We start from the raw sequence: 58,837 nt of genomic DNA, 5'->3' as shown, positions 1-58,837 counted from the left end.
GCCAGGAACCCAGTACCCCCCCTGCTGTGGTTTTTAATTGTTGCCACTATGAGTATATCCAAACATTACCATGCACCCTGGACATATGTTCTGTACAGCTCCCTGTCAGCCATATATCACCTGTCATTGGTATCCCATACCAGTATCCCTCCACTGCCATTGTTGAAACATTCTGTGATCCAGAACTCCCCGAAATTTGAAGCCCAATATAATGTCATGGTCCCTTACTAGGGAATGGCATATAGCGATGGATTTAAAGGTTAGATAAAGAATTTGGATAAAGTTAGATAAAGAACTTAGATAAAGAATGTTGACTTGAAAAAATTCTACATCCTATCTTTTTTTCCCCCCCCCCCCTAATTATTCAGCTTCTCTTCACAGGAGTCCTAGACCACAGCAATGCATATATATAATATACAGCACTCCAATACATCCACCACAAAACCTTTTTCCTTCCACAGCAATACTCTTACACCCTATTCACATCATATTTACTTAACGTGATGTACAGAGTCTGAGACATTAGGTTTCTAACAAGGTGACATCTGTGCTTACATTATGGTGCATACTTTAGGATACACAGTTCTTTACATTCTTAGTTATCCTATGTTTTACATTATGGTTTACATTATCAGTCTGTCATCTCCTATATGTTATGGTGTAATATTACATGTTTTATATCCATCCTTGTGTACTCTCAAGAAACTCCTCTCTTACCCCCCATTTACCTTGGTTCCACACATTTAACGTCCATTTTCCCTTCCACCTTGGTGCCCACAGTGACAGCCAACCTCCGTTTCCTGAGGAGCCACTTCCAGAGATAGATGGAATAGTGTTCAGGGCCTAACTTGCTCAACTGCCCCAATGCCCTGGGAGCCACCCTTTCTCTCCAGGGATACAGTTCCCTCTATTTGGTGGCATTAGTCCTCCCCAGAATGTGGGTCCACCCCCACTCTCACTACTTGGGTTTCTACCCCATGGTGACACCCACTCTGGCAGAATGAGCATTTAGACATTCCCCAGGAGCCCGTCCTGCATCAGACCCTCCCCTCCAAGCATTCTAAACAGGTAACCCTCTTTATTATATTTTGATATGATTTTCTCGGCATTTTACTCTCCACCAACACCTGACCCTCTCCTGTGTTAGTATGCTACCCCTCCCTCCCCCCACTTTTGGGCAATGTTACCCATCCGTCCCTCCCCAGCCACCCTCAAGCCCGCAAAGCCCCAACCAAAGGCAACCCCTTGCCCCCCTTTTATCTCTTCTTTGTGTTCATACTTACCACCATCTCATCTTAAATTCCACCCCTGCAGACATCGGCTCATATCCTTCCTCCACCCTCCGATTTCCTGTAAGCCTATCGTTCAGTCTCTTGCTATCTAAGGCAGCTTGTTTATTTCATATCATTGAGGTCATGTAGTATTTGTCCTTCAATGCCTGGGTTGCTTCACTCAACATAAGATTCTCAAGATTCATCCATGTTATCACATGTGTTTGTAGTGTGTTTGTTCTTACAGCCGAGTAGTATTCCATTGTGTGTATATACCACATTTTATTGATCCACTCATCTGTTGAAGGGCATTTGGGTTGATTCCAACTTTTGGCAATAGTGAACAATGCTGCTATGAACATTGGTGTACATATATCTGTTTGTGTCCTTGTTTTCAGTTCTGCTGGGTATATACCCAGCAGTGGTATTGCTGGGTCATATGGCAAATCCATGGCTAGTTTTTTGAGAAACCGCCATACTGTCCTCCAGAACGGTTGGATCCTTCTGCATTCCCACCAGCAGTGGATGAGTGTTCCCCTTCCTTCACATCCTCTCCAGCACTTGTATTCTTCTGTTTTTTTCATAGCTGCCAATCTTATGGGTGTAAGATGGTATCTCATTGTAGTTTTGATTTGCATTTCCCTGATAGCTAGAGATTTGGAACATTATTTCATGTGCTTTTTTGCCATTTGTATTTCTTCTTCAGAGAAGTGTCTGTTTAAGTCTTTTTCCCATTTTTTAAATGGGTTGTTTATCTTTTTATTTTCAAGATATAGAAGTTCTTTATATATGCACGTTATAAGTTTCTTATCAGATATATGATTGCCAAATATTTTCTCCCACTGTGTGGGCTCCCTTTTTACTTTCTTGACAAACTCCTTTGAGGTGCAGAAGGCTTTAATTTTGAGGTAGTCCCATTTATCTATTAGTTCTTTTGCTGCTCGTGCTTTTGGTGAGATATTCATAAATCCATTTCCTATTACAAGGTCCTGTAGATGTTTCCCTACACTGCTTTCTAAGGTTTTTATGGTCTTGGCTCTTATATTTAGGTCTTTGATCCATCTTGAGTTGATCTTTGTATAAGGTGTGAGATGGTAATCCTCTTTCATTCTTCTACATATGGCTATCCAATTCTCCAGACACCTTTTGTTGAATAGACCACTCTCTCCCAGTTGAGAGGGTTTGGTGGCTTTATCGAATATTATGTGGCTGTATATGTGAGGTTCTATATCAGAGCTTTCAATTCGATTCCATTGGTCTATGTGTCTCTCCTTATGCCAATACCATGCTGTTTTATCCACCGTAGCTTTGTAGTATGTTTTGAAGTGAGGTAGTGTGATTCCTCCAATTTCGTTTTTCTTTTTCAGTATGTCTTTGGCTATTCGGGGTCTCTTTCCTTTCCAAATAAATTTCATAGTTAGTTTTTCTAGTTCCTTAAAGAAGGCTGCATTGATTTTTATTGGCATTGCATTGAATGTGTAGATCAGTTTTGGTAGGATAGACATCTTAATAATATTCAGTCTTCCTATCCATGAACAAGGAATAGTCTTCCATTTATTTAGGTCTTCTTTGATTTCCTTGAACAATCTTGTATAGTTCTCAGTGTATAAGTTCTTTACCTCTTTAGTTAAATTTATTCCTAAGTATTTGATTTTTTTATTTACTATTGTGAATGGTATTTGTTTCTTGATTTCCTCCTGATCTTGCTCATTATTAGTGTACAGAAATGCTACTGATTTTTGCGCATTGATCTTATAACCTGCGACTTTACTAAACTCATTTATGAGTTCTAGAATCTTCGTTGTAGATCTCTCAGGGTTTTCTATGTATAGGATCATGTCATCTGCAAATAATGAAATTTTGACTTCTTCCTTTCCAATTTGAATGCCTTTTATTTCTGGTTCTTGCCTCAGTGCTCGAGCAAGTACTTCTAAGACAATGTTAAATAGGAGCGGAGACAGTGGGCATCCTTGTCTTGTTCCTGAGTTTAGAGGGAAGGAGTCTAGGATTTCTCCATTGTAAACAATATTGGCTTTAGGTTTTTCATATATACTCTTTATCATGTTCAGAAAATTTCCTTGTATTCCAATCTTTTGGATTGTTTTTATCAAAAAAGGGTGCTGTATTTTGTCAAATGCTTTTTCTGCATCAATAGATATAATCATGTGATTTTTTTCCTTCAATCTGTTTATATGGTGTATTACGTTGATTGATTTTCTTATGTTAAACCATCCTTGCATACCTGGGATGAATCCCACTTGGTCGTGGTGTATAATACGTTTAATGTGTTGTTGAATACGATTAGCAAGTATTTTGTTAAGTATTTTTGCGTCTAGATTCATTAGAGAAATTGGTCTGTAATTTTCCTTTCTTGTGATGTCTTTGTTTGGCTTTGGTACTAGGGTAATGTTGGCATCATAGAAGGAGTTGGGTAATGTTCTTTCTGTTTCGATTTTTTGGAATAGTTTCAGCAGGATTGGTGTCAGTTCTTTCCGGAATGTTTTGTAGAATTCACCTGTGAAGCCATCTGGCCCTGGACTCTTCTTAGTTGGGAGATTTTTAATAACTGATTCTATCTCTATGCTTGTGATTGGTTTGTTAAGATCATCAATTTCTTCTTTTGTCAATATGGGCTGCTTATGTGTTTCTAGGAATTTGTCCATTTCCTCTAGATTGTCATTTTTGTTGGAATATAGTTTTTCAAAATATCCTCTTATGATAGTCTTTATTTCTGTGGGGTCAGTGGTGATATCGCCTTTCTCATTTCTTATTTTGTGTATTTGAATCTTCTCTCTTTTTTTCTTTGTTAGTGTTGCTAAAGGTTTGTCAATTTTGTTAATCTTCTCAAAAAACCAGCTCTTGGTCTTGTTTATCTGTTCAAGTGCTTTCTTATTTTCTATTTCATTTAGTTCTGCTCTTATCTTTGTTATTTCCTTCCTTCTTCTTCCTGTTGGGTCATTTTGTTGTTGTTTTTCTAATTCCTTCAAATGTGCAGTTAGTTCTTCAATTTTTGCTCTTTCTTCTTTTTTGATATATGAATTTATGGCTATAAACTTCCCTCTCAGTACTGCTTTTGCTGCATCCCATAAATTTTGGTATGTTGTGTTGTCATTATCATTTGTTTCAAGGTAGTCATTGATTTCTTTTGAGATTTCCTCTTTGACCCACTGTTTTTCTAAGAGTGTGCTGTTTAATTTCCAAATCGTGGTGTGAAATCTGGGCTTCTGTCCCTTGCAAATCTCCAGCTTGACTCCACTGTGGTCAGAGATAATGTTTTGTATGATTTCAATCTTTCTGAATTCGTTCAGCCTTTCTTTGTGGCCTAGCATATGATCTATCTTGGAGAATGATCCATGTGCGCTTGAGAAAAATGTATATCCTGCTGTGTTTGGGTGTAGCGATCTATATATATCTATTAGATCCAGCTCCTCTAATATACTATTCAGATGTTTTGTTTCTTTGGTGATTCTCTTTTGAGATGTTCTGTCCAGAGTTGATAGTGGTGTATTAAAATCCCCCACTATAATTGTAGATGTATCTATTCTTTCACTTAGTTTTTCCAGCGTTTGCCTGATGTATTTAGAGGCACCCTTGTTAGGGGCATAGATATTTATGATTGTTCAATCTTCTTGACAGATTTTCCCTTTCACTAAAATGTAGTATCCTTCTTTGTCTCTCACAATTGTTTCACATTTAAAGTCTATTTTGTCTGATATTAATATAGCTACTCCTGCCTTTTTTTGGTTATTGTTAGCTTGTATGATTGTTTTCCAGCCATTCACTTTCAATCTCCATGCGTCTCTGGGTCTAAGATGTGTCTCTTGTAGACAGCATATGGATGGGTCATATTTCCTTATCCAATGTCCCAGTCTGAATCTTTTGATAGGTGAGTTTAATCCATTGACATTCAGTGTTATTACTGTCAAGGAATTATTTGTGCTAGCCATATTTTGATTGGATTTGTGTTTGTCATATTTTGTTTGTATATTTTTTTTGTCTTTTTTGTTATTGTTGTTGGTCTTATACTCTCCTCCAACTCTGCCTTTCCTGTTTTTTCCTTTCTTCCTGTAGAACTCCCTTTAGAATTTCTTGAAGGGGAGGTTTCTTGTTGGTATACTCTTTCAGTTTCTGTTTGTCTGCGAATATTTTGAACTCTCCATCATGTTTGAATGCTAATTTAGCTGGATAGAGTATTCTTGGTTGGAAATTTCTTTCCTTTATTACCTTGACTATATCATACCACTGCCTTCTTTTCTCCATGGTTTCAGAAGAGAAATCAGCACTTAATCTAATTGAGCTTCCCTTGTATGTGATGGTTTTCTTTTCTCTTGCTGCTTTTAGGATTTTCTCTTTGTCTTGAGCATTGGATAATTTGACAAGTATATGTCTTGGGGTGGGCCTGTTGGGGTTTATGACTTGTGGAGTGCGCTGTGCTTCTTGGATATGTACATCTGTCTCTTTCAGTAGATTTGGGAAGTTTTCAGCCATTATTTCCTGCAGCATTCCTTCTGACCCCTTTCCCTTCTCTTCACCTTCTGGAATGCCTATAATACGTATGTTTGAGCGTTTTGCATTGTCATTCAGGTCCCTAAATCCTAATTGGATTTTTTCTATCTTCTTATTGACCCCTTCTACTATCTGTTTGATTTCTGAAGTACTGTCTTCCACATCACTAATTCTCTGCTCTGTCTCTTCTAGTCTGCTGATATTTGCTGCAAGTGTATTTTTGATTTCTTGAACTGTGGTGTTCATTCCCATCATATCTGTTATGTTTTTGCGTATGTCTGCAATTTCCCCTCCAAGTGATGTCTTCATGTTGTTAACCTCTTTCATTACTTCGTCAAATTTGTTGGTGATAAATGTTCTGAGATCTTTCATTGCTTATGCCAAGTTTTGCTCCCCTTCGTGATTATTGGTTTGTTGATTGGATTCAGCCATGTTTTCCTGATTACTGGTTTGGTTTGTAGATTTTTGTTGCTTTCTGGTCATCTCTTTATCTTGACGGATTTAATCAGTTCCTTAGCTTCTTTGTCTGCTCTTGGAGGTTAATTAGCTGTTATTTTTGCATAGGTGTTATATCTTCTCTTTATCACTTTTTTCTTCTTATTCTAGTTTCTTGTTGTTGGTTAAGTTCACTTTAAAGGAAAGTATTAGTGTTGGGGGAAGGCAATTGTGTAAGCAAGGGAAAAGTGGAAAGTAATATTGGTGATATATGTTAACAAAGCAAGAATATGAGATCTGGGAGGATGGAGGTTAGATTTATGTAAATTGTGTAGAGTTATAGCAGTAGGTAGAGTACCTATTATGAGGTAGGTGATTGAATATGGGAGGATTATGGTATGAGCTAAAAAGCTATTGATTTCGTGAGAGAGGGAAAGAGAAAAAAAATGGTAATAGTTTCAAGAGTGGATAACAGACAGAAAACAAAACATAGGTATTAGAAATTAAGACTTAGACCCTTCGTGGATCGAAGAAAGGGAGGTGGGAAGTGGAATATGGGAGAGCCAGTAGATGGTGGCGGATATCAAGATGTAGGTGAAAGAGGATAGTGCAGGTAGGCTAAATCAGTTCACACAGAAATGAGGCAGTGGAGGATGAGAAAACCCCAGTGAATGTGAGGTGTTTCCTGCCGCACCTATTTTATAATTGAGTTAAAATAAACTAAGTAGAATATGAGGGACAAGAGGGAGAGAGACAACAGAAAAAAAGAAAGAAAGAGAAAAAAAAAGAAAGTGGGGGGGAAGGGACGAGAGGAAGAAAGTAGAAGGGGATGGGCAAGGGGTGGGGAACAGATAGGGGAAAGAAAAAAAAAACAGATATGCACGACCCAGAATTAAAACACCCACTTCACAGCACCTACCACTAAAAAAAGCCTTAAATAACTGAGTAAAAGAAAGACTTTGGGGGATACGCTGTAAGAGAAGACTAGGGGATAATGCGGTGTTAGCAATCAGGAAATTGAAAAAAGTAAAGAATAAGTCAAAATGAAAATAAAAACAAAACAAAATGAAACAATAAGGAAAGAACACCAACGTTGAAGGCTAGGGCATTCAAGGACCTCAGATGGACCTCAGTGCGTGATGGATTCAGGGATGGAAAGTCTGAGATATTGAGGTCTCAAGAGATGTGAGTCTCTGTGGTGTGGGCCACCAGATTTTAGGGAATTCAGACTTGGCACCCTCCAATCTGGTCTACAGGAAGCCTGGGAGCCCCGCAGTGTAACACAGCCCTCAGGGATCCCCTCAGCTGGGTGCCAGCCTTAAGGGGGAAGTCAGATCCGCAAACTTTATATTATGACTGAACCCTGCATTTCTTTTACTTAGCTGGGCTCATTAGTATATTTCACTTCAGCTTTTAGACAGCTCCCGTCCTGTGATTCCAAACCTCTGCCACTAGAGGGCGCCTCTACACCGCAGCCACTTTGCTAGTACAGATCTGAAGCCCGGCCTGTGACACCGAAAATAGATTCGAAAATCGTGTTTCCCAAGCTTCGCAAAATATTCCCTAATCTGCTTCCAGACGTATTCCCCTCCCTTGCCGCAGCCTAATACAACTTTCCGATTACGTCTCTTTATTGCCTACAGCCTATTTGGGTCGGAGACTGGCTGCCGGGCTTTTGGGGGCAGGGCTTCAGGCGGAAGCACTATTGTTTATGTTTTTCCCGCTTCACAACAAAGCACCGTCTATCTTCCCAAATCGCACTGCAAAGGCGACCCGTCGCATGAACCCGTGCACAGCTCGCCCAGAGCTCGTGAACTCCTCGACAGCTCAGAGCCATGTAAAAGCGGTGCCGCTGGGCTGAACCGCGACTCCCCCCACCCCCAGCAGGGAGGAGCCCGCGCGCGGGTCTCACCCACAGGCAATAGAACCCAAACTATATCTACTAGACCAATCCTCTCCGTTACCTTTCCACCCAATCGATGTCCAGGAACTTCTGCCCTGCAAAAATCCCGAAAAAGCCCGACCTTGGAGAGCCTGCAGCCGCGCCCAACCGTCTCCTCCCGGGACCTACCACAAAGGCAAGTTCACTCAGCGACCATCTTGCCTTCCCTCCTGACTTTCTTATGTTGAACAATCCTTGCATACCTGGAATGAATCCAACTTGGTCGTGGTGTATAATTCGTTTAATGTGTTGTTGAATACGATTAGCAAGTATTTTGTTAAGTATTTTTGTTTCCAGGTTCATTAGAGAAATTGGTCTGTAATTTTCCTTTCTTGTGATGTCTTTATGTGGCTTTGGTACTAGGATAATGTTGGCATCATAGAAGGAGTTAGGCAATGTTCCTTCTGTTTCGATTTTTTGGAATAGTTTCAGCAGGATTGGTGTTAGTTCTTTCTGGAATGTTTTGTAGATTTCACCTGTGAAGCCGTCTGGCCCTGGGCTCTTCTTAGTTGGGAGGTTTTTAATGACTGATTCTATCTCTTTACTTGCAATTGGTTTGTTGAGATCATCAATTTCTTCTTTTGTCAATGTGGGCTGCTTATGTGTTTCTAGGAATTTGTCCATTTCCTCTGAATTGTCATTTTTGTTGGAATATAGTTTTTCAAAGTATCCTCTTATGATAGTCTTTATTTCTGTGGGGTCAGTGGTGATATCTACTTTCTCATTTCTTATTTTGTGTATTTGCATCTTCTCTCTTTTTTTCTTTGTTAGTCTCGCTAAAGGTTTGTCAATTTTATTGATCTTCTCAAAAAACCAGCTCTTGGTCTTGTTTATCTTTTCAAGTGCTTTCTTATTTTCTATTTCATTTAGTTCTGCTCTTATCTTTGTTATTTTCTTCCTTCTTCTTCCTGTGGGATTACTTTGCTTTTTTTTTTCTAATTCCTCCAAATGTGCAGTTAGTTCTCCAATTTTTGCTCTTTCTTCTTTTTTGATATATGAATTTATGGCTATAAATTTCCCTCTCAGTACTGCTTTTGCTGCATCCCATAAATTTTGGTATGTTGTGTTATCATTATCATTTGTTTCAAGGTAGTCATTGATTTCTTTTGAGATTTCCTCTTTGACCCACTGTTTTTCTAAGAGTGTGCTGTTTAATTTCCAAATCATGGTGTGAAACCTGGGCCTCTGACCCTTGCAAATTTCCAGCTTCACTCCACTGTGGTCAGAGATATTGTTTTGTATGATTTCAATCTTTCTGAATTCATTAAGCCTTTCTTTGTGGCCTAGCATATGGTCTATCTTGGAGAATGATCCATGTGCGCTTGAGAAAAATGTATATCTTGCTGTGTTTGGGTGTAATGATCTATATATGTCTACTAGATCCAGCTCCTCTAATATACTGTTCAAATGTTTTGTTTCTTTAGTGATTCTCTTTTGAGATGTTCTGTCCAGAGTTGATAGTGGTGTATTAAAATCCCCCACTATAATTGTAGATGCATCTATTCTTTCACTTAGTTTTTCCAGCATTTGCCTCATGTATTTAGAGGCGCCCTTGTTAGGAGCATAAATATTTATGATTGTTCGATCTTCTTGACAGATTGTTCCTGTCACTAATATGTAGTATCCTTCTTTGTCTCTCACAATTGTTTTGCATTTAAAGTCTATTTTTTCTGATATTAATATAGCTACTCCTGCCTTTTTTTGGTTATTGTTGCTTGTATGATTGTTTTCCAACCATTCACTTTCAACCTCCATGAGTCTCTGGGTCTAAGATGTGTCCCTTGTAGACAGCATACAGATGGGTCATATTTCCTTAGCCAATGTCCCCAGTCTGAATCTTTTGATAGGTGAGTTTAATCCATTGACCTTCAGTGTTATTACTTTCAAGGAATTATTTGTGTTAGCCATATTTTGATTGGACTGTGTATGTCATATTTTGTTTGCTTTTTTTTCCCCCTTCTCTTTTTGTCTTTTTTGTTGCTCGTATACTCTTCTCCAACTCTCCCTGTCCTGTTTTTTCCTTTCTTCCTGCAGAACTCCCTTTAGAATTTCTTGAAGGGGAGGTTTCTTGTTGGCATACTCTTTCAATTTCTGTTTATCTGTGAATATTTGAACTCTCCATCATTTCTGAATGCTAGTTTAGCTAGATAGAATATTCTTGGTTGGAAATATGTTTCCTTTAGTACCTTGACTATATCATACCACTGCCTTCTTGCCTCCATGGTTTCAGATGAGAAATCAGCACTTAATCTTATGGAGCTTCCCTTGTATGTGATGGTTTTCTTTTCTCTTGCTGCTTTTAGAATTTTCTCTTTGTCTTGAGAGTTGGATAATTTGACAAGTATATGTCTTGGGGTGGGCCTGTTGGGGTTTATGATCATTGGGCTGCACTGTGCTTCTTGGATATGTACATCTGTCTCTTTCAGTAGATTTGGGAAGTTTTCATTCATTATTTCCTGCAACACTCCTTCTGACCCCTTTCCCTTCTCTTCTCCTTCTGGAATGCCTATAATACGTATGTTTGAGCATTTTGCATTATCATTCAGGTCCCTAAGTCCTAGCTGGATTTTTTCTATCTTTTTATCGACCAATTCTACTATCTGTTTGATTTCTGAAGTACTGTCTTCCACATCACTAATTCTCTGCTCTGCCTCTTTTAGTCTGCTATTTGCTGCTAGTTTATTATAGATTTCTTGAACTGTGGTGTTCATTCCCATCATATCTGTTATCTTTTTGCATATGTCTGCAATTTCCCCTCCAAGCATTGTATTCATGTTGTTAACCTCTTCCTTTACTTCATTAAATTTGTTGGTGATAAATGTTCTGAGATCTTTCATTACTTGTGCGAAGTTCTGCTCCCCTTCCTGATTTTTAGTTTGTTGATTGGATTCAGCCATATTTTCCTGATTACTGGTTTGGTTTGTAGATTTTTGTTGCTGTCTGGTGTTCATTTTATCTTGATGGATTTAATCAGTTCCTTAGCTTCTTTGTCTAGTCTTGGGGATTAATTAGCTGTTGTTTTTGCGTAAGTGTTATATCTTCTCTTTGTCGCTTTGTTCTTCTTATTCTAATTTCTTATTGCTGGTTGAGTTCACTTTAAAGGAAATTATTAGGGCCAGGGAAAGGCAAATTTGTGTAAGCAAGGAAAAAGTGTAAAGTAGTATTGGTGATAAATGTTAACAGAGCAATAATATGAGATCTGGGAGGATGGATATTAGATTCATGTTTAAGTTGTGTAGAGTTATAGCAGTAGATAGTGTACCTATAAGGAGGTAGTCGATTGAATATGGGAGGAATATGGTATGAATTAAAAAGCTAGTATTTTTGTGAGAGAGGTAAAGAGAAAAGAAAGCCAATAGTTTTAAGAGTGCATAACAGAAAACAAAACAAAGGTATTAGAAATTAAGAGTTAAACACTTTGTGGATCAAAGAAAGGGAGGTGGAATATAGGAGAGACAGTAGATGATGGAGGATATCAAGACGTAGGGGAAAGAGGATAATGTAGGTAGCCAAAATCAATTCACACAGAAATGAGGCAGTGGAGGATGAGGAAACCCAGCAAATGTGAGGTGTTTCCTGCATCACCTATTGTATAATTAAGATAAAATAAAATAAGAAAAAAAAAAGAGGGAAGAGAGAGAGAAAAAAAAAGAAGAAAGGAAGAAAGAAAAACGGGGTGGGTAAAGAGCAGGGATCAGGTAGGGAAAAGAAAAAAAAGATATACACCAACCACAACAGCAACAACAACAACAACAACAAAACCTAAATAACTGGAGAAAAAAGACTTTGGGGGATATGCTGGGAGAAAAGACTAGGGGATAATGCAATGTTAGCAATCAGGACAGTAAAAAATAAAATAAAATAAAATAAAATAAAATAAAAATAAAAACAAAACAAAACAAAAAAGAAAAAATGCAAACGTTGAGGGCTAGGACATTCAAGGACCTCAGATGGACCTCAGGGCGTGATGGATTCAGGGATGGAAAGTCTGAGATATTGAAGACTCAAGAGTTGTGAGTCTCTGGGGTGTGGGCCACCAGGGTTTAGGGGACTCAGACCTGGCAACCTCAAGTCCAGTTAACAGGGAGCCTGGGAGCACCACAGTGCATCACAGCCTTCAGCGATCCCTGCAGCTGGGTGCCAGCCCTATGGGTGAGGTTACATCCGCAAGCTCTATCCTGTGCGTCTGAACCCCATAATTCATTCACTCACTGGGGTCTATTCTGTTGGTGTATCACCAATTTGACTTCAGGACCCCTCCCACCCTGTAAGCCCCCGCAACAGCCACATGGGGGTGCCTCTCCACTGCAGCCAATTTAATGACACAGATCAACAGCCAGGCCCGGGGGTGGGGCTCCAGCCGAAAACGCTGATAATAGAGTCCAAAACCGAAATTCCCACGCTTCGCAAAATATTCCCCTAATCGGCTTCCAGACGTCTCCCACCCTGCCAGACCCTGGTGGCATCTCTTTATTGCTATCAATTTAAGTCCACTGCAGATCGGCAGCCGGGCTTGGAGGGGGGGGGGTGTCTAGGCAGAACCGCTATTATTTGTGTCTGAAATCAAAAATTCGCCCACTTCACAATAAAACTCCTGTTTGTCTCCCCAAATCTTTCTGCAAAGGCCTCCTGTCCTATAAACCCCCAATAGCCCGTTCAGGGCTTATGAATTCCCCAGTACTGCAGAGCATCCAGATATCACCACCGCAGTGCCAGTGCCGTGGCTCCGCCCACCCCAGGAGGGAGCGTCCGGCGCGCTGTCTCAACCTCCGTGTAATAGAGTCTCAATTATATTTTATAGATGAGTTTTCTCTGTTCCCTTCCCACCAAATCAATGTCCAGACACCTCCTGCCCTGCAAAAATCCCAAAACAGCCTGGTACCGAAGAACCTCCAACGCTGCCCAGCCGCTTCTTTGCAGGAGATATTATCAGGTATGCTCACTCAGCCACCATCTTGCCCCGCCCCCCCCCCCCCGTTTGGCCTTGAGTAGGGCACATCCATATCACAGAGGGAAACAGTTCAGTAAAACATACAATGTCTTTTCTTTTGTTGTCCTGAATATGATTCCCACCACATCCCCCATTCAACTCTCCTATTTGACCTGTACAGAAAACAGATGGATCTTGAAGGATGACAGTAGATTATCATAAACTTAACCAGGTGGTCACTACAATTGCGGCTGCTGTCCTAGATGTGGCATCATAGTTTGAGCAAGTCAACATGTCCCCTGGTGTCTCATATGCAGTTGTTGATTTGGCAAATGCTTTTTTCTCAATTGCTATTAGTAAGGATGTACTAGTCGGCCAAGGGGTGCTGATGCAAAATACCAGAAATTGGTTGATTTTTATAAAGCCTATTTATTTGAGGTAGGAGCTTACAGATAAAGCATAAGTTACTTCCCTCACCAAAGTCTATTTTTACGTGTTGGAGCAAGATGGCTGCTGATGTCTTTGAGGGTTCAGCCTTCCTGAGTTCCTCTGGGCTCAGCTCCTGTTATCTTCACAAGGACAGCTATAGACTCTGAGGCTCTCTAGGCTTTTCTTTCTCCATAAGGTCAGTTGTAGACTAACAGGTGAATAGCTCTGTCTCTTTCCCTGGGGCTTCAGCCTAAGACTTCAGCATCAAACTCCAACATCAAAATTCCAATATTAAGAACCCTCAACTCTGTTCTTTGCCATGCCTTTTATCTGTTAGTTCCCACCCACCAAGGGGTGGAGACTCAATGCCTTAATCACAAGTTAACCATGCTTAGATTACAGATCATATTACAAACATAATCCAATCTATTTTTGGAATTCATAACCATATCAAACTACTACAAATGGCCACCAGAAATAGTTTGTTTTCAGCTGGTAAGGCCAGCAGTGTACCTTCACACTCCTGCCTCAGGGGTATATCATCTCTCTAGACCTATGTCATAATATTGTCCTCAGGGATCTTGATCATCTCTCCATCCCACCAGACATCACCCTGGTTCATTATATTGATGATATCATGTTGATAGGACCTAGTGAGCAAGAAGTAGCAAAGACTCTAAACTTATTAGTAAGGCATTTGTGTGAGAGTGGATGGGAGACAAATCCAACTAAAAGACAAGGTCCTTCTAGCTCGATGAAATTTCTAGGTGTCCGGTGGTGTGGGGCATATTGAGATATCCCTTCAAAATTGAAGGATAAGCTGTTGCATCCAGCTCCTCCTACGACCAAAAAAGAGGCACAATGCTGACTTGGTCTCTTTGGATTTTGGAGACAACACATTCCTCATTTGGGTGTGCTACTCCAGCCCATTTGCTGGGTGACCAGAAAAGCTGCTAGTTTTGATTAGGGACCTGAACAAGAAGAGGCTCTGCATCAGGTCCATGCTGCTATGCAAGCTGCACCACCACTTGGGTCATATGATCCAGAAGATCCAATGGTGCTGGAAGTTTCAATGGTGAGTAGAGATGCTGTCTGGAGCCTTTGGCAGGTCCTTATAGGAGAATCACAATATAGACCCTTAGGATTTTGGAGCAAAGCCCTGCCATCCTCTGCAGATAACTACGCACCCTTTGAGAAAGAGTTTTTGCCCAGCTACTGGGCCTTAGTAGAGACTGAATGCTTAACCATGGGCCATCAAGTTACCATGAGAAAAATAAAAAGTTACCATGAGACCTGAGTTGCCTATCATGAGCTGAGTATTGTCTGACCCACCAAATCATGAAGTTGGGTGTGCACAGCAGAACGCCATAATAAAGTGGAAGTAGTATATACAGGATAGGGCTCAAGTGAGTTCTGAAGGCATGAGTAAGTTACATGAGGAAGTAGCCGAAATGCCCATGGTCACCACCCCTGCCATGTTACCTTCTCTTTTCCAGTCCACAGCTTTGGCCTCTTGGGGAGTCCCTTACAATCAGTTGATTGAGAAAGAGAAAACTCGGGCCTGGTTTACAGATGGTTCTGCATGATATGCAGGTACCACTTGAAAGTGAAGAGCTGCAGCACTGCAGCCCCTTTCTGGGACATCCCTGAAGGACAGTTGTGAGGGCAAATCCTCCCAGTGGGCAGAACTTCAAGTAGTGCACCTGGTTGTTCATTTTGCTTAGAAGAAGAAATGGCCAGAGGTGCATTTGTACACTGATTCATGGGCTGTTGCCAATGGTATGGCTGGATGGTCAGGGACTTGGAAGGAACATGATTGGAAAATTGGTAATAAAGAGGATTAACCTTTCCAAGTGGGCAAAAAACATGAAAATTTTTGTGTCTCACATGAATGCTTACCAGAGGGTAACTTCAGCAGAGGAAGATTTTAATAATCAAGTGGATAAGTTGACCTGCTCTGTGGCTAATGCTCAGCCTCTTTCCCCAGCCACTCCTGTCATGGCCCAGTGGGCTCATGAACAAAGTGGCCCTGGAGGTAGAGATGGAGCTTATGCATGGGCTCAGCAATATGGACTTCCCCTTACCAAGGCTGACTTTACTACAGTCACAGCTGAGTGCCCAATCTGCCAGCAGCAGAGACCCACACTCAGCCCCCAATATGGAACCATTCTTCAAGATGACCAGCCTGCTACCTGGTGACAGGTTGACTACATTGGACCACTTCCACCATGGGAGTGGCAGCAATTTGTTTTAACTGGAATAGACACATACTCTGGATATAGGTTTGCATTTCCTGTATGCAATGCTTCTTCCAAAACTACCACTTGTGGACTTAAAGAATGTCTTATCTACCACCATGGCATTCCACACAGCATTGCTTCTGATCAAGGAACCCATTTCACAGCAAATGATGTGTGGGAATGGGCACATGCCCATGGAATTCATTGGTCTTACCATGTTCCCCATCACCCTGAAGCAGCTGGATTTATAGAAGGGTGGAATGGCCTTTTGAAGACTCAATTACAGTGCCAGTTAGGTGGCAATACCTTGCAGGGCTGGGGCAGTGTTTTCCAGGAGACTGTGTATGCTTTAAATCAGCGTCCACTCTATGGTGTTGTTTCTCCCATAACCAGGATCCATAGGTCCAGGAATTAAGGGGTGGAAATGGGAGTGGTGCCACTCACTATTAACCCTAGTGAGCTACTAGGAAAATTTTTGCTTCCTGTCCCCACAACCTCAAACTCTGCTGTTCTACAGGTTTTAGCCCCAAAAGGAGGAGTGCTGTCACCAGGGAACACAACAATGATTCCATTGAACTGGAAGTTAAAACTGCCACCTGGCCACTTTGGGCTCCTCTTACCTCTGAATCAACAGTCAAAGAAAGGAATTACTGTACTGGCTGGGATGATTGATACTATCAAGAGGAAATAGGGCAACATCTACATAATAGGGGTAAAGAAGAGTTTGCCTGAAATACAGGAGATCCTCTAGGGCATCTCCTACTTCTGCCATATCCTATGATTAAAGTCAATGGAAAATTGCAACAACCCAATCCAAGCAGGAGTAACAATGGCCCACAATCATCAGGAATGAAAGTTTGGGTCACTCCACCAGGCGAAGAACCATGGCCAGCTGAAGTGCTTGCTGAGGCTAATGGAAACATGGAGTGGGTAGTGGAGGAAGGTAGTTATAAATATTAACTTCAACCATGTGACCAGTTACAGAAATGAGGACTATAATGGTCATCAATCTTTCTTCCTTGTTTCATTATACTGATGATTGTATATGCACTCAAAACAGATTTCTTTGTCTTCTTCCCCAAACTTTCTCCTTACCACATAACAAGTTGTATCTGATTCATGTCATAATATTTGAGGATATCAAGTTTGAGAGTGAATATTACCCAAGAACTTGTACCCTGTTCTATATGGAATTACTGCATTTCCATTTGTACACAGGAGAGTTGAATATCATTAGACAGAAATATATGTCTGTTATATAGCATGTCTGTTATTGTTTTTACTTAGAGACTAAGCATGGTTTAAGGTAATGTGTATGGTTGTGGAGTTGTCAAGAGGTGGACTGTGATGGTTAGGCTACTGTGTCAACTCAGCCAGGTAATTGTGGCCAGTTGTTTGGTCAAGGAAGCACTGAGCTAACTGTAATACAAGGGCATTTATGGACTTTAGTCCCCATTGACTTTACTGCAGTGGGAAATCATAGACAACTGGTTATAATTACATCAGTCAGTGAGATTGCCATCAGCAATGAGTGATGCTTAACCTAATCAGCTGAATCCCTTAAAAGGGGAAGTGATTCCAGCATTGAGAGAGAATTTTCCAGCTCATCTTTGGACAGCCAACATCGCCCAGAACTCGTCAAGAACCTTCATTGGACTCTATTGCAGCCCCTGGTTGCAGCCTCCCTGTGGAACCTGGACTCGTGCATCCCCACGGCTGCATGAGACTCATAGAATCACATACTATTGACAGATATCTCCTGTTGATTCTGTTTCTCTAGAGAACCCTGACTAATACAGCAGGACAAAACACAGCATCTTCTCAAAGAGCACAGAATAATTCTCCCAGAGTGACATTCTGGTATCATCAAATCACACCCATTTGGGGCATTTATGGTTATGTGATCATGATAAAAGACGTTAGCTGGCAGCCATCACATCAGTTCTGAATCTTTTAAGCCTTAATGCCTTAATATTCATGCAGCCAACCCCTGCCCACCCCCACTTCTGCCTTGGGTATTTTGGACTTCCCCTCATTCTGTGCTGCAGCTCCAGCATCAGGACAGGTTACACTGTACTCAATAAACTTGACAACAAGATTTAGGTGTTGGTTCCAGGACTGTGACACCTCATCTAGACTCATTTATCTTAGATCTGATATACTCAGCTCTAAGTACTTGTGTTGCATTAGATCATATAGTAAATCCTTGGGCAGTCCTGAGGTTGTAAAGAAAACAAAAAACAGCTGTTGTTCCTCTCTCTAATTTTATTTTTCCTCCTACTTCTGCTTTGCTTCTTTCTTGTCCTTCTCTTCTCCCTCTACCTCTCCCTCCCTCCCTTTCTCCCCTCCTCTTTCTCTCTCTCTTCCTCTCTCTTTCTCTCTTCCTCTCTCTCTCTTTTCTCTCTCTCTTTGAATTGTGATGGGAAAGTCTTCTAGCAAGAGTGGATGGAAGAGCATGTGTCACAGATGCTACTTATTTGCCCTGTGACCTCTTGTCCTGCATATCAAGTAACTATTTTCTATAAGATTCTTTTGTTTGTTTGCCTTTCACTTTTTTTAAAAGATTTATTTATTTATTTATTTCTCTCCCCTTCTCTCCCCACCCCAGTTGTCTGTTCTCTGTGTCTATTGGCTGTGTCTTCTTTTTGTCCGCTTCTGTTGTTTTCAGCGGCATGGGATGTGCGGCGCCATTCCTGGGCAGGCTGCACTTTCTTTCACTCTGGGTGGCTCTCTACTTACAGGGTGCACTCCTTGTGCGTGGGGCTCCCCAGCGCCTGCACACCCTTGCATGGCACGGTGCTCCTTGCGCGCATCAGCACTGCGCTTGGGCCAGCAGCACACGGATCAAGGAGGCCCGGGGTTTGAACTGTGAACATCCCATGTGATAGGTGGACACCCTAACCACTGGGCCAAGTCTGCTGCCCTGCCTTTCACTTTTAAACTGTGTCTAATAAGTTCAGTATGATAAAGTGAGTTCTTAGATCATAAACATTTTTTAGAGTATTTCCCTCTCCCCTGCTTTCTCATTTTCTATATACATCATTCCAAGACCACACCCAAGGAGAAAAAAGCTCAAAGAATCATTGACTTAAGAGCAAGGCAATCAGATTCTCTTGCAGAGCCAGGTTTTTCTCTCCCAATGTCTCAGTTAGAAAGGAGGCACTAGAGTGACCAGACATCTGGTTTGCCCAGTTCCAGTTTTGGCAGTGAAAGTCCTATGTCCCAGGATATCACTCACTAAGAAGCAGAACATCCGAGTTTTGGGAGATTGATGGCAAAGGTTGGGTGTAAAGGACAAAATATATGGTGACCCAAAATATAGAGGCAGAAAATAACGTTTTTTAGTGTAAACTGGGCCCAGAACAGACTATCAGCCTCTTATTATTGTAGCTGTTCCTTCCTCACCACCCGCCAGCACTGATCACTGATTTTGGCCACCATGATTGACATTTCCCCAAAATGGATCATCTATTTTTGTATCACTCCAAGTGATGTGACTTAAACATGCAACTTAACTGCATTAATAAGACCTCTCCAACCCTCCCTTTTAAAAGTTTAATTTTTAGCATTGTGAATATTGTGATTATGTTTTCTAAGCTTTCAGATATAATGAGAATGATTACAATCCCAACACCAGTATCACCTTGACATTCTGGAAAAAAATGTCTAAATGAACAGAAAAGGTTTACTGACTACACTGTTTTAATGAGAGATGAAAAGACACATGCATCTGGATTAAGGGAATAAATAACCAAAAGAGAGTATCCTGCACAATATTCAGGAGAGAATTTTGGATTGAGCATGGTAGAGAACAGCATGTAAAAAAACCCATTTGGAGACTGAATCTCACAAGTCTGGGTGAAGATAGACTGGGATAAAACTCCTAAATCAATCCAGTGTATTTTCACCTTACAAAATGATTGTGATGTTCAGTTTAAATAAATAAACAAACAAACAAATACACAAACAAAACAGCCATTGAATTATGAATGGTTGAATACCACACATATGACCGTGCATTGTATCGCTCCCTTAACTGCTCTATGAAACTAAGTAAAATTACATTTCCTGATTTAGAGGTAATAACTAAAATGTCTTTTGGACAAACAAAAAGAGAAATTTTGATAGCAGACTTGTGAGTTATCCCCAGACATTAGAAACTATTCAGTTCTTACCAACAATTATGCTTTGGAAAATGAAATTTCAGATCATCTTCCTGACTTCTATGAAGATTTTAATAAAACCACAGAAAAGGTACAACAAAAGATTGTTGCTTTCTTGTCCAAATATAGAATAGACTGCATATTTGACAGATAATGCAAATGTGGATTCTGACATATCACATTTAACATATAAAGTTCTTACCAACAAAAATAAAGAAAAGAAAAATATCCTGCATACGTTTTACAAAACACTGCTAAAATGTGTAATTTGATTACCTGTAATACTGAGACTGTTATTACGGAAGTTTTTAGTAACTTTTCATTTCATTTAAATGTGCAGAAGCCCTCAGTGATATATTCAACTTTATAGAACTGGAAGGGGATTGCCTGCTCAATATGTGCCTACATGATGGATAGCATTGTTGGTGGACATCGAAGAGATGTTAAAATTGTGGTCTCTGGTAAAATCATCATTTCAAATTATATGACAAGAAGAATGACCTTCTCTAATTGAAAACTTATTGAAAGTGAGAATGGAGGAAAGGATTCTAGTAAAGCAGAAATTCATATGTGGCTTCACCCAAAACTGGTGATTTTTGAAGAGCACATAAGGAGGCTAGAAGAGGATGAACTGACTTCACCTGAGTTGGTCATTTTTTTATGTGGATTACATCAAAAACCCATGCAGGTGAAACATGACTCCATTTGGAAATAGCACTGCTTTAGGACAGTAACGACTAAAAGTCACACATACTTATGTATGTAAATGTATTTCTTACTGTGATCATAGTCAAAAATGTTTGAAGAACACTGTTTTGGTTAACTCTGTGCTAAAGGTGACTTATGCCCTAGTTTCACTGCCTGTTTCCCTAGTACTCTGAACCCAATCTTGGGATAATGGAACAGAAGGAAACCCAATCCACCTCTTATGGAAGTATTTTGTATACATCATGATGTAATGCAACTTCGTTTGGTACTCTGATGCATTTCCTTTCCCTTCTCTTCAGACCCTGGCAGCCCTAGCCTTTACAAAGACTGCTATTCAATAGAATGATAATGTGGAAGGAAGACTAGAAGAATTGCTGCCTCCTTCAGAATGGACAACAAAGTCACTTAAGAGAGGAATGTGCAATTTCACGGTTTACCATGATGCTGGAGCAGAAGATAGGGCAAGAGTGAAATGACTTTTAGCTCCTTTCATGTAGGTGAGTTGCTATATTTGTTAGCAAATCTTTCACCACCAATCATGTATTCTGTGAAACAAGATATTGTTTTACTATTAGCCTTTATTCAGCTTTTTTTTTTCAGTTTTCCCTATTTCATCTTAGGTATTTTAGTAGGAAATGAGGAGAAACCACAATAATTTTTTCAGCCTGATGACTTTTGGAAGCATCTATTATATTTTAAACTATCATTTTCCTATCTTTCGTATCATTGTATCCATTTTATCTATCTCTTTTTATTCCCTTTTGTGTCCTTTTGGTTTATTTTCCTTCTTTCTATTTTCACTACTTTATCTTATTTTTCATATTTAATTTTTTTCTTAGCTTAAGTTTATTTTATTTCTTTTTTATTTATAATTTTTACTTTGACCATTATTTTTATTAACTTACTCTATTTTTTCACTCTTTACTTTTTTTTAAATGTTACATTCAAAAAATATGAGGTCCCCATAAACCTCCCACCCCCCTCACCCCACTCTTAAAACAACAACCTCATCCATTATCATGGGACATTCATTGCACTTGGTGAACATTAAAGCTTTTTGAATTGCCATAAAGTCTCCATATTTACCACTTTTGATAAAAGTATAATATTCTATCAAGAGAATATACAAAATGTTTCTTGACTGTTATTAGACATTTCATTTGTTTCAAAGATTTACTAATACTAACTTTTGCTATTGTGAAGAATTTGGTGTGTGCACTTGTACATTTTGTGGGGGAATTTCTTGATTGAGTGGTGCCCAAAACAATGATAAATCAACCCTTACGCATCAGTTTTAGATAGCAAATTCTTCCTTTCATGAAGAGGAATTTCTCAGACAAAAATCAGGAAAAATAACTGAAAAGTTGAGCTTACTAAGGTAACTGGCATATGTATCAGATGCTTTTTAAGTGCTTAATATGTGTTAATCAACGTGATTTAATCATATGGGAATTATTATTAACCCAATTTTAGACATGAGGAAGTTGAAGCACAGAGAGATTATGAAATTTGCCCAAGGTGGTACAAGCAGTGGTAGACCTGGAATTCCCTCCCTAACTGTGTGACAACTGTCTTAACCACTATGTTGCTCTGCTTTAAGGTTCATTTAAGTATCTTCATATTGTATTCCAGATTGTGATTGTTTCATTTTCAGGTGGTTTCCTGCTTTTATGATCATTACTTTAGTCAGTGAATGTCACCAAATTATTTAATTTATTCCTTCATTCTACAAATATTTATTGAGTTCTTATTAAACTAACCTGTCACTGCAATTTCATGACTATATTATCAACATCTGAGTTAAAGGGCTACCTACTAGTAAAAGTTGTCATGTCCTTTAACTTTGACTTTGATATATGACTAAAATCTGTAATTAAGATTCAGTTTCAATATCATTTCTAGAATCCCTGAAATCATGCATGATCGGTAATCCTATAATCATTGCAAATGAGGTTATATAATCACTTATAATGTTGATAATGTAATCAAGATCAAGACATTACATATGGGATATTTTAATATATGAATATTTTCTTTTAGTTTTAGCATTATTTTAGATGTACCTTGAAGTGAAAATCTTGCTTGTCTTTTTCAAAGAGACAATTCAAAATATTGATATTTGTACAAATTCCTTTAATCAAAGCATAATAAGCCCAATATAGGCCTCAAAATCTATTTTAAACATATTTCTATTATAAGAAAACACAACATTAGAATGTGTTCTTATGGTCCGTTTTGGAATGTTGTGTATTCATATATATTTTAGAGTTGGATGGCAGATTAAATGACAATTTTCATTTAAAAATTTAAACATCTCACCCTGAAAGCTGTCTGAGTGATCTACTTTGGGGATCAGCAGACCAGTACAGAGCTACACAACTCCCAGGAAGGTGAGAGACAGAGAGATGAAGAAGTCAAAATGACAAACATGAGTTACCAAGGCCCCGTGGTGGCCAATAAGGGCTCCCCTCCTGCACCCCCAAGTTATTAAGCTGGAGTAAAACCCATGGCTCACAGCAGCCAACTGAGAGGAACCAGACATCTTCCTCCCAGTTAATAATTTCAGGATAAAACAGAAAGTGGAGTCAGAGGGCGTTTCTTCAGTGAATTTGGTCAGCAGAGCCTGCTTTGAATCTCCATTCTGGGAATTCAACACAGGAATGGAAGAAAGCCCAGACTGAAACACCTCCATGGAAAGGTGCTCCTATGAGCACTATCTGCTGGCCAGTCAGGAAATTGCATGGAAAAAAACTGTTCTCAGTACTCTCTGTATCCTACCCCTTGGGAGAAAATCTGTACCCCATTAGTGAGTCCCTTTTCTGATTTTGATAACAAAAGTCAGACAATTTTAAAGACTTAAAATAATTTGAATCAAATATCCAAGAAGAGCTGTGTGTGGGGGGTAGAGGGGGAGGGAGAACCAACAACAATAAACAATAGAGAGAAATTGGCCATCAGAATAAATTTACCAATTCAGATGCCTAAACATCAGCAAAACATTACATACCCTATTAGGAAACAGGAATAGATGGCCCAACCAAAGGAACTAACCAAATATATTGAAAATACAGGGGATTTAAGACAATTAATCAGTGATAATCATACAACTCTGCTAAATTACCTCAAAGAGTTTAAAGAAAATATGACTAAAACACTAAAGGATATTAAGAAGACACTGGGCAAGCATAAAGAACAATTTGAAAGCCTGAAAGGAAAAGTAACAGACCTTATGGGAATGAAAGACATGATGGATGAGATTTTAAAATATATTAGAGGCACATAAGAGCAGATTTGAATTGCTCAAAGGCAGAATTAATGATTTCAAAGACTGAACATCTGAACTGGAAAAGACAGGAGAACAGAAAGAGAAGAAAATGGAAAAAATGGGACAAAGTCTTGGGGAACTGAATGACAATGTGAAAGGCACAAACATTTGCATTATCAGTGTCCTAGAAGATGAGAATGGAAAAGGGATAGAAAGAATATTTTTCTCCAACAAATATTTATTTGAGGAAATAATGAAGAAAAACTTCCTCGTCTTTATGGAAGACATGAATATCAATATCCAAAAATGACAAAACACCCCAAAGAAAATAAATCCAAACAGACTTGCCCCAAGACAACAATTACTTAGAATGACAAATACCAGAGATAAAGAGATGATTCTGAAAGCAGCAAGAGAAAAGCAAAACATCACATACAAGGGAAAATTGATAAGATTAACTGCCTACCTCTCACCAGAAACCACGGAGGCAAGAAGAAAGAGATATGATGTATTTAAGATACTGAAAGAGAAGAATTGCCAGCCAAGAATTCTGTATGCAGCAAAAATGTCCTTCAAAAATGAGGTTAAGTTCAAAGTCTAAACAGAAGAACAGAATGTTACCAATAGATCAGAATTGCAAGAGATACTAAAAGAAGTGTTAAAGCATGAAAGAAAAAAAAAGGCAAGAGATTTGTAGAAGAGTTTAGATGTGAAAATTACTAGGAAGGTTAAACTAAAGGGTAAGAAGACATACAGTAGAATAATATAACAGAACCAAAAGACAATATGGGTGAAGTAAGTAATGCCTTGACAGCAATAACACTGAATCCTAATGGATTGAAACCCCCAGTCAAAAGACATTGACTAATTAAATGGTTAAAAATGTATAAGTCATCTATATGTTGACTACAAGAGACCCACCTCAGACATAAGGACACAACCAGGTGAAAGTGAAGGGTTAGAAAAAGGTATTCCATGCAAATAGTAACCAAAAAAGAGCCGGATGTTGCAATGCTAATATGGGACAAAATATATTTCAAATGCAAAACTGTTTTAAGGAGGGAAGAAGGTCATTACATATTAATAAAAGGGGTATTCACAAAGAAAAAATAATGATACTAAATATGTATGCACATAACCTGAGTGCCCCAAGATACATGAAACACACGGGCAAAACTGAAAGGGGAAATAGGTATCTTTACAAAAATAGTTGAAGACTTCAATGAACCACTCTCAGTGTTAGATAGAATATTTGAACAGAAAATAAATAAAGAAACAGAGAACATGAATAATTTGATAACTGAACTAGACCTCACAGACATCTATAGAGCATTGCACCCCGAAACAGAAAGATCTACTTTCTTTTCAAGTACTTATGGATCCTTCTCTGAGGTAGACCATATTTTGGATCACAACACAAATCTCAACAAATTTAAAAAGATTGAGATTATTCAAAACACTTTCTTTAATCATAATAAGATGAAGTTGGAGATCAATAATGGATGGAAAAGGGAGAAATTCATAAATATATGGAGATTAAACAACACCCTCATAAAAAATCAGTAGGTCAAAGAAGAAATTGCAAGAGAATTCAGCAAATATCTTTAGATGAATAAAAATGAGAACACGACATATTAAAACCTATGGGACACTGCAAAGGCAATGCTGAGGTGAGAGAGAAATTTATAGCCTTTAATGCTTACTAACAAAGAAGAAAGAGTTAAAATTAAAGATTTAACTGCACAACTGGAAGAACTAGAAAAAGATCAGCAAACTAATACCAAACCAAGTCAAAGGAATGAAATAGTAAAGATCACAGCAGAGGGAAATGAAATTGAGAAAAAAAAATAGAGAGAATCAATAAAACTGAAAGTTGATTCTTTAAGAAGATCAAGAAAATCAGCAAACCTTTAGCTAAACTGACAAAGTAAAAAAGAGAGAAGACACAAATCAATAAAACAGAAATGAGAGATGGGACATTATGAATGATCCCATAGAAATAAGAGAGATCACAAGAGGATACTATGAAAAACTGTATGCCAAAAACTAGGCAATGTAGAGGAGATGGAAAAATTCCTAGAAACACAAAAACCATGTACACTGACTCTAGAAGAATTAGAAGACCTCAATAACCAATTACAAATGAAGCGATTGAAACAGTCATCAAAAACCTCCCAAAGACGAAAAGTCCAGGACTAGATGGCTTCATAGGTGAATTACCAATCATTCAAAGATGATCCTATACCAATGTTACTCAAACACTTCCAAAAAATTGAACAAGAAAGAATGCTACCAAATTCATTCTACGAAGCCAACGTCACCTTAATACCAAAACCAGATAAAAATACTACAAAAAAAGAAAATAACAGACCAATACCTCTAATGAATATTGATGCAAAATTCCTCAACAAAATACTTGCAAACAGAATCCAAAAGCACATTAGAAGAATTATACACCACAATCAAGAGGGTTTTATCCCAGATATGCAAGGGTGATTCAACACTAGAAAATCAGTTAGTGTAATAAACCATATTGGTAAATCGAGGAAGAAAAATTACATGATCTTCTTAATTGATGCAGAAAAGGCATTTGAAAAAATACAGCACACTTAAAAAAAAACCTCTAAAAGATAGGAATAGAAGGATGTTTTCTCAATATGGTAAAGTACATGTATGAAAAACCCACAGCTAGCGTTGTACTCAATGGTGAAAGACTGAAAGCTTTCCTGCTGAGATCAGGACAAGCCAAGGATGCCCACTGTCACCACTGTCATTCAATATTGGGCTACAGGTTCTAGCTAGAGCAATTAGGCTAGATAAAGAAATAAAAAGCACCCAATAATAAAAGGAAGAAGTAAAACTTTCACTATTTGCTGATGATATTAACTGTATTTAGAATCTCCTGAAAAAAATCCACAAGAAAGCTATTAGAACTAATAGATAAGTTCAGCAAAGTGGCAGAATATAAGATTAATATGCAAAAATCAATAGCATTTCTATATACTACTGATGTGCAATCTCAGGAGGAAATCAGAAAAAAAAATCCATTTATAATAACAATTAAAACAATCAAATACTTAGAATAAACTGAACCAAGGACATAAAGGACTCATATTCAAAAAACTACAAACATTGCTAAAAGAAATCAAAGAAGACTTAAATAAATGGAAGGACATTCCGTGTTCATGGACTGGAAGACTAAATATCATTAGGATGTCAATTCTACCCAAACTGATTTACAGATCCAATGCAATCCCAATAAAAATCCCAAAAACCTTTTTTTGCAGAAGTGAAAAAAACAAGTTATCAAATTTATTTGGAAGGGCAAGGGGTCCCAAATAGCAAAAAATATCTTATATAAGAGGAGGTTGGAGGACTCTCACTTCTGGACTTTAGAGCTTATTACTTAGTTACAGTGCTAAAAACAGCATGATTGGCATAAACACAGACACATTGACCAATGGAACTGAATTGAGAACTCAGAAATAAACCCTCTCATCTACAGTCAAGTGATTTTTGACAAGGCTGTCAAGCTCTCCCAGCCATGCCAAAATAGTCTATTCAACAAATGATGCTGGGAGAACTGTATATCTATATCCAGAAGAAAAAAAGAAGACATGTATCTCACACCTTATACAAAAGTTAACCCAAAATGGATCAAGAATCTAAATATAAAAGCAACAACCATAAAACTCCTAGAAGAAAATGTAGGAAACAATCTTCAAGAACTTGTGGTAGGCTGTATATCTTAAGCCTTACACACGAGCAACAAAACAAAAAGTAGAATTAATGGGATGTCCTCAAAATTAAGCACTTTTGCACTTCTGAGGACTTTGTCAAAAGAACGAAAAGACAGCCAACTCAATGGGACAAAATATTTAGCAATCACATATCGGATAAGGGTTTAATATCCATGATATACAAAGAGATTGTACAACTTAACAATAAAGTCAGGAAGCGGACTTGGCCCAGTGGTTACGGCATCTGTCTACCACATGGGAGGTCCACAGTTCAAACCCGGGCCGCCTTGACCCGTGTGGAGCTGGCCCACGCACAGTGATGATTCAAGCAAGGAGTGCCCTGCCACGCAGGGGTGTCCTCACTTAGAGGAGCCCCACACGAAAGGAGTATGACCCCTAAGGAGAGCCACCCAGCACAAAAGAAAGTTCAGCCTGCTGAGGAATGGCGCCGCATGCAGGGAGAGCTGACACAACAGGATGACGCAACAAAAAGAAACACAAGTTCCCGTGCCACTGACAACAACAGAAGCAGACAAAAGAAGAATATGCACCAAATAGACACAGAAAACAGACAACTGAGGGGGAGGGGGAAAAAGGGGAGAGAGATTAAATAAATAAATAAATAAATAAATAAATAAATCTTTAAAAAAAACAATAAAGTCAAACTATTCAACAAAAATTAGGCAAAAGACTTGAAAAGACAACTTTCCAAAGAAGTAATACAAATGGTGAAGAAGCACATGAAAAAAATGTTCAACATCACTAACAATTAGGGAAATGAAAATCAAAAGAACAATGCAATATCATTTCATACCTATTAAACTGGTCACTATTAAAAAGTCAGAAAACTATAAATGGTGGAGAGGATGTGTAGAGATAGTAATGCTTATTCACTTTGGGTGGGAATGTAAAATAGTGCCACCACTGTGGAGGACTGTTTAGCAGTTCCTAAGGAAGTTGAATATAGACTTACCATGTGACCTGGCAATATCATTACTAGGTGTAATATACCCAGAAGAGCTAAGAGCAGACACAAATAGACATTGCACACTAATGTTCATATTGCCATTATTCACGATTGCCAATAGATGAAAACAACCCAGGTGTCCATCAACTGATGAATGGAAGAACAATTTGTGGTGTATACACACAATGGAATATTATGCAGCAATAAGAAGAAATGCAGTCATGAAACATGTGACAACATGAATGAACCTGGAGAACATTATTTGAGTGAAGCAAGCCAGGCACAAAAGGGCAAATACTGTATGATTACATTATTATGAACTAAATGTATTGTGTAAACTCATGGCGTTTATCATTAGAATATAAGTCACCCGAAAACAGGAGGGTAAAGAATGGAAAGCTAAGGGTTAATCAATGTGGAACTGGTAAAAAGGTTTGTAAATCTTTGGAAATGATTAAAACATATCACGGTATTTGTAACTAGCATTGCTAGGTATGACACTGAGTATGACAGTAGTTGAAAGGGAAAGTCTAAGGTCATGTATATTACCCAAAGGAAAGCTAAAAACTGTAACAAGGGACTCTATAAGATAGTAAAAGCTCATGTAAAGCAAAAATATAAACACAATTACACTAGACAGAAGGAAAAGAATAGCAGCTAGGTATGGTAGGGGAAGCATAAAGAAGATTGAGAGGTAATGAGTTTTGGTTGTTGTTCTCTATTATTATTATCATTATTATTGGAAAAATGAAAGTGCTGTAAGAGTGATTGAAGTGATGAATGCACAAGTATGTGATAACCCCAAATCCCATTGATTGTACACTTTGGATGGATTTATGCTTGCTTAATATGAATCAATAAAATTGATTTGTTATAGAAAAAAATACCACCTCTTTGATCCTCCAACTGTTGTCAATGCTCGAATTGCTTTTGAGTTTCATAAGAACAGGGCATAAAAAGAAAACTTCAAGTGTAGGTGTCATACTTAAGTTAAGTAACAATTACCCAGGAAGACTCCTTGCCTTAACGTAGAATTAGAAGTAAGTCAATTGTCATAGAGACGTTTATTTGTGAGTTTATTTGAACTGAAAATGGAGTAATATTTTTCCTTTAAGAAATTTGTCTAATTGGATTGATTATTTTGATATGATGAGTGACTTTGAAAATTAGTTTATTTGGTGAACAATAAATGTAATGATGTGCCGGTCTGTGGTTTTAATGAAAATATACTTAACGTATACAATAAAATAAAGCCTTTTATGAGATTTTATATTAACAAAGGCATATTTAGATAAACAATAAATCAATTTTCCCCAAATTTCTGAGCATATTGGGTTAAAAACTGTCTCTAAGTAAGAGGGCAAGAAGTATAATTGGTAGTCATTTTTGTGTCCTGGTAAACTTCTTTGGCATACATCATAGAAACTAAGACTTGAATAATCCTAATAACTGAATTCCAAATCCTTTTGCAATAGAAATTGTTTCCAGTGCTTGGCTTTCAAAAATTTAAAAAGAACATATTCGATTTATCAGCTGGTAGATGATTAAAATTATTTTTAAAAGTTGATTATAATATGACCTTTAGCTTATGTCTTAGAACCTTAAAGAATTAAATGATATTATAATGACAAAATATCCCCATTTCTATCTCTCTCTTTATGTGAATGAGATTACTTGGTGTTTTCATGTTGTAGCAGTCTAATATCATTGATGAATTCCAAAAAGAAATATTGGGTTATGCTTGTAATCTGATCTGTACCTGGGCATGATTGAGTTATGATTAGGACATTTACTCCCCACCAACTCACAGATAAAAGGCATGGCAAAGAACAGAGTTAGAACTTTTGATGCGAGGGTTTCTGATGTTGGAGTTTGATGCTAAAGACTTAAGCCAGAGCCCTGGGAAGTAAGTTCACAGAGGAAAGAGAAGCCAGCCCCAGGAAGGAAGACATCTTGAACCCAGAGAAAAGCAAGCCCCAGGTACATGGGAACCCAGGAAGTCTGTATCCTCGCAGACATCTTGCTCCAAATAGGCTTTGTGATGGAAGTAACTTATGCTTTATGGCCTGGTATCTCTAAGCTCCTATCCCAAATAAATACCCTTTATAAAAACCAACCAATTTCTGGTATTTTGCATCAGCACCCCTTTGGCTGACTAATACACATGTATGCAATAGGAAATAGAATAGGAATATTCCAGAATAGAAAGAGAATAGAAGAAAATATAGGGATAGAAGAGATAGATGGATCTTATCTTATTCTAGCAATGAGCAATATTCATGAAAGATACATAAACCGATTGGGGGTGTGGGGTGGATAGTGAGTGCCAGGTGGAATACAAGAGTGGTTTTATTATACACAGCTTTTAACTTATAACATTCTGCCAAAATAGCTTGTTTGTTGTTTTTGTTGTTGCTGTCGTCATCGAGAGTAGCTGTAATTGCTCTATTCACCAACTTCTATACTTGCCTGATCAATTATGTTCCTTGACAGTGAAATGATTGGATTTGTATATAGAAGGAGGGCATATAAACCTTGTAAAATGTGATGTTAAAAAAAGAGTTTAAGGGTATAATTTCTTTGGGTTTTCTTCTCGTAAAGGTAACACAATTAAAATAATCTTAAAGAAAGGATATTAAGCAATAATTAAGCCAATATGAGCCGGTTATTGAACTAGGTATATTCACATGTTATATGTTATTTGTCCTCAAAACTCCATAAGGTAGAAGTTGTATTTTTCCATTTATGGATAGAGAGCTTGAATCTTAACAATTAAAATGTAAATGGTCATCTCATCCCAGTAACGTATCTAACACCAAAGACCAGGGTTCACTCTTACCATTCTTTTTCTTCTAACTCCCATGTGATAAAAAATCCTTTCCTTCAATGTTGTATTTCAGGTTATCAAAAGCAGCTATTTTTTAAACACCCTGACGGCTCATATAGTGTCTTTTTGGATAGTAATCAGAAAGGAAGCATATGGTGAGATATAAAATTTGTATTTTAAATAATGATATGAATTGGGTTTGGGGGAGAGCTGGCGGGATTAAACCAGTGCAGATTTGGGGAGAAGAGTGGGTTTCAAAGTGAATTTACAGAAGATAATCAAATAAAACTAAAAGATTTGAGTGTTCTAATTATAATGCAACTATCTACCTACAGTGCAGTGAGAACTTGCTTAGCTGTCTGGTCATTTAATGATGACTCCCCATTTTTGCACAGTTGATTAAATTCATGGAAACTGGTACATCTTAGTCTGAACTAATAAGATGAGAAGGCCCCAAATATCTAATTACACCCATTCTGTCTCCATGTATGGATAATATTGTGGACTATATAACAATAAATTTGCATGTAAGCATACTGAAAATTATCTACTCCAATTGTGTTTATTACTATTCACAACCTTTTACTGATGCAAAGAAAAGATCCATTATCAATAAAGACTGGTTCCAGTCAATATTAGGTAAGTTGGATGCAATAAATAATTTCTGCACTTAATAGCAATTACCCAAAGGGAATAATGGCAATGAAACTTTTGAGAAGCTGACATCATCACTGCTTTTTCACCTAACTTTAACTCTGGTCACGTCCATTACAGGCTCACTGCTCTTACATTTAAGACATTAGAGAGAATGAAGGATTATGTTTTCATTGATGAACAAATTCAGAAACAGACCTTAATCTGGCTTTCAAGCAAACAGAAAGGAGATGGCTGCTTTAAAAGTGATGGCAAACCTTTCAGCAATGCCTGGGAGGTGAGAGATTAACAGAGTTCTATGCTTTGACTCCTTTGCATTGCCTACACTCTTTATCTCTGGTCTACCCAATCTGGCACATGGATATCTTGATATTACCCTTTCTAAACCTTGAGCTGGTGGTCTATTGGTCAACAGCCTCAGTCTTGCTGTGTCCATGTTTAGCCACAGCCAAGCTATAACTCCTCATGAATCTCCTTGTTGCCTTGCTCAGTCTTTAGGCCTCCAGACCACCAGTTTCCTGCAATAAATAAGTTGTAGATAGGGCAGGGAGGAGAGAGAGAGCTCTTAGAGAGGAAATATTCATAAATTTGGAGGCAAATTACACATTAAGGGAAGGGACCTCGAGGAGATAATCCATTCCTATTTGTGGATGGTGAGAAACTTTGGAGAGGATTTAGAAATTAACCTTGTTTCAATGAAGCAAACTTTCCTAATACCTTCCAAATGAAGCACAGAAAAGCAAAACCTGCCCTAGGACAAAACACAAATGAGGTAAATTGTGCCCTTAGCAGAACCCACCCTTTCTCTGTTCATGTTTGTGGGAAACAAAGGCATGTTGTTTCCATGGAAGCAAGTTACTTCCTTGACCACTGAGTCAAGCTGTCCCTTATGATTATTGGTGCGGAGCACAGTCTTGGCTGGGTCAGCACACCTGCAGGCAGAACAATACATATAGAACAGAACACCCTGGGTAACAGGATTTATGAGTATAGTTACTGATTCTTATAATAATAGTTCCAGTAAAGTTTGTTGGGTTTTCATCAATCACTAGTTAATATAGTCTGAGGTAAGGGTAATAGGTAACTTGATTTTGTGCTGAATGTCACGTAGGTTAGGGGTATGTATACTAGCCCCTCGACTCAATAAACTTGTCTGATGAGCTTGAGTAATCAATGCTCTCAGATCCCCTGAACCCAGTCTTTCTTTGTCTTTCATTCCTGATACCTCAGGTCACCAAACAAGACTCCGACAGGTGGCGCCCAGACATGGGGCTCGAGGCAGAGGATTCATCTAGACACGGCAGCGTAGGATCTTCCACCTCTGGATCGGGAACGCGGAAAGCTGAAAAACCTTTTTTAAGGTAAGGAGCGTCGAAATTAATTAACCCAGGTAAATTGCTGCTTCATATTATTAAGTTTTGCTTTCCGTTAGCATCAGGGTATGGGTAATCAACCAGGATGCTTGGAAGAATATTCATAGGTTTTGAAAACACTGTTGCACAGTGTAGGCGTCACAGTTAAGACTGCAGATTTGTTAGAATTGTTTGCTTTGGTTCAAAAGCATTGTTATTGGTTTCAACTGCAAGGAAAGAATTTGATGAATGTTAAGCAGTGGAGGCAAGTAATGAAAGAATTGAGGAGAGTATATCAGAAAGGAGAGAATATACCTGTATCAGTTTGGGCCTTAGGACAGCATATTGCTGCTGCATTAGATCCTTTGCAGTCTGATGAAGAGGAAGAGATTGTTCTTTTCTCAAGGGAGGAAATGGCTATGAATGATAAAGGTAAAGACAGGACTTTGGAGGAGGATCAGGAAGAAGAGGAGTTATTTGAAGTTAAAGGCACAAATCCATTCTTAACTAAATCCATGTTGGAGCTAAATATTTCTAAGGTAAACATATATCATAATTTGACTCATGAGGTTCCTTCTGCACCTCCGGAACCTGGAAAAGCACCTAGTGGACTTTTCTCTACGGACATGCCTTATGTTCATAGCAGCTTTAAGCCAAATCCTGTGCCTGTTACTCCATTAATGAAATGTCTTTTACTGGGATCTAGTCAAGGTGAGCCTCTGGCTATGCAAGCTGTAGCAGCTTTTCCTGTAACTATTCAACAAATTCCTCCAGATGCTGGACACCCACAAGGGGGTGTCAAGTTTCTTCCTGAGCCAAAAACTTTTAAACTATTGAAAGATTTAAAAGGGGCAAAGATACTAAATAATGTCCTTGTTAGTGAATTCAGGCTTGTAAGAAAACTCTCTGTTAAAGTGTTAACTAAGATAAGGAAACTATTCTGGCAGCAACTCTGCAATCCCCCTGTTGTCTACATGGCAATGTAGCTGTGGGCTAGTGGGGGTTAATAGAGTTAAGCCACTGAAAAAAGAGAAAAACATGGCAACATTGGTGTTCTGTTTTATTTCCATGCTAATTCTAATTGGGCTTATTTAACCAAGATAATAAAATTAGTACAAAATTTTTATCAAGGTTTAAAAAGGAATTTTCAGTTTTAAATCAATAGTTTACTGCTGAACTTCAAGTCTCAGTATAGTCTTACAGAGTAATAATCCAAAAATGTGTATTAACAGTCTGTCTAAACTGCTAAATTAGAGTTTTAACTACATTTATGCTGCTCAAGTTATCTTAACTGATTGCTGATAACTAATAAAAATATTTCCAAGCACAAGCTTGCATGTTACAGGTAACATGGATTCCAGAAGAAATCTGAAGAAGTGATATTTAAAATGTGATATAATGGAGAGCTTAAAAGCAGCTATACCAAGAAAGTAAGAATTTTGAGTTAACTGTAAATTGTATGTTTCTGTTACTGTGTTGTGATTGTTCTGTGTTTGTTCGTTCAATGTCAGTGTGTATTTTGATACCTCCAGATGGTAATATAAATTATTAAAAATTTATAAAAGAGCTCTATTCAAATGGCCAAAAATTAAATAAGCACTTATATTAATACATAAGTTTAAATGTTAATAAGATCTCTACAATGATAAAAATTGTGAGTCTTGATTAACAAAATTACTATAAGTCTTTTTATAAAAAGTTGTTCTTGCCTAGATTGAAATGAATAGCTTATTTTTCTTCACAGGATAATATGAAGGACATAAAACTTAAATGAATATTAAAAAGGTTAAAAGTTTGTGAGAATGCTAATTGAAATTTAATAAGTCTTTGCAAAAAAGTGTGTTTTGCCCTAATGTAGGATGGCTAATTTTCATAAACTCTTGGAACTTAAATGCATGTGGCAAGTTATAGAAAGTATTGTGGTAGCTCTAAGTAAAATATAGTCTATATGGTTATAAATAATTATAAAAAGTCTTATGAAGCATTGTTTAAAGTGTTTAAGTGGCTAATTCCAAAAGGTCATTATTAAACAAACCTGAATTAATAATAATAATAATAATAATAAGTAATTTTATAACAGAAAAGCTTGGCTGCAGCCAGCCTCCTTTGACAACTTGCTTCTAGGAAACTGTTTCTGATATTGCATGCTACTAAGTATTAAGAGAAAGAAAAGTTTTATCTCTTTTAAAGGAACATAATGTTCAAAACTGCTTTCTCAAAATCAAGTCCTGAAAAGTAGCCTTTCATTCCAAACTAATTATAAAAGATATGTTCTTTTACCTTGAAAGAAAAATTATAAGTTAAATAAAAGGTGTTTTAAAGTGTTATAAAATTAACAAGTTTTTTCTTTCCTTAATCCCTCTGTTAATTAAAGTTGTATGAGTAAAAGGTTTCTGTAAATGCTTAAAAGTGTATAAAGTTACCAATATTTCAGCATAATATTAAAAAGAAAAGTACAATGTGGTTAATTATGGTTTTTATTAATATAAAAGAGTGTGTTTCACAGAAACAACTTCTAATCATAGATTAAAGTAACAACACTGTAGTATGCAGCAATCCCAAACACTGCTAGTGGCAAAAAGTTAATGTCCAGCTGTGTTGCTATCACTTTGTTTTAAAACTTGCTAAGACTTTCTTTAGTGTCTTCTTAGACTAATCAAGCCAGCTGCATTCCTCTATCTGTAAAAAATGCAACAATAAACTTTTACAGTGCTTTTCAGGGCTATGTGCATAGCCCAACTATCTTGTACAGTATTTACTGATAGTAATAGTAATAAAAAAGCAGCATACGTTACTTCTTGAAAAGAACAGGCTTGGCAGACTCCATTCACGTCTGCTCAGCATACTGAACTTGCTGCCATCATTAAGGTGTTAACAATATTTAAGGAACCTTTGAATATTGTTTCTGATTCTGAATATGTATGCCTTACTATTAAGCATATTGAAACGGCTCATATCTTTGTTACTGATAAATTATCTCAACTTTTTGCTGATTTGCAACATCTCATTAGATTAAGACAGCATCCTATTTACATTACACATATACATTCTCATACATCTTTGCCTAGTCCTATGACAGCAAGTAATGCTCAGGCTGATTTATTAGTGGGGTGTTTACAAAGTGCTCGTGATTACCATGCTTTAATTCACATTAATGCTAAAGGCCTGCGAAATAAATATCAAAAGCTTACTAGACTACAAGCGCAGGAAATTATGCGTACTTGTCCAACCTGTGGACCACTGACAGCAGTGCCTTTTCAGGCTGGAACGAATCCCAGAGGCCTGACTCCTAATCAATTATGGCAGATGGATGTTACTCACATTCCATCCTTTGGTAAATTACAATATGTTCATGCTTGTATTAACACTTATTCTCATTTCATTTGGGCTACTGCTCAAAGTGGGGAACAGTTTCATCATGTTCGCTCACATCTCTGGTCTGCTTTTGCTGTGATGGGATGCCCTCTAAAAATTAAAACTGATAATGAACCTTCCTACATTAGTACATCCTTTGCTTCCTTCTGTAAACAACATGCTATTGAACATGTTACCGGCATTCCCCATAATCCTACAGGTCAAGCTATTGTTGAAAGATGCCATCATACTCTCAAGACTATGCTTTTAAAACAAAAAGGGGGAGATGATGGTATGATATCACCCAAAGATCAATTGGCTAAAGCTTTATTTACCTTAAATTTTCTTAACGTTTATGATTCTATGACACCAGCTGAATGTCATTTTGGACATTCTCAAACATCCACAGAAACTGCAGAATCTGAGAATCAACCAGTATTTTGGAAAGATGTTTTAAGTAATGAATGGAAGAAAGGCAGGGTTAAAGTATGAGGGTGAGGCTATGCTCTTATCATTTCAGAAAATGGAGAAGAAATCTGGCTTCCGGCAAAAAGGATTAAACCTAGGACTGAAGAAGTGGAGTCTTCTACACATTATGGATCCAACTGATAGTGAGTGAAACCGGCGATGGTAATGGTAATTACACATATTGGGGTTATATCCCTAATCCCCCATTGCTTCGAGTGTTAACCTGGAAAGATCCTTCTTTTCCTGTCTATTTGAATAAAACTATTTCATTTCCTGGACCCATGGATGATAGGTTACCACTTAAGCCACGAGAAGAAGGACAAAAGATTTATAATCTCCTTCTTCCGTTTGATTTCCGACCTCTTTACATTGGCAATCGCCCACCATGTATGGCTGTGAAAAATAGAACCATGATCAATTTTAGCCATAATAATACTAAATCTTTGGTAACTTTATTCCCATCCTATCAATACCAAGAATATAAGTATCCAAGTTATAGTTGTCCTAAGAGGAATGCTGGTGATATGCAAAGATGGTATGAATGCCATATGGGAAGAGGATCTGTCGTTTTTAATGATTCCTATGGAATAGTTTGGGAAAGTGCCCCTATGGGGAATCCCAACAAATATAAGGGCAGATTTATTTGGTATGGTATAAATAGCTTGGGACAACAAATTAGTAATATGCAGTATCCCTTTCATGAATCCCTTGATTTAGATGAAAAAATAATTTTTACCAAAAATAATAGTGATTGGAAAAATATAGGGAAATGGGTTCCTTTTCCATGGTGCAATAGCACTGGAATCCATGATCAAAAACAAATATGGAAAGTCTTCTTAGGAGTGGCGTCTACTTCTGAATGGAAAGGTAATAAAAGTATGGATGGACAATATTTACAATTAGATCAAATCCATCATTTTCAATCATGTGTCAGAGATCCACATGTGTTTGTGGTAGGGAAGGCTACCATTACTGAAAATGCTTTGTTCTATAAGGATGGCGCTTTGTATACTTACTTGTCTGAGAATATCTTACAGAATGGAGATATTATCACCATGGCTCGCCGAAGACGAGGAGTGTGTATCCCGGTGAAAATGAATCGGATGTGGCAGTCATCACCTGAAAGTCATCTTCTTTTCCACCTGGCTCAAGGACTGTTGAAACGATCTAAGAGATTTCTGGGACTTCTCATAGCTTCTTGGCCTCATTGGTGTCATCACTGCCACTGCCACTGCTGCTGTTGCATTGCATGAGACGGTGCAGACCCAGCAATACTGATTGGCACAAGAATGCAAGTGTCTTATGGCATAGTCAAGAGCACATTGATGAAGGACTTAATAACAGAGTTAGTGATTTGGAATCTGCTGTTTTACACTTAGGAGATCAAGTTTATAATTTAAATTTGTTAAGAGGATTGAAATGTGATTGGAATGAAAGTAATTTTTGTATTACTCCTTTGGATTATAACATGTCTATGTTTCAATGGAATAAGATCAGAAATATTTGTTAGGACATAAAGGAAATATGTCATTAGAAACTGAGGAATTACAGAAAAAGATTTTAGAAATGTCTCATAATCAGATATACGTAGATAGTGATAAGGACATCTTTAATGATTTGATTTCACATTTAAATAAGTTTAATCCTGTTGATTGGTGGAAATCTCAGCATTTCTTATCTGCCTTAGGAATAGGGATATGTGTATTAATCCTGTTGCTCATGGTTGTCGCTTGCCTGGGAAAAGGTGTTTGCCAGAGATTGCACCGTGTGGACACAATGGGACAAGCAAACAACATAGTACTTGCTAAAACTCTACAATAGTACCCCGAAGTCAGTGCGCTTGGCTGGTAGTCAGTGACGGGCAACTTGGCTAGCCTTTCAGTCAACCTAAGGCAGGGACGTGGCCTTTCGCTGCCACGCTTCCCCATGACGGGTAAGGCTGATTGCGCGTAGCCTCGACCAAAGACAGACACAGTCACCCTGACTAAAACAAAAAGGGGAAAATGTGGGAAACAAAGGCATGTTGTTTCCATGGAAGCAAGTTACTTCCTTGACCACTGAGTCAAGCTGTCCCTTATGATTATTGGTGCGGAGCACAGTCTTGGCTGGGTCAGCACACCTGCAGGCAGAACAATACATATAGAACAGAACAACCTGGGTAACAGGATTTATGAGTATAGTTACTGATTCTTATAATAATAGTTCCAGTAAAGTTTGTTGGGTTTTCATCAATCACTAGTTAATATAGTCTGAGGTAAGGGTAATAGGTAACTTGATTTTGTGCTGAATGTCACGTAGGTTAGGGGTATATATACTAGCCCCTCAACTCAATAAACTTGTCTGATGAGCTTGAGATATCAATGCTCTCAGATCCCCTGAACCCAGTCTTTCTTTGTCTTTCATTCCCGATACCTCGGGTCACCGAACAAGACTCCGACAATGTTTAGGAACATCACTGTGCATTCGCCCTTCCTTCGGACACTCTTTCTTTGCAGAAAGATTGTCCATTTCCAACCTGTCTTCTGTTTATTTTATACGCTAAACTTTGTGTTTCCCTCTGGATGCTCAAAATCCCCAATCATAGTATTTTGGATGCCCTAATATACCTGAATATCCTGGGCTTTTCCTCTATTCCCTTCTTCATAATTACCACTCCTATTCTTGGATTTGGGCATGTAAAAGATATTAAACTAATCCACTTCAAAACATGAATGAACAGGGAAGTGGATGTAGTTCAGTGCTTCCCACGATAGAGGTCCTCAGTTCAATCCCTGGCACTTCCTGAAAAAATGAACAACAACTACCTATGGTAAGTAATTTTAAGGCAGAATGTCTTTGAATCACTTTAGTCTTGAGTCATGTGGGAATATGTCTTTAAATTATTCCAAACTTACTCCTCACAGGGGGCAGACCCTAATGGAGAAGACTTTTGTTCTCATGTGGGAGATGCACAGAATTGTCTTTGTTCTTCTCTAAAATATCTTCTCCACATCTCTCTTTTTTATTGGATTCATCTCTGATCAGTGCTTAGCTTGACTAAGCTTACCCAATTCTTTTCTTAATGAATTATGAGAGAGAGAAGAAGGGAGGGCAAAAGTTGTGTTATATTGGGAGAGAGAAAAATGCAAAGGAAAATTGAAAACTTATACTGCAGAGGAATGGCGATAAAACTTTCCAAACTTTGTGTGCTCCATATCCCCATATCTGATTTTAGTTCCACCATCTGCAGTTTTTGCACCTTGAGAAACTTTCTTTTCTGCAGAAGAGGGGGCTACCTTGGGCTTAAATAGGGAAAAATGAGGGGTTTATACTAGATTAGTGGATCCCAAATGCCAGCCTGAATGCTATTTGCATAGCGCACATTAAAATTCATTACCCTGTATTTTATTACTGACTTTCTGAATTAGAAACTCCTTTGTGTGTCTGGTGCATGTAAATTTGAATACCCCCGTGGATTATGACACAATTGGAAAACCATGTAATTTATAAATGTCTTTCTAATTTTACAATGTGTGAAATAAGGTAACTCCTAGGGAGGGGATTTTCAGGAAACTTCACAGCAGCTTTCTGTTCCATCCCTTCAGATACTATTTGGGGTTTGTTTTTTTCTTATTACCAGACAGAGTCAAATACTATCATATGAATTGCTTGGACTACATGTTTAATACCAGGCCACATAAATAAGCTTATATATGTCATTAAGCCTCCTTGAGGTTAATTGTGCCATGTTTTATTTTATTATAACATTGGATCTTGATGGATTATTGCTTGGGTATCATGGCTAGTCATCATCTACTTTAAAAAGCATATCCTCGCACATATTTTATGAGTGGTGGGATTCATCCAGGATTTCTTTCACACATAGTTGCGCTGTAGATGAGCAGCTGTTCGTTTGTGCTCTCCTGTCTATATGACTCTTGCTCTTTTCCACCGAGGTCGGGGATGAAGAGGACCTTTCACTCACTGCCTACATTGTTGGAGCGTTCCTTGAAGCTGGCCTCAGTCTCACTGTATGTCTTACCATCACTTCGTGGTTTCAGTCACCTGACTGCACATCTAATAGACTATGGATTCAAAGGGACATGAAATTCTTAGGATGAAAATGCGAGCACTTAACTCATTAACCCCCTTTAAATTGATGTGATCCCAACTTTTTTTGATACAGAGATACTTTTGATGAACACTATTGGCTTCTTCCTTAGGGGGAATGTACATATGCACACGTACACAAGTTTTTCTTACAACTTCAAGTATTTATGTATTTGCTAAAGTTCAGCGATGAATTTCCAATGAAGCACCTCACCTAAAGGATAGCCATAGCCCAGGATTCTGGTTCCCTAACCAATTCATTGTACAGGTATTTTCACCTTGAGCATGGCTCATCCTGACTAACTTCCAATACATCAATCAGACAACCTCATTCTAAAATCTGTTCCTAACCTAAGATACTAGGAATTTTCAGGGTCATTGGTTTCAGTGATCTCAAAAACCATCCTTAGGGACCTCTTTAGGCACATAAGCCTCAATTATAGGTATTAAGAGTAAACATCTCAGGTCAAATCATAAATTCATATGCTTTACCTCACCAAAGAAATTTATCTTATTAACTAAAACATTACTGTTCAATTATACAAACTGCCATTTTATTACTACTTAAATTTAATTTTTCAGGTACTAATAATGCCATTAGACATTTACTTTAATTGTACTTTTGAACTATAATACATATTTTTGTGTAAAATATAATTCAATGATATGTTGTTATATACATTTCAAGGAATGATTATTTTAAATATGTAGCAAGTTTATAAAGAGTTCAGACATTATTTTAAAATATGTTCTTCTTTCTGACTAGTTTCCTGCTCTACGGAATGGGCTCTTTTGCCTACAGGAGGCATATCAAAGTGGTGTCACTAATGGCTATAATCATGCAATTCTGGCTTAAGTTTTCACAATAGCTGGAGACGAGGAGAAAGCAGAATCCTTACTTAAGATCCTGGATCAATCTGCTACAAAAACAAGTAAGTAGTATCAGCTTTTGCTCATGGAGATGACCTTGAGAACAAAATAATGAAATTTTTAGCAATCATGTATGTAGGTATCCTCTCATCACTACTGTTTCTATTTCTCTTATGGAATTTCTCAGTGGCCCTTTATCTTCAAGGATCATTTTATATTTTCTATTTGTGTCTTTCTCTTTTCTGCCATTTTCATCTCAAATGAGTGGCATAAAGGAAATCAAGCATGGTGACCATGCCATAGACAATAACAAGGGCTTTTGGAACTTAGGAACGTACCACTTTTGATCTTAGGAAGTTGCTATTTGAGCCAAGAATGAATCCTTTGTGTTGCCAATCACCTGCTGTTTATAGACACTGTGTGAAAATTCTCCCTTTTACTCAGATAATGTAATACATTGGGAAAGAGCAAAGAAACCCAAGATGGAGGAATCCTCCTCTTTCCTTCCTCGGGCACCTTCCGCTGAGATTGAGAAGACTTGCTATGTGCTGTTGGCTGTTATTTCCCCAAAAATTCCTGACCTTGTGTATGCTAGCAAGATTGTGTGGTGGCTTGCCCAGCAGATGAATTCTCATGGAGGCTTCTCTTCCACTCAGGTGATGGATGTGGGTCAGATATTAATGTCAAGTGTTTAAGACAGAAGATGCTACTTGATAATAATTTATCTAGCAAAAATGATCACAGAAAAATGTTTCTGAAGTGCAGAATAGTTGATATTGTAAATCCTATCTTATTATTCAATAATTATGTATTGAGCTATTTTTGTGTATCAGGCACTGTACTAGAAGTCTCTGTATATGAATGAGTGAAATGAGGTCCCCTTTTGAAAGAACTCATGCCCTATTTCTATCTCTGCATTTACATAGTTAAGATAGAATATAAGTCAAAAGAGAGTGTTGTCATAAGCACGAGAGTCTTGATGGTAAGTTAGATTATCTGATGGTACTAGGGTCAAACTGATAATGAGCAAATGCAGGTTCCTTCCTCCCTATTCATCTTAAAGCCAATTCCTGAAATATGGGGGTTTCAAAGACTGAAAGAGTTTTATTGTTTGCTCAAGCAACGGAACACAGTGGCCTCGTGACTCAAAACTGTCTTCCTGATCTGCAGAAATTCTAATATTTTGTAACATCAGGGTGCCAATGACTAATTGGGGTGGGTGGAGCTGAACACAGGCTCCTTCATTAATAAACATTAAGGGGCTAGACAGGATGGATGGGGTCAGGTAGCAAACCAGGGTCAGACACAAGGATTTGGGATAGTAGAATACAGAACAAGGTCTCTCATATGGATATTAAGCAGAGGTGGGTAGAGTGGTCACCATCCCAATAGTCAGGATACACAAGGGTGACCTCAGTCTAGAACTTCCATCACAACAGAGGGCATACACAAGGGTGAAGTGGGCCCACTCTAGGCAGCTTCCATAATTTCAGGTATTCACCTTTTGCTATTGTGTAATATAAAGGCATCTATGTAATGATTTAATAATCATAGTTATTTGCTAATTCTTAACCCTTGTTTACATGAATTCATTTTTGCAAATGACATATTCTTCAAAGCTGAAGAATTTTTCTCGATTTCTGTGGTCTACACATTGGGAAAAGCAAATGACAGGAATGGCTAACAGGAGAAATGTGTAGGAAACAGTGATTTATGTCTTTCCTTAATTGGAAAACAAATGAAAATGCAAGGAAATGTCCTTTTTTCTCAGGAGAAACGCCTCACTTCCTCCTTACTTTCCTTTATTCAGGCGTAGGTTCTGAGTGAAATCATCTGTTAGTAAATCTTCCAGCACCCTTTCTGCCTAATGGCATATCTTCCTTGATGACTGAACCTGAGCATCATCCAAGGCAGCAGTTACATCACTGAAGTAGAGAACACATTAACTACTAGGAAAGATTTGAACTGTTTTCAGTAGCAGAGATGATACTTTATGAAAGTCCTTTAGAAAACTAAAATCTAATTAAGAATAGTTGAAGGAAATTAACTTAAACTGCAGCCACTCTTAAGTACATGCAAATATATTTTCCTATTACTAAGGATATTGCTTCTTGGTAGTCTAGGACTATTTCTATGGATAGAAATGGGTGGTTAGGACTATTTCTATGGATAGATTTAAACATGATGATCAAATGACAACTAATATCATTTCAGAACAGAACTCAGGTAATTTCTTGTAACGTTCTGTACAGGACACTGCAGTCTGTCTTCTCGCCATAAGCTGCTACATGAGATTAACCTTCTCTAAGGACCAAGTCATGGTCACGTTTAGCAGTCAAGAATCCAGTGAGATTTTCCAGGTTAACAGGGACAACCGCTTTCTGGTCCAGCGTTCAGAAATAACAAAAGTGCATGGACAATACACAGTAGAGGTGGAAGGGCAAGGTTGTGCATTTATCCAGGTAAGAGAAACCTACCTGAGAGGGAGTAAAAGAACCAAGCCGTCTGTCAGTTATTTATGAAGTGCTAGCTTGCCATTACACATATTTCAATGATTATCTCTACCCTTGCTCTCATCAATGTTTTCTAATCAATAGCTGAAAATGCAAGTTATTTTATAAAGAGGTATACATTCTTAGGTATAAGTGGGTAACTGAGAGCTTTCTTGAGGGACACCAGTACTAGAAAACATTCTGATATCTTCATTAAATTATGTTGTTAAAGATTCTTGTGTCTTCTGAAAACTAAGCAATATTATTTAGCCTCGGTCCCTGGTTGGAAAGAAGTGAAGCAAAGTGCAGTAAAAATGGAAAGAGAGAAATAAAAGGTCCTTCAGATTTTACTACAGGATAAATGAATCATTTTTATCATTTGCTATCTCTTGTAGGCCACCCTTAGGTATAATGTGCCTCTACCTAAGAAGGCATCTGGGTTTTCCCTTTCCTTGGATATGGTAAAGAAAAACTCTTCAAATGAATTTCAAACTACCTTTGACCTAACAGTGACTCTCAAGTAAGTGTCATATTTTGATATCAGAACTGAAATTAGAGGTATGGTAATAAATCAAGAGAGAATTATTAAACAGTCATGAAATAACAAAATACGAATGATGATCAGCAGAACGAGTTCGTGTGCTGGTGGTGATGGTTATGGAACACCTTGGGTTCTGGGTCTCCAGGTTCTTGGCTCCATTGCAAGAAAGAATTCAGAGATGTGCCGATTTCAGAAGGCCAGAAAAAAGAGTTTGTTAAGAAACAGGAAAAGAGAGAGTACACAGTCAAAACACTGGTGCAGGCAGGCTACAGGGTGAGATGGACAATGTGGGGCCCAGGGTAGGCCTTTTTAAGGCTTTTCCTCCCCGCCCTCCCCATGTTAAGGAGGCATCTCAGCAGGCTGCTGTCCTAATTGGCTTCCTGTCTACACTCACCTGTCAACTTTCAGGGAACCAATAGGGAGGCCTGTTTGGAGTTATCTGGGGCTTCTTTCGAGACTGAGCATTTCAAAGGGGACCCAATGGCCATGGTCTTGGCAGGCTGTTATGTTTAGAGCAGTATTCTCAGGCAGTGGATTCCTTTCAAGGGGTTTCCGGGCATGGTCTCCTGACTGTTCTGCCAGTGGCCTTCCCTCCTTTCCTATACTAATCTGCCTCGGGGATATTTCTATGGCATGGTCATGTCAAGCGCATCACAGTTGAGTACATCTTAAGCAAAATAAGAGCTAGATTTAGGAGAGTAAATGTTGGAGTTGCGGACCCGAAGGGTATCAGGAATGAAAGACAAAGAGAGATTGGGATCAGGGGATCTGTGAGCATTGAAGCCTCAAGTTCATCAGACAAATGTGTTAATATCAGGGGCTTCTTTATATACCCCAAGCAATCATGAGAACCAGCAACTATCCTAGCTAACTATTCCCATAACTTCATTAATGAAAACACAGTGCACAGTGGATAAGATAGTAACTAAAGCCCAAGATGTTCTATTATGTTATTGAAACAAATATACTCATAAGTCTTGTTGCCCAGGTTACTTGAGATATCAAGTCTGGGTTCTGCTGGAATGTTATGTTTCCCAGAGAGATTAGTCACTTGCACATATATCTCTAGGGACAGCATGACCCAGTGGTCAGAAAGTAACTTGCTACTATGGAAACAGCATGCCTTTGTTTCCCACATTTCCCCCTTTTTGTTTTAGTCAGTGTGGCTACACCTGTCTTAAGTTGCCCTCCTCTGAGAGTCTTACCCATCATTGGCTACCAGCCAAGCCCTCTGACCATGGGGAATTATATCAGGGTTTTAGCAAGTACCAAATTATTAGCTTGTCCCATCGCATCAACACGGTGCAGTTTTCAACAGACTTCTCATCCCAGGCAAGCAACAACAATGAGCAACAAGATTAATACACAAAATCCTATTCCTAATACTGACAAAAAACTTTGATACTTCCACCAATCTACTGGATGAAACTTATTGAAAACAGAAATCAAATCATTACAGATATCCTTATATTCAGCTACATAAATCTGATTATGAGACCTTCCTAACATCTTTTTCTGCAATTCTTCTATTTCTAATGACATATTACCTTTATGACCTATCAAATGGTTTTTAATCATTTCCCAATCAAACATAGAATTATTATAAGCAAGTGGAGTAATGCAAAAGTTACTTTCATTCCAATCACATTTCAATCCCCTAAATAAGTTTAAGTTATATACTTGATCTCTAAGATGTAAAACTGCTGATTCTAAATCATTAACTCTACCCTTTAATTCTCCATCAATATGTTCTTGACTATGCCGTAAGTCACTAGCATTCTTATGCCATTCATGCACATATTGTTGAGTCCGCACCATCTCATGCAAGGCCACGGTAGCTGTAGCGGCAGCTGCAATAACACCAGTCAATCTTAATATGCCAGCTATTAGCAGTCCCACAAATCACTTCGAGCGCTTCAGGATTTCTCGAGCCATATGGGACAGCAGTTGACTCTAAGGTGACGATTGCCAAATTTGGTTCACTCGCACTGCAGTCCACTTCCCTGCTGCCTTCGACCCATTGTAATGAAATCTCCATTCTGTAAAATGTTCTGAGATAAACAGGTATGCAAAGCCCCACTTTTATAAAATAGAGCATTCTCAGTTATAGTCAATTTTCCAACCACAAACACATAAGGATCTCTTACACACGCCTGAGGATGATGAATTTGATTTAAATGCAGATATTGACTCTTCTTGCTATTATTCCCAATCCATTATATAGTAGGTGCTATTCCTATAAAAACTTTCCACAGATTCTTCTGCTTGTGTATAGATGTAATATTACACCATGGAGAAGGGATCCATTTCCCTTTCTGTTTCCAAACACTATTATTTTTAGTAAAAATTATTTTTTGTTGTCCTTTACTATTTAGACCATACCAAATAAATCTGCCATAATATGGAGAGGGACTCCCCATTGGGGCACTCACTCTCCCATACTATTCCATAGGAATCATTAAAAATGACAGATCCTCTTCCTATATGGCACTCTTGCCATCCTTCTTTATCCCTACTGTCTTTTTGTGGACAATCATAAGTAGGATTTTTGGTCATGATTAAATTGTAAGAGGGAAATAAAGTCACAATAAACTGAGTATTATTATTTTTGAAGATAATTATGACCTGATATTTAACATACATACAGGAAGGATGGTTACCAATGCATAAGGGTTGATAATCAAATGGTAATACGAGATTATCAATGCTTTGTCCTTTCTCATAGGGTTTTATTGGCAATCAATCATCAATTGGTCCAGGGAATATATGGGTCTTATTCAGATATATATGAAAGAATGGATCTTTCCAGGTTAACACTCTAAGTAATGGGGGTTTAGGTATATAGGCCCAATAAGTGTAATTACTGGCAGCTTCCTCATTACTTACGATCACCATCATCAGAAGTTGCAGGAGACCCCATCTCTTCATTCCAGGGTTTAATCCTCTTCACAGGTAACCAAATTTGTTCTCCATTTTCTGAAATGACAAGATCATAACCTCCCCCCCATACTTTAATCCTGCCTTTTTTCCATTCACTGCTTAAAATACCTTTCCAGAATATTGGTTGATCTTTATTTCCTGCATCCACTGTAGATGTTTGACATTTTCTAAAGTGACATTCCCCAGGTGTCAATGAATTATAAACATTAAGAAAATTTAAAGTAAATAAAGCTTTTGCCAAATGATCTTTTGGTGTTATAATACCATCATCTCTCCCTTTTTGTTTTAAAAGCATAGTTTTTAGGGTATAATGGCTGCATTCAACTATGGCTTGACTTGTAGGATTGTAAGGAATGTTCGTAACATGCACAATAGCATACGTAGAACAAAAAGAAGTAAAAGACTTACTAGTATAAGAAGGGCTATTATCAGTTTTAATTTTCAAGGGGCATCCCATCACTGCAAAAGTAGACCATAAATGGGAGCGAACATGATGAAAATGGTCACCACTTTGTGCAGTAGCCCACAAAAAATGAGAGTAAGTATCAATGCAAACATGGACATATCATAATTTACCAAATGATGGTATGTGAGTAACATCTATTTGCCACAGTTGATTAGGAGCCAGGCCTCTGAGATTAGTCCCAGCCTGAAAAGGCACTGTAGTTAAGGGTCTGCAGGTGGGACAGGTGTGAATAATTTCTTGAGCTTGATGTTTTGTTAATTGAGGAAATTTATGTCTCAGCCCCTTAGTATTAATATGAGTTAATGCATGATATTTATTGGCATCCTGCAAACATCCTACTAATAAATCAGCTCTTGCTTTTTGGGTAGCTAGAGGACCAGGAAGGGAAGAATGAGACCAGATATGAGTAATATATATGGGCTGACTTCTTTGACGAATGAGGGCTTGAAGATCAGCAAAAAGTTGAGCCAATTCACCAGAAATAAAAATATGAGCTGTTTAAATATGGCCTACAGTTAAACATATGTATTCGGCGTCAGAGACAATATTCAAGGGCTCTTGAAATGTTTATAAAACCTTAATGATGGCTGAAAGCTCTGTGCGTTGAGCAGATGAATAAGGAGTCTGCCAAATTTGTTCTTTTTGAGAGGTAACGTATGCTGCTTTTCCATTACTACTACCATCAGTAAATACTGTACATGCATTTTCAATAGGAACAGTTTTCACAATTTTTGGTAAAATCCAAGTGGTTCTTTTTAAGAGCATTAACAGTTTGGATGTAGGATAATGATTATCAATAATGCCTTGAAAATCACTGACAGAAATTTGACATTGAGGATTAGTTATATATAAATGTTGAATTTCTTCATGAGAAAGATTACAGATAATTCTATCTGTATCAGACCCCTTTACCTGTAGCAACCTCACACGGCCTATTGCTAGTACGGAAATAATTTTTTGAAGATATGTTTGCAATCTCTTTTGTTTATTATTAGGTAAAATAACCCATTCCAATATACCTTCTTGCCAAAATAAAGCCATTGGAGATTGAGGGGTTGAGAAAATAATTAAATAACAGCTTTGTTAGGGTTTATTTGTGTTAATTGCCCTTGAGAGATTCGATTTTTTATTAATGCCAATTCTTTTTCAGTTTCTTTTGACAAGATTCTAGGGCTAGATAGATCAGAATCTACTCTTAATGTTTGAAACAAATGAGTTAACATATAATTAGGGATTCCTAATGTTGGTCAAATCCAATTAATATTTCCTAGCAATTTTTGAAAATCATTTAAGGTGTTTAACCTGTCTCAGCATATTTGCACCTTTTGTGGTGTAATATGTTCATTAGCCAATTTCATACCTAAATAACAATATGGAACATTCCTTTGAATTTTTTCAGGGGTAATTAGCAAGCCATATTCAGGAAGAATTTGTTCAGCATACTGAAATAACTGTTGCAGTTTGTCATTTGAAGCATGAGTAAACAATATATCATCCATATAATGAATAATCACTGCTTTTGTTTAATATTATGCTGAAATATTGGTAAATTTATACACTGTTAAGTATTCATAGGAACATTTACTCATACAACTTTAATTAACAGAGGGTTAAAGAAAAAAATTTTTTGTTAATTTTATAACACTTTTAAACACCTATTCGACTTATAAAATGAACTTAACTATTACTTTAATTTTTTTCCCAAGGTAAAAGAACAAATCTCTTATAATTAGTTTGGAATAAAAGGATACTTTTCAGGATTTGATTTTAAGAAAGCAAGTTTGAACGTTATGTTATTTTAAAAGAGATAAACTTTTCCGTCTTGGAACACTGAGGAAATGATGAGGTTAAAGCACAAGAAGCTATTTTGATAAAACAGACTTTCTTTGTATGCTGATTATTCAGGATAAAAACTTTTACTAAAACAGATTAATGACTTGAGAAACTTTGAGAAACAACAAAATTTTAACTTTGCATTAGTATACTACTTGATACTAAACCTTTTAAAATTTATAGATAGACCCATCAAAGTTATTTAACTTTAATTATAAAAATTTCTTTTCCATGAACCTTCTACACTTTTTGTATTTATTCAGGTTTTGTTCCACACTCTACTCTTTCCCATTAATTAATCATTTTATCTTAGGACAAAATCATTTCCTGTTTCTTTAATAAGAAATACACATTCTATATATCATATATACTAAGTTACCAGGTAAACTTCTTACAACATATAATTGCCATTAATACTAAACAAGCTTGTTAAAATAATGAACTTTTCTTTACTTTAAATACTTAGTAGCATGCAATATCAGAAACAGTCTCCTAGAAGCAAGTTGTCAGGGGAGGCTGGCTGCTGCCAAGTTTTCCTGTTATAAAATCATCTTTTATTATTATTATTATTAATTCAGGTTTGTTTAATAATGACCTTTTGGAATAGCCATTTAAACACTTTAATTTAAACAATGCTTTGTTAAATTTCTTATAATTATTTATAACCATATAGAATATAATTATACTATTTTAAGACAAATTTTACCTTCACAGAATACATTTCTTTACTTAAAAATACCACAGTACTTTCTATAATTTGCCACATGCATTTAAGTTCCAAGAGTTTGTGAAAATTAGTCATTCTACTTTAGGACAAAACACACTTTTTAGAAGAAACTTATTGAATTTCAGTCAGCATTTCCACAAACTTTTAACTTTATATAATATTCATTTAAGTTTTACATCCTTCATTTTATCCTGTGAAGAAAAATAAACTATTCATTTCAATCTAGGCAAGAATAATTTTTAATTAAAAGACATAGTAATTTTGTTAATCAAGACTTACAATTTTTATCATTGTAGAGATCTTATTAACATATAGACTTATGTATTAATATAAGCACTTATTTAATTTTTGGCCATTTGAATAGAGCTCTTTCTAAAAATTTTTACTAATTTATATTACCATCTGGAGGTATCAAAATATACACTGACATTGAACGAACAGACAGATACAAAACAATTACAACACATTAACAGAAACATACAGTTTACAATTAACTCATAATTCTTACTTTTTTGGTATAGCTGTTTTTAAGTTCTCTGTTATATCACATCTTAGATATCACTTTTTAAGATTTCTTCTGGAATCCATGTTGCCTGTAACATGCAAGCTTGTACTCGGAAACATTTTTATTAGTTACCAGCAATCAGTTAAGATAACTTGAGCAGCATAAATGTAGTTAAGCTCTTCTTTAGCAGTTTAGACAGACTGTTAACACATATTTTTGGATTATTACTCTGTAAGACCATACTGAGACTTGAAGTTCAGAAGTAAAACTATTGATTTAAAACTGAAAATTCCTTTTTAAACCTAGATAAAAATTATGTACTAATTTTATTATTTTGGTTAAATAAGCCCAATCAGAATTAGCATGGAAACATGGCTTAACTCTATTAACCCCCACTAGCCCACAGCTACATTGTCATGGAGACAGCAGGGGTTTTGCAGAGTTGCTGCCAGAATAGTTTCCTTATTTTAGCGAACACTTTAACAGAGAGTTTTTTTTTTACAAGCCTGATTTCACTAACAAGGACTTTATTTAGTATTTTTACCTGTTTTAGATCTTTCAAGTAGTTTAAGAGGTATTGGTGCAAGATGGAACTCAACACCTCCCTGAGGATTATTAGCATCTAATGGAGTTGTCGTAATATAACCAGAAAAGCTGATAACAATTGCATGGCCTCCAGATCCCCTCATTGAGATCTGTGTAATAAACAGGGCATTAAAGGTCTTTGAGGAATGGAAATGGGAACAATTATCTTATTAATATAGGGTAAAGTGTCTGATTGTAAAGGATCTAAGGGGGCAGCAATTTGCTGGCACAAAGCCCACACAGATAAAGGAATGGATTCCCCTCTTTGAGATGTTCCACGTAGTGCCCTCATTACCTGTTTCCACTGTTTCGCATTCAAAAGATTTTTCCCTTGCAGCTGAAACCAGTAACAGTGTTTTTGAACTAGATCTAAAAGTTCAAGTAAATCAGCAGTTTTACTGAGACTCCAACAGTATTTAAGAGGGTTTTTAGTACCTGTGAATATTCTTCCAGCCGTCCTCGTTAATTACCCATACCCTAATGCTAGCGGTAAACAGGATTAATTAAAATTCTTACCATTGTATGGTCAGACTCAAGTCACCCTTTGATGGATGCCCCAACCTTTCAGGAAGGTTTTCAGCTCAGCATTCCCAATACTGTTGTAGAAGAATCTCTGCTGCAGTCTCTACTTCAGGCCCCATGTTGGGCACCAGATATTGGAGTCATGGACCCGAAGAGTATCGGGAATGAAAGACAAAGAGAGATTGGGATCAGGGGATCTGTGAGCATTGAAGCCTCAAGCTTATCAGACAAATGTATTAATATCAGGGGCTTCTTTATATACACCAAGTAATTGTGAGAACCAGCAACTATCCTAGCTAACTATTCCCATAAATTCATTAATGAAATCACAGTGCACAGTGGATAAGATAGAAACTAAATCCCAAGATGTTCTATTATGTTATTGAAACAAATATACTCATAAATCTTGTTGCCCAGGTTACTTGAGATATCAAGTCTGAGTTCTGCTGGAATGTTATATTTCCCAAAGAGATTAGCCACCTGCACATATATCTCTAGGGACAGCATGACCCAGTGGTCAGAAAGTAACTTGCTACCATGGAAACAGCATGCCTTTGTTTTCCACAAGTAAAATTTCAACTGTATCCAAATTTAATTTGGAAATTTTTGCCACATACATATTCAGCAACACTTAGATTTTCTCTTATGGAAGCACTGTCGGTTTCAGACAAGGGAAATATTTCTTTCTCCCAAAGAAAACTGCAGGTGGACATATACTAGAAAGCTCACAAATGTTTATTTTATACCTGAACAAAGCAAGAATTTTGGATTTTTTTTTCAGTGTAGATAAAAGAATCCTCTTGAATTCAGATTAGATGTATAAAAATCAGAGGGTTTTAGCATTAGTTAATATGTTGGGAAACACTGAGTAAAAGTAGTTTGGAAAATAGAAATAAAATATAAAAAAGAAAATAAAAGTAGTTTGGGTGAATTTTCTTAGGATTTCTTCATGAAAGTCCCTTGAATACCAGGGCTAAGACCTAAACTAACTCCATGTCTTAACAACCCTCTCCAGAGGCAGGAGCATAATGTAGACAATCTCTTGGGGACATGTCTACTCTGATTCTGCCAACATCTTGCTTCTTAATGAAAGATCTCTTTTAATTGTTTTGCAAATCTAAGGGTAACATAAATATATGTAATATACATTTACAAGATTGTTTCTAAGTTCTGCATTTGTAGCCTTGGGCAAGTTTAAGAGTGGAATTTGGGTAGATTTGAGGTCCAGATAATTCATTATTTGCACCACCTTACATTGCTGTGTCAGCTCATCCAGCTCATCTGAATGGTACTTCGAACCACTTTCTTGAGGCACTTCCTCTTCAGCTTTTGCTTTTCTTTCAGACTGATGGCCAGTTAGTATCTACCTACCCATCACTCTCACCATGAGTTAAGTCACTGTTCCAAGTTGGCACCCCAACTAGTATTTTTTCATCTTCTTTTGTTTTCAGATATACTGGAATTCACAATAACTCCAATATGGCTATTGTTGATGTAAAAATGCTATCTGGATTTACTCCAGTTCTGTCATCCAATGAGGAGGTAAATAATAGAAGCCCAATCTTCAGCATAGAGAAAGCAATAAAATATATAGATGAAATAACTACATAGCAAAACTGAGCCATGGAATTCATTATTTAAACAAATTTACACAGAGTCCATATTTATATTTCTGATGTACACCTGGAGGGATGGTATTCTTAATTCATGGAAATTAACCATCATTATTTTCCACAGTGCATAATATATTTCTTTATTTATTTCCCACCTGTGCTTAGGAAAATATCATGGTACTGTGGGAACATTCCATAAAATAGATTCCTGATAATTGGTTAAATGAAAAGCATGAAACATTCAATTCTCAAATGACACTTTCATCTTCTAATATTTCTCCCTCTCTTCCCATTTACTTCTTTAAAGCTTGGAAAACATGACCAAGTGATGAAGACTGATGTCAATAATGGCCATGTTCTTTTCTACCTGGAAAATGTAAGTTCAGTAATAATTTTTTTCTTTCATGACTTTTTTGTTGGTTCATCTTTTCTGAGGTAATTCGGTGGCTCTTTTGTTTATAAATATGGCTGATGAATTTTATCAAAAACAGGGAATGCTAAAAATTGTCCATGTTCAATCCCACTGATCATCTTTCCCTGTTAACCCTCAGTTTATTTCACATATGCCTAGGCTCCCTGACCAGATGGTTCCCAATGTAGAAACATCATCAATCTGATTTTCATTTCTCATGGTATCTAACATACTATGGTCAAAGAGAGGAGATATATAATTCCCTTAAAGTTTTACTTGCTCTTCAGCGAAGGCTGGCATGAGTTGTAGAGCCATCCTTTAATGTGAAAATCACTACCATTCACACAAATGTCCACTTTACAGCTTACAACTAAATTCCTTGCACCTCCATTTAAGCAATGGAACCTAACACAACATATAATTCAATATTAAATTATTTTGTCATTATGTAACATAATTGTATCTTAGACCCTTTTAATTGACTGCATCGTGAATTATGGGAGATAACTTGCTCAGTGATTTTCTCTTTGCAGACCTGCTCTGATAAAATTATCATTGGTATCTTTACAGGTTTTTGATTCAGCAAACAGTTTCACTTTCTCTGTTGAGCAAATCAACCTCGTATCGAACATTCAGGCAGCCCCAGTCATGGTCTATGACTACTATGAAAAAGGTAGGCAAACAACAATCATGTCCTCATGCCTTGAGCTACTAAATTTTCTCAAAATATCCTTAGTCTTCAAAGACTAGACAATAGATGGTTTTACATTGTATATAGAATTCTTTTAACTCTATTATGTATGTTTTATATCTTCTATCTGGGCCATTTTCATATACCAGAGGTTTTCAACACCTAGAGTCCTTTTGATATAATACAAAAGGACTCCCCTTTAACTTGAACTATAAACCAGGCTAATCTGCCAAGTCTTTTTCCATTATTGTCAATGCCAGGATTTATCATGTCATGCCACCTCTGTGAACTTTGATTTAAGAAGAGGAGGGGTGGGATTCTGAAAGGTTATAGAAAAATTGTGAGAATTTTCTGTGTTCTGACGCAATTCCTAAGATGTTGTAAAGACATTAAAGTTTTCTCTGGAACGTTAATGCTATTAACTTCCTGTTGACTGCCATGCAAAATTTGTCAAGGAATATTTGCATTATGGCTTTGGGATTTACAAAGTGGGCATCCTTCATCAAGTGACTTAAACTTTGAGGGGATATTTCTGGATTTGTAAAATGAGGGAAGGGTTAACTCTCCTGCAAAATTATTGGGAAGATTAGACCTGGTATATGTATATTGACTGGCATAACCTAGGTGTAGCAAGTCCACACTTTAGTAAGGGAGTATTTATTTTCACTTTATTTTCCAGATGAATATGCACTGGTTTCTTACAATATCAACAGTATTTCAGTTCCCCAGTGAGAAGAAACAAAGCACAGGAGAAGGTAAGGAAATTACATACATTATAGACCATTGAAAACATACCTGGTAAAAAAACCTAAAGAAGATAGAATAATGGAGGAAGCAAAGAGAAGTCCCTGGTATTTCACAAGGTTTGTGCAGCTATACATACTAGATGAGTGTTCTGATTGTCATTAAGATTTTATTAATGTCTTTAAAATAGCTTTAGGGAAGCGAATTTGGCTCAACAGATAGAGCATCTGCCTACCACATGGGAGGTCCAGAGTTCAAACCCAGGGCCTCCTGACCCATGTAATGAGCTGCCCCACACGCAGTGCTGATGCACGCAAGGAGTGCCATGCCATGCGGGAGTTTCCCCTGCATAGGGGAGCCCTATGTGCAAGGAGTGCACTCTGTAAGGAGAGCTGCAAAATGCAGCCTGCCCAGGAGTGGCACTGCACACTCAGAATGCTGACGCAGCAAGATGACACCCACACACACAAAAAAGTGACACAGTGTCACTGACAAGCATACAAGCAGACACAGTGAATGGACACAGAGAGGAGAGAACTGGGGAGGGGGGGAGGTGCAGGGAAAGAGGAGAGAAATAAATAAAAAATAAATCTTAAAAAAAGAAATAGCTTTAAAGAATTTACAGCTATATAATATAGAACCACCTTTTATATATCTCTTTTTTGTTTTGTAAGATAACAGCATCAAATATATTTGTACATATATTTATACATATATACTTATACGTTATGTGTATTTGTATATGTGTACATGTTAGTATATCTATAGATACATGCCACATTTCTTTATTGCTTACACTATTTTTTTAAATCCCAGGTGGAAACGACTTATTTTGAACACACTCATGCTTCTTTATCAGTCCTTGGAGAGAATCACGAACCACCTCACTTTTGGAACAGTCTTCATTCTGCTATGACTTCTTCTCTTATTTTATTTCTTTATTATCCCATTAAATGCTGTGGCTTCACATCTGAGTCTACGACCATCTTTCTTTCCAGTGTGTCATTCATAGATTTTCCATTCTAGAAAATGTAGGGCCTTGTTTGATAGGAACTAAGATATTTTGCTCTATTGTTTAAACTCTGAATTGAAATTTTAGACATTGTGATAAATAGAATTGGGAATCCTCCAAATTCTTATTTAACATAGTGAAATAAACTTTTGTTGCAGCAGACATGGACTGACACCAATTCATCTATGATAAATCAATGAATAAACATATTTTTTAATGACCCACTTGTAATTTAAGTGCTATAAGAAGCATACATTGGATATGGAGACTGAAAGAATAAATACAAATTAGCTGTGATTTTAAAATGTATATGTTTAATTTATTGCATGCTATAAGCAGAGAGAAAATAAGTTGAAAGGACTTCATGCTTGCTCAAGAAAAGGCAAACAAACAACAAAACACACAGATTCTTTTCAGTGAAGGATCATAAAAGGCTAGGGTAAATAGTAGTTAGAGAATCATTAATAAATGGATGGATTTATTTTCATGGTCCAGAAGATAAATAAATCTTACTTTATCTTTTTAAAGATTATTTTATGGATTTGAGCTTATCACTTATTACTGATAATACTTAAGGTGTGTCCTTTGCCTAATTTAACAAAACTATTATAGCATGGAATTAATACTGGGGAGAGGGAGGAAAAAAGTGGGAAAAATGAGGATGGGAATGGAAAAAAATCTCTCCGTTGACTGCAATTCAGGTTTGTCACTTAGGCCTCTGCTAAAGTAATGCTACAGACAGGAAAAAAGCCATAGATAAATACTATAATTTTGGAGTTAAATAATTTCAAAATAGTGTCTCAAACCCTACTACCGTGCAATAAATTAAATATATAAATTTTAAAATCACAGATAGTTAGACATTTTTATTCTTTCAGTCTCCAAATCTAATGTATGCTGCTAAGATTACAAATGGGTCATTAATAGATATGTTTATTCATTGATTTATCGTAGATGAACTGGTGTCAGTCCACGTCTGCTGCAACAAAAGTTTACTTCACTATTCTAAGAATCACTTTATACCTTCTCAGTTTTTTTGTTTTTTGTTTTTGTTTGTTCATTTGTTTTGTTTTTTACCAAAACATGATGTATCATAGGTCTAGGTGGGATGGCAGCATTCCTATTTTTTTAAAGACCTCTCAGGCACCATCGATGTTCAAGGAACTACTTTCAAGGAAAGCATGACTCTTCTAGAACGCTTGTGCTAAAGGTTCAAGAAGATTGAAAAGCATTTACTTTTTGGTATATGATAGCTATTTGTGGGTAACATTTTTTCCTGCCTAAGTAAATGATCAATTCTCAGTTCTCTTTATACTTGGCATTTTCTCAATAGTTTGTCTGGACATGTAATAAAATTGTTCTTCAAATTGTAAGCATGCCAAGAGGGCCTGTTGAGGTCAGCTTCTTGCTCCTCAGGTCACAAGGATTGTCTGGGATTTGATGTTTACATTTGCAAAGTTTCATGGTGTTGCCATGAGCATGGGAGACAACAGGTAACTGAGATCAAAATGCCATCTAAGAATTAAAGGAACTAGGTGTGGAAC

General features: G+C 37.3%; 1 protein-coding gene across 1 annotated transcript; it reads left to right on the top strand.

The window, feature by feature from the left end:
* Nucleotides 1–20,969: 20,969 nt before the first annotated feature.
* LOC101442779 (ovostatin homolog 2-like) lies at nucleotides 20,970–57,250 on the top strand. The gene is given in 12 exon segments (XM_071210159.1): nucleotides 20,970–21,121; nucleotides 32,198–32,354; nucleotides 41,187–41,261; nucleotides 42,107–42,272; nucleotides 42,655–42,866; nucleotides 44,463–44,672; nucleotides 45,098–45,222; nucleotides 54,273–54,363; nucleotides 54,742–54,810; nucleotides 55,417–55,519; nucleotides 56,217–56,292; nucleotides 57,098–57,250. Coding segments are annotated over 10 exon segments (1,227 nt in total). The 5' UTR covers nucleotides 20,970–21,121; nucleotides 32,198–32,231; the 3' UTR covers nucleotides 56,270–56,292; nucleotides 57,098–57,250.
* Nucleotides 57,251–58,837: the final 1,587 nt, after the last annotated feature.

This window comes from Dasypus novemcinctus, chromosome 20 (assembly GCF_030445035.2).
Source record: "Dasypus novemcinctus isolate mDasNov1 chromosome 20, mDasNov1.1.hap2, whole genome shotgun sequence".
Taxonomy (NCBI): domain Eukaryota; kingdom Metazoa; phylum Chordata; class Mammalia; order Cingulata; family Dasypodidae; genus Dasypus; species Dasypus novemcinctus.
Note: the sequence above shows the minus strand (reverse complement) of the source record. Positions and strands in the feature narration are given on the sequence as shown.